The 58895-nt window shown below is 41.2% G+C and overlaps 2 protein-coding genes across 2 annotated transcripts; both read right to left on the bottom strand.

The window, feature by feature from the left end:
• Positions 1-12689: 12689 nt before the first annotated feature.
• Positions 12690-16730, bottom strand: LOC110488425 (uncharacterized). The gene is made up of 3 exons (XM_021560647.3): positions 16478-16730; positions 13650-13760; positions 12690-13421 (listed from the first exon to the last, which is right to left on the bottom strand). Exons 1-3 carry the CDS (start codon positions 16527-16529, stop codon positions 13204-13206), a joined length of 381 nt encoding a protein of 126 aa, XP_021416322.1. The 5' UTR covers positions 16530-16730; the 3' UTR covers positions 12690-13203.
• Positions 16731-34451: 17721 nt separating this feature from the next.
• On the bottom strand, positions 34452-45533 carry spaca4l (sperm acrosome associated 4 like). The gene is made up of 3 exons (XM_036971217.2): positions 45011-45533; positions 37408-37518; positions 34452-36953 (listed from the first exon to the last, which is right to left on the bottom strand). The coding sequence occupies exons 1-3, from the start codon at positions 45060-45062 to the stop codon at positions 36727-36729; spliced, it is 390 nt and encodes a 129-aa protein (XP_036827112.2). The 5' UTR covers positions 45063-45533; the 3' UTR covers positions 34452-36726.
• Positions 45534-58895: the final 13362 nt, after the last annotated feature.

Genomic DNA, 58895 nt, shown 5'->3' with positions numbered 1-58895 from the left:
GTGTAGATATGTTTGGCCTTGTTCAATGCAGCCGTTTGATGTCTTTATGCAATGTTCCTATTTGCGGATTCATTGCTAAATGTAGTAACCTGGTATATTTATGTTACCAATAGATGGCAGTATTGACTCAAGACGGAGGTTTGCTTTACGCTGTCCGTAGCCGTTTTCTATGTCTGCCATATATAAACATGCTTGAGAAAGCATCATGTAGCTTACGCCAGGTGCATTCTGGGAATGTTATTCTAAGTTACAATTAAATACTAAAACGTACTTACGTGTCTGGTGTCATCAATCTAAGAAGCATCTTAAGGTACTACACTAAATATACAAGCTGACAATAAAATTATAGTCTCTGAAAGACTACAGCTTGTGTGGGCCTGTGCTTCCTGCTCTGGTCCTGTCCCTTTTTTGAAGGGGAGGCGGACACTAGCAACACAATCCTGAAAGTACTGACTAGACCGCACTGGCTTAAAGTGATTCCTCTCATCAACACACATTTGACAGTGTACCTTTTTATTTATGTTCTAGTTAACTTTAGTGTATCTACTGAAACTCATATTGTCTATCGCTAACATATTATTGTGTTACAGTGTGAGAAATCAAATTATTTTTCTAACTTAAGTAGCTAGCTAGGTAACAGTGTCTAACCCCATTCCGTACATATTTGCGCAACAGCGGCATTCAAACGAGGCTGCAATGAAAACGAATGGGACTGTAGCGGCTGTGTTGGAATCAATAATACGGGTGTGAACTACATTTCTCTTCAGGGGTTGATTGACATGGTAATGGCCTGATTGTATTGGAGAAAAGTTGAGAAAACTGACCCCTCTGACGCTGTACGTTAAATTATGATAGGTCATGACGTAACGTATGCAACTCATTCTGTGTCGTACAGCCTCTTTCCAACAGGCGCTTCTCACGCAGATTAAAAACAAGAAAGGGACAGGGACAAGGGTAAGGGGGATATGTAGTCAGTTGTACAACTGAATGCATTCATTTTTTGAGTCAACACTGCAAGCCATCATGACTCTCAAAAGCCGCGACAGCCGCTGTTCACTTCTGAAAACTTTAGCGCCACCCTAAAAACCCGATTAAAATTCGATACAAACCTTCAAATAGGTGTAATGGGAATTTTAATGTTAGTGCTTTTCTTATAATCAATTTCTCTGTTCATGCAAGTGTTTGACTGAACAAATCCTCCTCTTCTCAGTAGCTGCAATTTGGCAGTACGCTCAGGCCGTTGAGAACAAACTAAAGATATCTCAGTTCCAAGGTGTCAGCTTAGAGAGGAGAAGCCTCGTGAGGTGTTGGTCTGTCACATGTTATGAAACAGTATTGGTCGATTGTGTGAATGAAACAAAACGGTAATCATTAATGAATTATGCTAAATCACGCAAATATAACTTGTCTGTGTATAGCCGTATATAAGACAACTGCTGGGTCTGCCCAGGGAGAGCTCCTGATTGACATGTGTACTATGGTGCATTGAGCTGGTTGGAACCTCTCCAGCGCGCTGACAATAAACATTGATTAATTTAAGATTGACTTTGAATGTCCCTGTGTAAGAATTTTACCACAACATAAGTACAATTGAAGTCGAAAGTTTACATACACTTAGGTTGGAGTCATTAAAACTCGTTTTTCAACCACTCCACAAATTTCTTGTTAAAAAACTATAGTTTTGGCATGTCGGTTAGGACATCTACTTTGTGCATGACACAAGTAATTTTTCCAACAATTGTTTATAGACATATTATTTCACTTAAAATGAACTGTATCACAATTCCAGTTGGTCAGAAGTTTACATACACTAAGTTGACTGTGCCTTCGAACAGCTTGGAAAATGTAAGAGAATGATGTCATGGCTTTAGAAGCTTCTGATAGGCTAATTGACATAATTTGAGTCAAATGGAGGTGTACCTGTGGATTTATTTCAAGGCCTACCTTCAAACTCAGTGCCTCTTTTGCTTGAAATCATGGGAAAATCAAAAGAAATCAGCCAAGACCTCAGAAAAAAAATTGGTTCATCCTTTGGAGCAATTTCCAATCAGAGATTTATTGTATCTTGATTGTAAAACCTTTTCTCTTTTTAGACTTAGATATGGCTACTAAACAGCAAGTTACAATGGGTAAACAACCAGCTAGGTTCACCAGCAAAGGTTAACACATGACAGGAGTCTAGCTAGTTAGCCTGGCACCTGCTAACTTGTTATACGCCATGCCTTGATTTTGTAGCTTGTTAGTAAACATGTACAATCAGCTCCTGTAAATAATTTTACTAGCTACCTATGTAACATAATTGATGAGGGTTGACATTTGTTATCATTATGAACGTGGATGCATTTGAATCTCATAAAATTATAGTCATGACGCCAGATAGGATTCAGAACAGATGTAAATAACAATTATTAGCTATCCAGCAAGATAGTTTACTAGCTAAAAGTGAGGAGAAACAATAATACCCCAATTTACTGTTGTAAATCTCAAACGGATTATTACAATTACTACTACTATTAAAAAAATATTTGCCTAAGCATGCTTGATAGACATGGCTGTAGCTAGATACTGTCTGCCTACCTACCTAGGTAAATTTGTACGGTCTGGTCACTGTGCAAAGGTTGAGGGTTGTGCAATATTTATTTATATTAGGGTAGATATTGTTCTAAATGTAATGTCTGCATGTTAAACTATTTTACTCTAATGTTGATGTTATGCTAGCACAGTTCAACTGTCGTTCAAACTGTACAATAGAGCATAATATATTACCATGTGGTGCCTGGGCTTCTTCCTGGAGTGAATTCTAGATGGATAGAAACATAAATATTTTGCCTGCGTGTGTCATTGTAGCACAACTGTATCCCGTGAACCACAGACGTTGGTGGCACCTTAATTAGGGAGAACAGGCTCGTGGTAATGACTGGAGCGGAATTGGTGGAATGGTATCAAATATATCAAACACATGGTTTGCAGGTGTTTGATGTCATTCCACTTACTCTGTTCCGGCCATTATTATGAACCGTACCCTCAGCAGCCTCCCTTGCCGTGAACTGTATCCTTCTCGATGGATTGGACAATATGCTGGATTTTAAGCAGAAGATGACTCAAGAGGACCTGAAGTGTAGTTTGATCATGGCAACACTCCTCCCACAGCTGTACAAGTATTCCCTGAACTTTACTACACTGATCATACTGTATTTTCTTACTGTATGTTTCTTTGTGAATGGCAATTTCATTATGACCAACTCTACCATCATCTGCTGATCATCATCTGATGTAACACCAGATAATGGGATTTAGCCACATATTTTTAGTTTCCATTACTGGGAGTTACAGGAGAGGTACTGTTTGGTATAGCACAGTGAATTTCCGTCCAACCTTAGCGATACTGTCTTCTTCCTCGATTTGTGGAAACAGGAGTTTCATAAAATGTCTGTGTCCAGTTGCAGGCGGCCAGTTTGAATTTAAAAAATGCTGTGTTATTAAAATAAATACAAGTTTTGCTCCATGAAGTAATCTAACAATGTGTATGCCGCCATCTTGTCTATTTCAAGACTTCTCTTTTACTTTTTATTAATTAAGTATTTATTTTAATAACAGAGTATTTTCAACTTTTTAAAAAGGACCCCCTGCAACTGGATACAAATCGAGGACAAAGACACTATCGCCAAGGTAAAGTTGGTCAAAAGTTCTCTGTGCTACACCATATAGAACCTATCCATTAACTCCCAGTAATGGATACCAAAAATCTTTGGTTAAATCACATTATCTGGTGCAACAATCTGTAGCTACAGTTCTCTGCACTTTACTACACCTGAGACACACTCCGACACACTGAACACTGAATATCATACTGTGTTTAATGTTAATTTTAACATATAACATTCTTGTTGAATACCCAGTTCTCTATATGAGTTAGCATTAAATAGTATACACTCCCCTGTATTTTAGATTTTGACAAATAAACATTCTTTGGCTATATCTGAAAATCGAACATGTTTGATGCCTCAGAGCAATGTACAGCTTAAATATGTTATGTTAATCCATAAAGCTAGAGTACTTTCGAAGATTGATATATTCTATGGTGGTTCTGCATGGTCTTATGCTGTTATGCCATTAGCTGTTGCAACAGCAGCAAGAACAGCTCAAGGACAGAACTACATAATTTAAAAAAAAGGCACACAGCTTACATATCAGTGCATACACACAAACTATCTAGGTCAAATAGGGGAGAGGCGTTTTGCCTCGAGGTGTTGCTTTATCTGTTTTTTTAAACCAGGTTTGCTGTTTATTTGAGCAATATGAGATGGAAGGAAGTTCCATGCAATAAGGGCTCTATTTAAAACTGTACACTTTCTTGAATTTGTTCTGGATTTGGGGACTGTGAAAAGACCCCTGGTGGCATGTCTGGTGGGATAAGTGTGTGTGTTAGAGCTGTGTGTAAGTTGATGATGCAAACAATTTGGGATTTTCAAAACATTAATGTTTCTTATAACAATAAGTGATGCAGTCAGTCAGTCCTCAACTCTTAGCCAAGAGAGACTGGCATGCATAGTATTTATATCAACCCTCTGATTACAATTAAGAGCAAAACATGCCGCTCTGTTCTGGGCCAGCTGCAGCTTAACTACTATAGGTTTTTCCTTGCAACACTGGACCACACGACTGGACAATAATCAAGATTAGACAAAACTAGAGCCTGTAGAACTTGCTTTTTGGAGTGTGCAGTCAGAAAAGCAGAACATCTCTTTATTACGGCCAGCCCTCTCCCCATCTTTACAACCATTGAATCTATATGTTTTGACCATGACAGTTTACAATCTAAGGTAATTTAGTCTCCTCAACTTGTTCAACAGCCACACCATTCATTACCAGATTCAGCTGAGGTCTAGCCATTAAGGAATGATTCGTACCAAATACAATGCTCTTAGTTTTAGAGATGTTCAGGACCATTTTATTACTGGCCACCCATTCCAAAACGGATTACAACTCTTTAAGGGTTTCAGTGACTTCATTAGCTGTGGTTGCTGATGTGTATATTGTTGAATCATCAGCAGTGGGGAGAACAAGTATTTGATACAGTGCAGATTTTGCAGGTTTTCCTACTTACAAAGCATGTAGAGGTCTGTCATTTTTTATCATAGGTACACTTCAACTGTGAGAGACGGAATCTAAAACAAAAACCCCGAAAATCACATTGTATGATTTTTAAGTAATTAATTAGCATTTTATTGCATGACATAAGTATTTGATCACCTACCAACCAGTAAGAATTCCGGCTCTCACAGACCTGTTAGTTTTTCTTTAAGAATCCCTCCTGTTCTCCACTCATTACCTATATTAACTGCACCTGTTTGAACTCGTTACCTGTACAAAAGACACCTGTCCACACACTCAAACAAACAGACTCCAACCTCTACACAATGGCCAAGACCAGAGGGCTGTGTAAGGACATCAGGGATAAAATTGTAGACCTGCACAAGGCTGGGATGGGCTACAGGACAATAGGCAAGCAGCATGGTGAGAAGGCAACAACTGTTGGCGCAATTATTATAAAATTGCTGAAGTTCAAGATGACGGTCAATCACCCTCGGTCTGGGGCTCCATGCAAGATCTCACCTTGTGGGGCATCAATGATCATGAGGAAGGTGAGGGATCAGCCCTACATGGCAAGACCTGGTCAATGACCTGAAGAGAGCTGGGACCACAGTCTCAAAGAAAACCATTAGTAACACACTACGCCGTCATGGATTAAAATCCTGCAGCGCACGCAAGGTCCCCCTGCTCAAACCACCGCATGTCCAGGCCCGTCTGAAGTTTGCCAATGACCATCTGGATGATCCAGAGGAGGAATGGGAGAAGGTCATGGTGTCTGATGAGACAAAAATAGAGCTTTTTGGTCTAAACTCCACTCGCCGTGTTTGGAGGAAGAAGAAGGATGAGTACAACCCCAAGAACACCATCCCAACCGTGAAGCATGGAGGTGGAAACATCATTCTTTGGGGATGCTTTTCTGCAAAGGGGACAAGATGACTGCACCGTATTGAGGGGATGATGGATGGGGCCATGTATCGCCAGATCTTGGCCAACAACCTCCTTCCCTCTGTAAGAGCATTGAAGATGGGTCATGGCTGGGTCTTCCAGCATGACAATGACCCGAAACACACAGCCAGGGCAACTAAGGAGTGGCTCCATAAGAAGCATCTCAAGGTCCTGAAGTGGCCTAGCCAGTCTCCAGACCTAAACCCAATAGAAAATCTTTGGAGGGAGCTGAAAGTCCGTATTGCCAAGTGACAGCCCCGAAACCTGAAGGATCTGGAGAAGGTCTGTATGGAGGAGTGGGCCAAAATCCCTGCTGCAGTGTGTGCAAACCTGGTCAAGAACTACAGGAATCGTATGATCTCTGTAATTGCAAACAAAGGTTTCTGTACCAAATATTAAGTTCTGCTTTTCTGATGTATCAAATACTTATGTCATGCAATAAAATGCAAATTAATTACTTAAAAATCATACAATGTGATTTTCTGGAATTTTGTTTTAGATTCCGTCTCTCACAGTTGAAGTGTACCTATGATAAAAAATGACAGACCTCTACATGCTTTGTAAGTAGGAAAACCTGCAAAATCGGCAGTGTATCAAATACTTGTTCTCCCCACTGTACATGGACACACATTATTAGTTTTTTTGCCAGTGGCAGGTCATTGGTAAAAATAGAAAAGAGTAGAGGGCCTAGAGAGCTGCCCTGCGGTACAACACACTTTACATGTTTGACATTAGAGAAGCTTTCGTTAAAGAAAACCCTCTGAGTTCTATTAGATAGATAGCTCTGAGTCCGCAATATGGCAGAGCTTAAAAAGCCATAACACATACGGTTTTTATGGTTATGGTCAATACTTTCAAAGGCTGCACTAATATCTAACAGTACAGCTCCCACAATCTTCTTATTAGCAATTTATTTCAACTAATGTATGCTAATAATTCAGTCATTTGTGTCAGTGCAGTACATGTGAGTGCCCTTCTCTGTAAGCATGCTGAAAGTCTGTGGTTAATAAGAGCTGGCAGCAAGCTTAAAGGTCTGCTGTTAGAACCAGTAAAGGACGCTTTACCACTTTTGGGTATCGTAATTCTTTGGCTTGCCTCCAGGCCTGAGGACAAAGACTTTCCTCTAGGCTCAGATTAAAAATATGACAGATAGGAGAGGCTACAGTCAGCTACCATCCTCAGCAGCTTTCCATCTAAGTTGTCAATGCCAGGAAGTTTGTCATCATTGATCTATGGCACATTCAATCTTTGGGGAAGATTGAAAAGAACAAACAGTAGGGCTCTAGACAGCCACAAAACCGGGACAATACGTTGTCCCAGCCACAATGGCTAACCGCATCACAGGCCGCGTTCAAGAAAACCCCGCTAGCTTGATATGCAACTGGCTAGCTGCGATGCCAAATAGCTCCTCAGACCCGTCCTTGGTCAACAGGATCACTGCAAAGAGACAAGCAGTCCCAGCAACTGATGCCAACTGCATCACGGGATCCAAACTAAGAAGCTAGCTAGCTACCAAGAACTTTGGTATAGGTGTCAACAGATTGGGACCTAAGTGTTGAGACAGACTAGTGTATTGTTTAGGGACAATGAGGGACATTGGGAGCTGCTTTTAAGAAAATCAGTCAACAAAATGAAAGGGCTGGGGGTCTATAGAAGGTGTAAAGTAAGGGCAATTCTTACACAGTATGGCACCTTTCAATTGTTCTCATACACAACTATACATTTGCTGTCTCTCTAAGCACAACCCTGCACAACTAAAATCCCCTTTGTCATGTCAAAGACATATCTGTAAACGTCCCGCAGCCCAATGACTTTGACAGATCATTCTTGTCAGTAGTTGCCCTTGGCAGAGGATTCTTTTAGACATGTCTTTGTATTGTGTTTTGAGAATCTATCAGCCCTGCTCCTGCTCCCCCTCCCTGGCACTCATTGCGCACACCTGTCACCATATTTACGTTCATCAGCACTTCTTTGGACTCACCTGGACTCCATGACTTTGTTGATTGCCCCTCCTATATCTGTTTGTTCCTCAGTTTGATCCCCGTGTCAGTATTAATGTTGTTTTGTTTCCACTGTCCAGACGCTGTCCTTGTTTTGTTTCATGACGGTTATTTATCAAATATTCACTCCATGTACTTACTTCTCGTCTCCCAGCATCTGTCCTCACAGAATGCTGACACCAATATTGGAAGTATCAGGGAGTGTTTTTGGTTGTTTTGGTTGGTTGACGTCGGGTCCGGGTGCCGCTGCCGAAGGAACTTGGGGTTTCTCAGCTGGCTTGTCAGGCTTCAACACCTTAGCTGGCTTGAGAGGTTTCCTTGCCTTGGTTGGCTCGGCAGGCTCCCACCCCACGTCATGCTTCAGCCGGCTCATCAGACTCCCACACCTCAGCCGGCTCGTCAGGCTCCCACACCTCAGCCGGCTCGTCAAGCTCCCTCGCCTCAGCCGGTTCATCAGGCCCGCACGCCTCAGCCGGTTCGTCGGGCTGCCACTTCGCTTTTGTCCCACAATCTTGTTGTGTTCCATAACCGCAAGGTGTGTCCCCTCCCTCATGCGCGTGTACCCCAAATTCTGCTGCTTTGGGGTAACTTTTCAGCAGGGCATTGTGGAATGATTCCAGACACCTGAGTTTTACTAAGAGAAAAGGGGTAGACTAAATTGATTACATAGTCTGGAAGGTATTCTGTGGACCTAAGGCTACATCTAACCACCTTGAGGCCGATACGTAAGCATATTAAATATTAGTGATACTATCAAGAGCAGTGAGCGGTTTCCTTTTTCCTTCATCTATCTAACCACCTGAAACCCCATAACACGAACACAAACCCATGCAAACAATACCCAATTCATATTTATGCCATACTTACTGTAAATTACAAGCCATCAGCTTGTAAATATTTTTGCCAACTTACCTGCAGAGCTAGGGGTTGGAAGCACATGCTGGTGGAATCAGATTCTTCACCACCTACGACAAAACACACAATAGTACAGAATATAACCACCCCAATAATTGTATTGATCTACAATGCATTTGGAAAGTATTCAGACCCCTTGACATTTTCGACACTTTGTTACATTACAGTCTTATTCTAAAATTGATTAAAATGTCCTGGGTTGTCTAGGCTGTGTGTTTAGGGTCATTGTCCTGTTGGAAGGTGAAGACCTGGAGCAGGTTTTCATCAAGGATCTCTCTGTATTTTTCTCTGTTTATCTTTCCCTCGATCCTGACTAGTCTCCCACTCCCTGCCGCTAAAAACATCAATCAGAGCACGACAATTGAATCCATTTTAGAATAAGGCTGTAATGTTTGGAGTCCATCTGTGGTAAATTCAATTAATTTGACATGATTTGGAAAGGCACACAGCTGTCTACATATAAGGTCCCACAGTTGACTGTGCAAGAGCAAAAACCAAGCCATGAGGTCGAAGGAATTGTCCGAAGACCTCCGAGACAGGATTGTGTTGAGGCACAAATCTGGGGAAGGGTATCAAAGGATGTCTGCAGAATTGAAGGTCCCCAAGAACACAGTGGCCTCCATCATTCTTAAATGGAAGATGTTTGGAACCACCAAGACTCTTCCTCGTGCTGGCCGCCCGACCAAACTGAGCAATCATGGGAGAAGTACCTTGGTCAGAGAAAGACTAAGAACCCTATGGTCACTCTGACAGAGCTCTAGAGTTCCTCTGTGGAGATGGGAGAACCTTCCAGAAGGACAACCATCTCTGCAACACTCCGCCAATCAGGCCTTTATGGTAGTGTGACGACCATCCCACTCTGTCTGCCGTATTCTTTCTCTTTTCTCTTGTTTTCGTTATTAGGATGTCGGTGGGAGGGTCATCAGCAAAATGGGACACACCTGGGCCTGAGTGTATCACTGGATAAATACACCTTTTCTCCATTCATTGAGTAGACTCTCTCCATGCAGAAACACAGTTTGATTTTGGTTGTGACAATTTTGTGGCCGGTTTGTTTGTTTGCTTGCTTTGGTATCGTTCAACACTCCTTATTATCATCTATACACACAACCAGTCACTTACACTACTGATTACACACACCATTGTTAATTGTATATAGGTTACCTCAGTTAATAAATATATTTTTGTTATTCCTTATCCCCATGTTGTCTCACTTTCTGTTACGGGCTTTCGAGCCGGTTCCTGACAAGAGTGGCCAATCGGAAGCCACCCCTCAGTCAAAGCTTGGAGTTTGCCAAAAGGCACCTGAGGACTCTCAGACCATGAGAAACCAGATTCTCTGGTCTGATGAAACCAAGATTGAACTCTTTGGCCTGAATGCCAAGCGTCACGGCTGGAGGAAACCTGGCACCATCCCTACGGTGAAGCATGGTGATGGCAGCATCATGCTGTGGGGATGTTTTTCAGCGGCAGGGAATGGGAAACTAGTCATGATCGAGTCAAAGATGAAAAGGGCAAAGTTCAGTGAGATCCTTTAGGAAAACCTGCTCCAAAGTGCTCAGGACCTCAGAATGGGGGCGATGTTTCACCTTCTAACAGAACAATGACCCTAGATGTCTAGAAATGTACACATTTTGTGCTCTTGTAGGAAGCAATCACTGCATATGCATTCAATAAGGTTTATAGAGTCACAATAGGGGTATTGCTGACTACAAATTATATTTAACTGGGCTAATAACTCACTAATTAGCAAAGGATATTAACAAAATGTGCACACCTCGGCACATGTAGCTCTCGCTATGATCTCAAAACAAGCGCATCTACTCATGACCGCTCATGCTGTAAACACAGTTCAGTTCATAGTAAATGGCACAGATCTATATATGGAAATGGTCTACCTGCATATAGGCCTACTGCAGCTCTAACTTGATTTTGCCGCACTGGTCAGTGTAGAGTACATAGAGATTAAAGAAATTGAATCCTACTCCGATGCCTTCTGCCTACAACATCTATTGCATAGTGTAACGTTCTGAGTGTAGTGGGTCAGAAGTCAGGCGCAGGAAGCAGAGAGTTCAGGGTAGTGCTACTTTAATGCACAAAACGGTGAACATAAGCCAACCACACGAAACCCACGAAATGGGAAAACACTTAACTCACAGACGTGCACACAAGTTACACAAAACAGAAGGTCACAATAATTAATCCCTCACAAAGAACCAGGCCCAACTCAAAACAGGTGTACTCAATAAACACATAAGGAGGGGGAGGAAAGAATCAGTGGCAGCTAGTAGGCCGGCGACGACGACCGCCGAGTGCCTCCCGAACGGGAAGGGGAGCCACCTTCGGTCGGAGTCGTGACACAGTTTGTTTTGTATAGTAAGTTTTGCATAGTTCGTTTTGTTTTTGGTATGTTGCATTGAAAGTGGCTAATATTGCGTTGATTCGATTACAATTGCCACAGTAAAGGGAAACATTGATAGTGTTAACAGGGAAAACTTTAGAAAGTTGAGTGAAGTTCAGTCTTGTGCTGCTGATATTTCTTCTGCTCTGCAGTCCTGGGGAGCTGGGTGGCAGTCTCAGGCTAATGCGCCCACGCAGCTTAGAAAGAACAGGATTATCTGTAATCATGGTAGCATCCACGTTATTAATTAACACAATACACGAATTACTATTAATTTCTATTGGGCACAACATAATTCAAAACACAACCACAACAAACGGCATATGCATCCAACGAGGTTTGTAGAGTCACAAGCATGATCTAGTCGTTGCGTTCTAGGAATATGGGATCAAATAGGCAACATAACGTTTGAAAACTTTAATACACATAAGTGAATTGGTCCAAATACTTATCTCCTTCAAATGGTGGGACTAGATACATAAAGTGCTTTCATTTCCAAACGGTAAAACAGATATGTATGAAAATACGCTCAAATAAAAGGTGCCGTTCTGTACTGTCGGCTCAAATGAAACATTTGATTTCAAATCCAAAATGCTGGAGTATAGAGTCAAATAAAGATGTTAATCTTCACTGTCCAAACACATATGTAGGGGACTGTACCATCATCCCACATCAACAATTTATAGCCTTAGAAAATACAATCACAGAGTACAGAATTGGCTATTAAACCTTAAATCATCAAAACTCATCAAATCACAACCTATTACTGTATCTGTCTTTGAATATTGCCTTAGCAACAAATTATCTGATAGGACTTACCCACTGTTATGAAGACCACCAGGACAGAAAGCCCTATCAAAATATTAGTCTTCATCTTGTAGGAGGGTAGTGTTTGTTGTTTACAATAGGAGTTGTAGGCCTAACCCCTAATGAATGAGTCTGGCTCAAAACGTGCTCACTTAGAGCATGGGGCCCTTTTCACTCGGGGCCCTCCTTCCAGCTTTGGGACAATCCCCCCCTGTGAAAATGGAGTTCCTTTAAAAAGAATTATAAATGTGTCATTGTTGTTTTTGGGGGGGAGGGGAGGGGGGCTACATTTTGAGAACCACTGACTTAGAGCATGGTGAGGAAAGATTACTAATAAAGGAATGTGGGAAATTCCAGTTTCCTGCTAAGTGGGTCGTACATGATAGGAGACTTGATTATAGGCTACTATAATGAAGTATAACAAGTTTTATCCTTTTCCATGAGGGTGCGAAGAGGATTTTTGTCGGTATAGAAGAGGAAGGAATGCAGACAGGATTTATGTCACATTGGAATGCTCAGTCAAAAAGTGAGTTAAATGTGTTTAGTCTTTATTTTATTATTTGTTCAACCATTTCACACACACACACAATGTAGTGTCTCATAGTTGTAGATAATTCTTTAACGTGTAATATGTTTATTTATTGTACATAGAATACATAGAAAAGTTATCTTTATAAAAGAGTACAGAGTGTAACATACTCACTGGGGAAAATGAAAAGTTGCTAGATAATTGATAGTGACATGAGTGAGAATTTATGCCATTAAAAAGTACTTGCGTCACACAAATAAGTTCCCAATATAAATACAATGACATTGATTGAACTGTACATTGCGATGCTGTAGTAGGATGTTGTTTAGCCTAGAGGTAAAATCAATTTGAGTTGGTACTTGGAACTAAAGTTTAGTGAAACTAGCCTGAATAAACATTGCAGTCTTTCCCAGAAAAAAAAAAAAACAGTTTCAGTATATTGTGTTTTTAAGAACTACAACACACTTCAATGGAAACCTATGGAGGAGGTATCCTTATTGTGAAGGGTTAGTTTAAGTGAAAGTGCTCCAGATGGCCACCATGGCGGCACCAAGGGCCACAGTGAGAGGGAGTTGGATGGCTACGGCCCCATTGCACTGGTCGGTGCTGCAGCAGGTCTGTGTGACGGTGTAGCCGGCTGTCAGGATGCTACCAGTGGATGTGGTGTTGCAGAAAGCTGTGGCCAGGCAACCCTTGCGCTTGAGATTCACCATGTTAGTGGCATTGAACACTAGAAGAAGGAGGAAGAACAATTGCAAATACAGGTAGTTTTTGTTTGGGTAGTACTTTATTTTACAGTACAAATATTACTAGATATTAACTAATAAATTACATTCTGAAATTGGAATTACACAGTAATAATCTAAGAATTATACAGTAATAACCTAGAATTACACAGTAAGTCAATGACCTATTTTTATTGTAGCTTTCTACTTGGACGAAACCGCAGGGTCAGTACCTGCTTGTGCACTGAAGCAGTTGGGCTGGTCGGTGCTACATTCTGCAGTTGAACCAATAAAACAAAGGCTGGCCAACCCCACAGTGCATGTGTTGCACTTCAGGGACTCGGCTGTGAGATGGAATGAGAGAAAGATGGAGAGACAGAGAGCAACGAGGAGAGAGAAGAAAGAGGAGAGAAACAAATAAGATTGCTGTCATCATGAGACTGTACAATGACATATGTACAAACATACACAATTTATTTATTTTTTATTTTCTTTGTTCAGTCCAGTCCAGCACAAAATACATATTAGGGTAATACCTGGCAGTTTAATTAATGAATTGAAGGACTATTTTGACTACTTTAAATTGTTGATTGTACAACCATACACCCAGAGAGAAATTATTATTGGACTGAAAAGCACTTTTAGTGGAGTGTTGTCCAATAGAGCTTCCCATTTGGTGACGTCTGATAGTAGGAAAGTACTTAAGAACAAATACATGAAAGTACTATTTAAGTAGTTTTTTGGGGTATCTGTACTTTAATTTACAATTTATATTTTTTAATTGTACTTTTAATTCACTACACTCCTGAAAAGAAAACAATGTACTTTTTACTCCATACATTTTCCCTGACATTACATTTTGAATGCTTAGCAGGACAGGAAAATAGTCCAGAGAACATCCCCGGTCTTCCCTGCTGCCTCTGATGTGGCGGACTCACGAAACACAAATGTTTTTTTTGTAAATTATGTCTGAGTGTTGGAGTGTGCCCCTGACTATCCATAAATATACCGAACAAAAATATAAATGCAACAATTATCCATTTCTACCGGATGTGGATGTCCTGGGCTGGCATGGTTACGGTCTGCGGTTCTGAGGCCGGTTGGACGTACTGCGAAATTCTCTAAAACGAGGTTGCAGGCGATTTATGGTAGATAAATGAAAATGTAATTATCTGGCAATTTAATTCAGGTTAACTGAAAAGCAATCTCTTCACTGGAACGCCAGTATTATCCAACCTGCTTGAAGTTTAACAAAAATGTATTTAAGGACCAAAAATCTGGTGGTTACCCACACCAATAGTGTTAGAGCAAAATGGTACTCAGCATCATCTGGATATGTGTGCAAAAAAAGTTATACATTCACCTTCTGCTACATTTACGCCACACTTCTCCATTGGATGTGTCATAACATAGTCTCCCTGAACACTTCTCCCTCGCTCAAATACAGCTGTGCCTATTCAGAGATCGTTGGTGTAGGAAACGGCAAATTCGCTGAGCAAATCTGAGTTATTGAGAATATTTATTTTAATCTGGATATTTTATTCTTCAAATATAGCCTGATTTCGGATCTCGTCAATATTTTGCATATTTTCAGACAGATCCGAGGTCAGTGGCCACCGGAGTATGAGTGGAGCTGAGCTGGAGCATAGCGAGGAATAGGGCATGCCCAATTTGACTGGAGCGCAGAGCAAGATTCCCAAAATCTGGAGCGGCAGCCTTCGCTGCTCCAGTAGCGCACACTTCATGAGCTGAGGGAATACCTGGTCTAGTATGTATTTGAAGTCTACTTGTGTGCTGCTATAGCCCCTTGGTTTAGCTATTGTCATGGAGTTTGCTAAATATTTTCCTTGCTAAATCAAGGTTACTTACAGGAATGAGAACCAAGAGCAAGAGAGGGAGTGCGGTGATGTAGAGTCCAGAATCATTGTGGAATCTGAAAATACACTTATCCCGAAAGCATGATGGTTTTCTTACTACGTGCACATGCTAAAAAAAGAAACCAGGTGGGTAGATAACTAAGTGTGTCATTGTAGCAAAGTATTTATTTACAAAAAAACAGATCTCTTCAACGTTTCGTTCATTTTTGTTCTATTATCCATACAATAGGCCATCATTGATTTTGTCCCAATATTCCCATGTTCAATGAGTTTCCCGTTTTGATTGAGTTATTTTGCCTAAAAACCTTTAGGCATACCTATTCTCTGCTGTTAGCCTTTTCTCCAGGCACCATCGCATGAGCCTGATGCCACAGACCGGCCAAACTCGTGTTTCTAAAATTGAATTACAAAAATGAATTCAAACGCACTAATATGTAATTTTTCATTTAATTTGTATTTAATTCTAAGGAAATTCAGAGCTAATGTCGATTGTGTCGCACTCGCAAATGATTCACACTATATTTGTTTGTAGGCTATAGCTTTGAAAAAAATATAAATAATATAGACTAAATCATTCATTGCCATTCCTTCTTAGGCTCCCTGTCTGGATCTTGACCTATTTTGAGTGTTTATATGCTGTAGAATATGACATTTAGCTTATTTCAAATGATGTGCGCTTCTTCCATTCACGTGTTCATGTTTATTCAAATACTTTTCATTCAAATCCATATGATTTGGTTTCAACACTTCAAAACCAAATCGTAGGTCCAGGTAGTCGCACAAATAGATGGGTGTTGGTTAAATTGTGATTTTAATGAATGGCGCGAATTTTTTATTTTTGTGAGCTAGGACTGGTTTTTAGCGGAGCGGTTGGAAAGGTGGTTGGAAAGGATGTACAGAGCCGTGCGGGAGCACCAACATGAGCGATAAACGGGATTTCCGACTGCTCAACTCCACTCACATGCAAGCATGATCCAACCGAGCTTGACTTTTTACGCACCCATTCTTCATATCTCCAGTCTTCACATTCTTTGTCATGATCGCAAACAAAGAATCAGTTAAAAACTGTTGTGGAATTTAACGGTCATTTTTTCCAATTTACAAAAAATTATTTTTAGAACAAGCCCCAATTTGTCCAATGAATAATAACAATAACCTGCCCAGAGAGAATAAAACCAACTTACCGACAGCAAAGAGTCCCACCAGTGCCACACATCCCCACATTAATTTGTTCATCTCTATCCAAGTAGAGGGAAAAATATCAAAGTTCTATAGTGAGTCTAATGAGTATTGGAATAATGCAACTCAGATAATCCAGAGTCCAAATTGCAATTTAATGAGGTGTAGAGCTGTTTAGAATGAGGAGCACCAACTTGGACAACCATTTATATGCTGAGGGTCAGGTGCTGATGGAGACTTTGGAAACAGGATGTTAATAGGGTGTAACAGGCAACAGGGTCATATGACACCCATAAGTGGACCAATTGAGATGTTGGTGAGTAGTATGAGAGGAATAGCTGATGTGGGTGGAGAAAAGGTTAACGAGTGCTTACAGATCAATGGCAGGGTAGAGAATCAAACAAAGGGAGTATGATGTAATGTTTGTGACACCTGTACTTACCCAGAGATAAAGACAGAGGAGGAGGAGGGAGAGACAAAGACAGAAGAGGAGGTGAAGGAGGAGGGAGAGACAATCAGACAAAGACAGTCAGACAGACCAACACGTGTGTGAGTGTAATAATAATAATAATACACTTTAATTTGTATAGCGCTTTTAGTTACAGAGTTTTCTCAAAGCTAGATTCACAGTCCTAACAGATAACAACCCCCTGACATATATAATGAGGAAACCAAAGCTAGACGCCTGTGAGCAATGGTGGGTCTCTAAACTGGCCCCGTTCGACTTTGACTTGAAGTACATCCCCGGGCCACAGAATGTCCCAGCAGACCTGCTTAGTCGATAGCCGTTCCATGGAGCTAGAAAGGCAAGTGAGTTCACAGAGTATGTGACTTCAGAGTCCATCCAGGACGCATTCAAACTGTCAGTCCATATCCAAGGTGGTGCGATCCTGGCTCAAGTCTCTTCTGAAGGGCTGAAAGCAGTTTTGGAATCCTGTCTGGAGTGGGATGCGAGTCTGCCAGTATCCTTCAGCATGAAGGGGGAGCGGCTACTCTTCCAGTCCTTTCTTCTGATGTGATAGAGAGAAAACAGAAGGCGGATCAGGTCTTGGCAACGGGTGGCATACTTTGTTGAGAGGAGGAGACCTTCGTTGAGAGAGAGGGCTCATGTGACTGCCCAAGTTTTGAGAATGCTGATGCGTTGGGATGAACTCAAAATCAAGGATGAGATCCTCTACCGAAGATCTAAGTACAGCGTTGTCAAGAAGAGGTACCAGCTGGTGGGGCTAGACTCCCTTAAAACCTCTTTGGGCTAGGGGGCAGTATTTTGATGTCCGGATGAAAAGCGTTCCCAAAGTAAACTGCCTGTTACTCTGGCCCAGAAGCTAGGATATGCATATAATTGGTAGATTTGGATGGAAAACACTCTAAAGTTTCTAAAACTGTTACAATAATGTATGTGAGTATAACAGAACTGATATGGCAGGCGAAACCCAGAGGACAACTCCCCCCCAAAAAACAAATTCAGCCTACCACTGTTTTCAATGGCTGCCACTTTTATTATAAGGTGAAAACCTCCCAGATTGCAGTTCATAGGGCTTCCACTAGATGTCAACAGTTTTTAGAAAGAGTTTCAGACTGGTTTTTGGAAAATTGAGCCAGAAGTTGTAGTTTTTCTAGGTGGCTCCCATTTTGGCTGTAGTGTTCCCATGAGCGTGGAGGAAAGCCAGTTCTTTGTTATTTATCTCCGGTAATGAACATACTATTCTCCGTCGTAAATGTAATTGTTTATTTACGTATTAGGGTACCTAATGTTTGATTATAAACATTGTTTGACTCGTTTGGATAAGTTTATTGGTAACGTTTGGGATTCATTTTGTATGCATTTTGAAGGAGGGAAACCGGTGGATTATTGATTATTGAGTTTTTATGGATATAAAGAAGGACTTTATCGAACAAAATGACCATTTGTGACGTAAGTGGGACCTTTTGGAGTGTCAACAGAAGAAGATCTTCAAAGGTAAGGCATTTATTATATCACTATTTCTGACTTTCGTGTCACACCTGCCTGGTTGAAAAATGTTTTTCATAGTTTTGTATGCGGGGCGCTGTCCTCAGACAATCGCATGGTGTGCTTTCGCCGTAAAGCCTTTTTGAAATCTGACACAGCGGCTGGATTAACAATAAACTAGCCTCTCTGGGATATGTGGGATAGTAGCGTCCCACTTGGCCAAAAGCCAGAGAAAATGCAGAGCGCCAAATTTAAATAAAATCCTATAAAAATCTAACTTTCATGAAATCACACATGTAAGATACCAAATTAAAGCTACACGGGTTGTGAATCCAGCCAACATGTCAAATTGCAAAGCAAACAATGCTAATTATCTGAGGATAGCACCTCCGTAAACAAAAGAGAGAAAACATATTTCAACCCTGCAGGCGCAAAACGCAGAAATAAAAATATAAATCATGCCTTACCTTTGACGAACTTCTTCTGTTGGCACTCCAATATGTCCCATAAACATCACGTCTTAAAGTTTGCTGAAATTAAGAAGGTGTGTGTGTAGGAGAGTGAAAAAGGTTATTCCATCAAACTTCAAATTATTAGAATAGTACACAATGCAGAACATAACAACCAGGTTGGGGGTCAGTGGCCCAAGCCCGCGAACAGGAATATTTAAAGTTCAAACAGAAGGGAGTCAGATCGCTATGATCGCCAGGAACTTTACTTTTGGTGTCTATTTTTAATTGTTGCGCTACTGGTGCTGCCTGTTGATGTTAGGTAGGCAGCTACAGTAGCTGAATGATGTTAACACCTTCGGGTTTGGTTTCATTAAATGTACTTTATTTCATCTGGGTGCTTGCTTCACCTACTAACACCCTGGTACTACCCGTAGCTCCCGTTCTCCTCAGTCCGAGAAAACACTGAGAGAGAAAGGTAAATGTTGCAGATTACTCCTTTGTAGTAGTCCATAACATGAAATAAATTAAACATCCCAAGGTTAATGCTGTAGATATTGTTATAAGGGAGTGTGGGACTATTGAAACATGTAACTTTCAGAGTTTTATTGTTGTTATTAATATAGTTTACAGAGTGCTAAAAAGTGCTGCTGTTGCGAGCTAGCATGCTTTTCTGTGATGCAGACGATTAGCTGAGCTGCCGACTGCTGCTGGCGTTGCATGATGGAAGATTATAGTTTTGGCCCTCTAAGGTCTGAATGGGATAGAGGCGATTTCACGTTGTAACTTGTTTATGTTGCAGTGTTTTTGTATATGAGTTGTTGTATTTTGCTACTGTCAACACTGAAAGCACCTAGCAATGTATTGGGGATGTGAGACAGGATATGTGTTTTACCTTTCTTCGTGCTCCTGTGTAGAACAACTTGTCAGATGGTGCATTGGAGACTGATGTGTTCCTGTCCTGTCTTTTCACAATACTGTTGCAGGTATGGTTCTATTGTCTAAGAATTAAGATTATACATTCTTTGTATTAAGGACTGGTTATTATTTTATACTATACATTATGACTTTATGTATGAATGTGATTGTGTGAGACACTGAGAGAGAAAGAACAACTTGTCAGATGTTGCATTGGAGACTGATCTGTTCCTGTCCTGTCTTTTCACAATACTATTGCAGATCGCCTTAAAAGCCAAAAAGACAGCCGTGGTTTCGCTCTTCATTTTTTGGTTCTCCTGTGGATTATATAAAAACCACTACACTTGCTTTTATGGCACAGCTGATGCCACGCAGGGCTACTGGACAGAAGCTTGAGGATTCTCTGACTGCCGCAGGCTCATTCTGCCTGCCTGTTTCATTACAAATCAAATCAAAGTTTATTTGTCACGTGCGCCGAATACAACAGTCGTAGACCTTACAGTGAAATGCTTACTTACTAACAAACAGTGCAATTTTTATGTAAAAAAAAATGGTATTTAGGTGAACAATAAGATATGTCAAGAAATAAAAAGCTACAGTAAAAAGACAGTGAAAAATAACAGTAGTGAGGTACACTGCACCTTTTTACCAATGATAGATTACAAATGAAAGAAGTAGAATGTCCAGAACAGAGGATCGAGGTGAATAAACTTGTAATAATCACAACTATATGTATCTCACTGTCCGGATGTTATAGATCTAATTTCTTTCTCTGTCACACATGAATGCACCAGGCCTGGGATCAATTACTATGTAAGGCATTTCAATTACATTCAAAAACATTTCGAAGGAAGTATTTGGATATTTTTTCTTAAAAAAAAAAATGGAAGTACAATCTTAGAAAAAAAGGTGCTATCTACAACCTAAAATGGTTCTTCGGCTGTCCCCATAGGATAACCCTTTGAAGAACCCCTTTTCTGGTTCAAGGTAGAACCCTTTTGGTTGAAAAAGAAAAAGGAGAGCCGCACAATCCAGGAGCTCAGATGCAATAATTTAATAACCTAATAACCAACGTTTCAACAGACAAGCTGTCTTCATCAGGGTATAATAACAAACACTGCGGGTCACTGGTTTATATCGTGTCAAAGGACACACACAAGTGTCTGTAATCATGGCCGGTGTGACTTGATATTATTTACAGATTTAAATAGATCATACAAAAAACATAGCATACGATCATAGATACAATTTGGCTGCATAGGACTACAAACATTTACAATGAATATCAAAATCACAATAATCACAACAATGGTATCAGATCAAAGTCTACGTTGAGACTGAAAGAAGCAATGGTCTTTAAGTAAAAGATCCAATAAATTGTGTGACGTATTCAATGCCGATATAACGTAGGGACGAAATCGAGAGGTTCGCTTCCAAAAAGTGGGCCGCAACTGGGTACATTGAGTTTTGGCACCTAATGGTGCTACGATGCACCGAGATTCGTTTGTAAGTGCCATTGCATTGAGCGCAGCCATTACACTTGTAGTTTACATCTGGTAGAGGCGCAAATAGATGTTGTGCAGGGCTATTTGGGGGTGGTAAATCAGAGTTTAGCAATTGATCTCTGAGGTTTCTGCCCAGTGAGAGTACGGCCAAGGGAGGGTCCGAAAACACATTACTGATACTGTCATTGGATCTTAGAATGTGCCAATGTTTGTGAACGATTCCCTTAATTTGTTCAGAGCACTTTGAATAGCAGGTGATGTTAGTAAGAACGCAAGAATGCTTCTTTTTGCGAGACTGTTCTTGAAAGAGATAACGTCTCGATTTGTTTTGAATTTTCTCAATGGCCGTATTAATCTGAGCATTTTTTACCTCCTCTCCTTTAATTTTCTTTGCATCTCAAACATATTTCTGTCGAAATCTGATTGTTTGGCTGTAGGGCAAAGGGAAGCGGGTGACAACTATATGCCCTCAACAAACTGTTACAATCCGTAGATTTTCTGTAAAGGTCAGTGTAAATAGATCATTGTCCTCACACAAATCAAAAGATCAAGAAAACTGATTTGTGTCAGATTGCATAGTGCATCTCAGGTGCTCAGAAAAACATGGAATGTCTGGAGCTGTTTTGCATCACCCTCCAATAGAGCAAAAATTACAGCAATGTATCTTTTCCAGATAATAATGTTGCGCAATATTTTTGTTGAAAGGATTGAGAATTTACCTTTTCTCCATGTAACCATGTAAATTAGCATAGTTAGGAGCCGTAGAAGACCCCATAGCAGTACCCTTCGTCTGAAAAAGAAATAATTTAGGAACATGAAGTAGCTGTGTGTGAGTACTATTTCGGCCAATCTTATAATCCATGCACTGGGGGGTAGTTCATTAAGGTTATGTTGCAGAAGAAAATGTTCCATGGCATCAATACCGCCCTCGTGTGGAATATTTGTGTATAACGACTCAACATCAAAAGTAACTAACAAAGTATTCTCATGGAGAGGATCAAGAGATTCAATAATAGAGATCATACTGCTGGTGTCCTTTACAAAAAGGAGGGGAGCTGTTCTGCGAGTGGTCTAATAAAAAAAGTTAACAAAATTCGATAAAGGGGCTGTTACTGCATCAATACCCGCTACAATAGGGCGCCCTGGAGGTTTTGTAACATTCTTGTGTAATTTCGGCAAAGTATAGAAAGTGGCAATTTTATGGTATTGAATAGCGAAAAAGTTGTGTTCTTTTTTTGGTGATTTGACCAGAACTTAAATACCCATCGTAAAAACCCATCTAGGACAGTAAATATAGTGCTCTGAAATTGGGAAGTGGGGTCACTTCTGAGTTTCTTGAAAAAGGTGTTGTCAAGCAGTTGTCCTTGACACTCATTTACATAAACTGTCTTATCCACGAGTACAATCGACCCACCCTTATCAGAAGGGCGGATAAGGACTGACGTATTGGATTGTAAATCAAGTAAAGCTTGTTTTTAATCTTTAGGTAAATTATAGAAATATACACTACCAGTCAAAAGTTTTAGAACACCTATTCATTCAACGTTTTTTCTTAATTTTTGTACTATTTTCTACATTGTAGAATAATAGTGAAGACATCAAAACTATGAAATAACACATATGGAATCATGTAGTAAAAGTGTTAAACAAATCAAAATATATTTTAGATTCTTCAAAGTAGCCACCATTTTCCTTGATAACAGCTTTCCACACTCTTGGCATTCTCTCAACCAGCTTTATGAGGTAGTCACCTGGAATGCATTTCAATTAACAGGTGTGCCTTCTTAAAAGTTAATTTGTGGAATTTATTTTCTCCTTAATGCATTTGAGCCAATCAGTTGTGTTGTGACAAGGTAGGGGGAGTATACAGAAGATATCCCTATTTGGTAAAAGACTAAGTCCATATTATGGCAAAAACAGCTCAAATAAGCAAGGAGAAACGACAGTCAATCATTACTTAATGACATTAAGGTCAGTCAATACAGAACATTTCAGGAACTTTGAAAGTTTCTTCAAGTGCAGTTGCAAAAACCATGAAGTGCTATGATGAAACTGGAGTTCACCGAGTTCAAGTAACAGACACAGCTCAACATCAACTGATCAGAGGATACTTTGTGAATCATACCTTCATGCTCGAAACACTGGAAAAAAACACTACTAAAGGACACCAATAATAATAAGATACTTACTTGGGCCAAGAAACATGAGCAATCGACATTAGACTGGTGGAATGGACATTAGACCGGAGTCCAAATTTGATTTTTGAAAGACCACTGTGTATTTGTGAGATGCAGTGTGGGTGAACGGATGGTCTCAGCATGTGTATTTCCCACTGTAAAGCATGGAGTAGGAGGTGTTATGGTGTGGTGGTGCTTTGCTAGTGACACTATCTGTGATTTATTTTGAATTCAAGGCACACTTAACCAGCATGGCTACCACAGCATTCTGCAGCGATACGCCATCCCATCTGGTTTGGGCTTAGTGGGACTATCATTTGTTTTTCAACAGATCAATGACCCAACACACCTCCAGGCTGTGTAAGGGCTATTTTTCACCAAGAAGGAGAGATGGAGTGCTGCATCAGATGACCTGGTCTCCACAATCCCCCGACCTCAACTTAATTCAGATGATTTGGGATGAGTCGGACCCCAGACTGAAGGAAGAGCAGTCAACAAGTGCTAAGCATATGTGGGAACTCCTTCAAGACTGTTGGAAAAGCATTCCAGGTGAAACTGGTTGAGAGAACGCCAAGATTGTGCAAAGCTGTAATCAAGGAAAAGGGTGGCTACTTATAAGAATATAAAATATATTTTGATGTGTTTTACACTTTTTTGGTTACTACATGATTCCATTTGTATTATTCCACAGTTTTGATCTCTTCACTATTATTTTACAATGCAGAAAATAGTAAAAAATAAAGAAAAACCCTTGAAGGAGTAGGTGATCTGAAACATTTTACCGGTAGTGTATGTCCTCATGTTTGTTCTAAAGGAGATTACCAACATCTTTTTCAACAAGTCTGAAATATGTCTCAATAGGGTGATTGCGTTTGGCTGAAGGTACAAAATAACTCTTACTTTTAAAAGGAGTCAGAGTATGTGCTGGTGAGAAGCCTACATGTTCAGTTGAAATATCACGATTAGGGGAGCTAAAGTATCCCTTAAACGGTTGTTTCTTTAAAAAACAACTCAAACATGTCTACCTTAACATCGAAATCATTGCAGTGGTTGTAGGTTTGGTTCCCAAAAGAGTTACACCTGGAACCAAAGGGTTCTTCTATGGGGAAAGCCGAATAACCCTTTTTTTAAAAAGTGGTGTGAAGTAACTACAATGTTGTTGATCCATCTTCAGCTTTCTCCTGTCACAGCCATTAAACTCTGGAACTGTTTTAAAGTCATCATTGGCCTAATGGTGAAATCCCTTCCTTCCTCTCCGGCAACTAAGTTACAAAGGATGCCTGTATCTTTGTAGTGACTGGGTGTATTGATACACCATTCAAAGTTTAATGTTCAAAGGGATATTAAATGCCTGCTTTTTATTTTTACACATCTACCAATAGGTGCAATTCTTTGTGAGACCCTGGTCTTTGTGGTTGAATCTGTGTTTGAAATTCACTGCTCGACTGAAGAACCTTACAGATGTATGTAGTCATTCAAAAATCATGTTAAACATTATTATTGCACACAGAGTCAGTCCATGTAACTTATACTGTGACTTGTTAAGCAAACATTTACTCCTGAATTTATTTAGGCATGCCATAACAAAGTGGTTGAATATTTGTTGACTTAAGCCCTTGCAGCCAATCCACTAAGGGGAGAAAAACACTACATGACCAAAAGTATGTGGACACCTGCTCGTCAATCATCTCATTCCAAAATTATGGGCATTAATATGGAGTTGGTCCCCCCTTTGCTGCTATAACAGCCTCCACTCTTCTGGGATGGCTTTCCACTAGATATTGGAACAATACTGCAGGGGACTTGCTTCCATCCAGCCACAAGATGTTGGTTGATTAATCCTGGCTCGCAGTCAGCGTTCCAATTCATCCCAAAGGTGTTTGATGGGGTTGAGGTCAGGGCTCTGTGCAGGCCAGTCAAGTTATTTCACATTGATCTCGTTAAACCATTTCTGTATGGACCTCGCTTTGTGCACAGGTGCACTGTCATGCTGAAACAGGAAAGGGCCATCCACAAACTGTTACCACAATGGTGGAAGCACCGTATCGCCTAGAATGTCATTGTTGTTACATCTGCTCCTGCCACGCCCTCTACTTCTCATCCTGGATCTCCCTAACCTGCCACCACTCCCCCAGTGCTCTCTCTCTACCGCTCTCTCTGTGTGTATGTGATTGTGTGAGTGGAGACAGGTGTGCTGGAAGCAGAGCAGATTCCCACCAGCTGCAACCTGTTCCATAATCAAGAATCCTACAAATACTCAGCCCTGCCACTTCCACGCTGCCAGATCGTAGCCTCTACTCAGTCCATCTGCATTTCTAGCTGTTAGTTCCTGCATTGATTTTGTTATCCTGTTGTGCCTGTTTTCCCTAGTCTCACACTGCTTTTTCTCTCCGCTACAGTCCCATCTGCTGTGACTCTGGTACCCTTCTCCTCAGTCCTGCTTCCCTGCCCTGGATCCTCACTCTAGTGCTTCATTGGATTCCTCTCCATACCTGCTTACCCGGTTCCTAATCTCCTTGCCCTCAGCCTCAGTCTGGATTCCCTACTACCTGCCCGAGATTCCCCTGGACTGCACCCCATCTCCTCTCCTGCTTTTCAATAAATACATTGGTTACCTATCCGTGTCTCCGTCTGAGTCTGCATTTGGGTTCACCTGCTCCGCCCCGCATAACAATTGTATATTGTAGCGTTAAGATTTCCCTTCACTGGAACTAAGGGACCTCGAACCATGAGGGTAGCATTCTCCTGGCATCCGCCAAAGCCAGATTCATCCTTTGGACTGGCAGATGGTTAAGTGTGATTCATCACTCCAGCGACTGCGTTTCCGCTGCTCCTCTCCACAGGGTCCTTTCACCTATAGCTGATTTCATGGATGAGCTCTCCGACAGGAATTCAGTCACCAGCTGCATGAGTTTGTGCATGACTTCAAATAGAAGACATGGACCACAGTGACATTAACAGCTTGTTCTGTTGTTCAGACATCTCAAGTCAGAGTTTGTTTGTCACGTGCGCTGAATACAACAGGTAGACCTCACAGTGAAATGCTTACTTACAGGCTCTAACCAATGGTGCGGGAAACAAAGTGTGTGTGTGTGTGTAGGTAAGTAAAGAAATAAAACAGTAAAAAGACATTTGAAAAAAGTGTAGTAAGGCTATATACAGACACCTGTTAGTCAGGCTTATTGAGGTAGTATGTACATGTAGGTATTGTTAAAGTGACTATGCACGTATGATGAATAGAGAGTAGCAGAAGTGTAAAAAGAGGGGTTGGTGGGTGGTGGGACACAATGCAGATAGCCCGGTTAGTCAACGTGCGGGAGCAGTGGTTGGTCGGGCCATTTAGGTAGTATGTACAAGAATGTATAGTTAATGTGACTATGCATATAAGATAAACAGAGTAGCAGCAGCGTAAAAGAGGGGTTGGAGGGGGGGGGGGATCCTGTTACCTGTTCAGGAGTCTTATGGCTTGGGGGTAAAAACAGTTGAAAAGCTTTTTTGTCCTAGACTTGGCACTCACAGGAGGGGACTGAGCACGCACCCCTGGGGAGCACCAGTGTTGAGGATCAGCGTGGCATATGTGTTGCTACCTACCCTCACCACCTGGGGGCGGCCTGTCAGGAAGTCCAGGATCCAGTTGCAGAGGGAAGTGTTTAGTCCCAGGATCCTTAGCTTGGTGATGAGATTTGAGGGTACTATGGTGTTGAACGCTGAGCTGTAGTCAATGAACAGCATTATCATATAGGTGTTCCTTTTGTCCAGGTGGGAAAGGGCAGTGTGGAGTGCAATAGAGATTGCATCATCTTTGGATCTGTTAGGGCGGTATGCAAATTGGAGTGGGTCTAGGGTTTCTGGGATAATGGTGTTGATGTGAGCCATTACCAGCCTTTCAAAGCACTTCATGGCTACGGACGTGAGTGCTACTGGTCTGTAGTCATTTAGGCAGGTTGCCTTTGTGTTCTTGGGCACAGGGACTATGGTGGTCTGCTTGAAGCATGTTGGTATTTCAGACTCAATCAGGGACATGTTGAAAATGTCAGTGAAGACACCTGCCAGTTGGTCAGCACATGCCCGGAGCACATGTCCTGGTAATCCGTCTGGCCCCGCAGCCTTGTGTATGTTGACCTGTTTAAAGGTCTTACTCACGTCGGCTACGGAGAGAGTGATCACACAGTCGTCCGGAACAGCTGATGCTCTCATGCATGCTTCAGTGTTGCTTGCCTCGAAGCGAGCATAGAAGTGATCTAGCTCGTGTCACTGGGCAGCTTGCGGCTGTGCTTCCCTTTGTAGTCTGTAATAGTTTGCAAGCCCTGCTACATCCGACGACTGTCGGAGCCGGTGTAGTATGATTCAATCTTAGCCCTGTATTGACGCTTTGCCTGTTTGATGGTTCGTCGCTTGGCATAGCGGGATTTCTTGTAAGCTTCCGGGTTAGAGTCCCGCACCTTGAATGCGGCAGCTCTACCCTTTAGCTCAGTGCAAATGTTGCCTGTAATCCATGGCTTCTGGTTGGGGTATGTACGTACAGTCACTGTGGGGACGACGTCCTCAATGCACTTATTGATAAAGCCAGTGACTGATGTGGTGTATTCCTCAATGTCATCGGAAGAATCCCGGAACATGTTCCAGTCTGTGATAGCAAAGCAGTCCTGTAGTTTAGCATCTGCTTTATCTGACCATTTTTTTATAGACCGAGTCACTGGTGCTTCCTGCTTTAACTTTTGCTTGTAAGCAGGAATCAGGAGGATAGAGTTGTGGTCGGATTTACCAAATGGAGGGCGAGGGAGAGCTTTGTACGCGTCTCTGTGTGTAGAGTACAGGTGGTCTAGATTTTTTTCCCTCTGGTTGCACATATAACATGTTGATAGAGATTTGGTAGAACTGATGTAAGTTTCCCTGCATTAAAGTCTCAGGTCACTAGGAGTGCCGCCTCTGGGTGAGTGGTTTCCTGTTTGCTTATTTCCTTATACAGCTGACTGAGTGCGGTCTTCGTGCCAGCATCTGTCTGTGGTGGTAAATAAACAGCCACGAAAAGTGTTGCTGAACTCTCTAGGCAAGTAGTGTGGCCTGCAGTTTGTCACAATATACTTTACTTCAGGTGAGCAAAATCTACAGACTTCCTTAGATTTCGTGCACCAGCTGTTGTTTACAAATATGCACAGACCCCCAGGCCCTCTGCATCGCTTCCTTTTGCGAATAATTGGGATGTCTGCCCTGTGGGGTGTTTGGAGAATATCGTGTGAGCCCTGCTTGCTGCTGTTGTTGTTGTTGAAGAACTCTTTGTCTAATCCGAGGTGAGTGATCGCTGTCCTAATATCCAGAAGCTCTTTTCTTCCGTAAGATATGGTTGCAGAAACATTATGTACAAAATAATTTACAAATATCGCGAAAACCCCCACATAATAGCAAAATTGGTTAGGAGACCGTAAAACGGCGGCCATCTCCTCTGGCGCCATTTTCATAGTCGGACACGTTTTATTTTATTCCATAGTGTAAACGTCTGTTCATAGCAGACACTGTTGTACTATTTTTCAGAAATATCTATATTAAGAAATATTTGTAACTACACTGACACTTTACAGTGCAGTATAACTGCAGCTCAACTGCAGTACACTGCAGTAGTTATTCTGCAATTACTGCATCCAAAATAGTCCGAGACTGAGTCAAGATCGAGATCAGAAAAAGTCATATTCAAGAGCATGATTGTAATTTTGTCAACTCACCGCCATAATAAGAGTTCAAAATATCCAGTATTGCTGGCTTCATATTTCAGAACATCATATGGATTCTTTAAACATTCAAAATAGTGAAAAAATGTGTGCTGAAGGAAAATAGAGCCAATCCGCTAATTATTACTAACCCAAACACAGTGGGGAACAATGGGTCTTCTACGCCTTCAGTGAAGGGTTAAGGATTCATAAAAAACTGATAATAATAATAATACTAAAATTACTATTTTGGATGATTTTCTGATTTAATCTCTTCAGTTTATTTTGGAATGGAAAGGGTTAACACTGAAAAGAGAAATCAATCAAGATTCTTTGCTGGTCTCTGGGGAGATAAATCTAGCCAGCTAAGTCAGCCATTCGCTCGGCCATCAGAAGCTAGATGAAGGCATCTGCCGTTCAACTGTATTAGGGTAAAAATGTGACAGCTGAATCAACCAATCACATTTTGACTTAATGGGTGGGACCGTTTTTAAGAGACTTATGGACAATGCACAATAGCGAGCAGTAGTTTTCCTACGGTTGAGCTAGCTAGATTTAGTTGTCGGCTACTTTTCAGCGTCTGCAGCAGGTGTTATCAAAAGGATGTTGTTGCTAATTTGTTAGCTTCTCCCTTTCAAGAATACATTTTTTGTGTTTTTATTGCAGCGTGCTTGCTGTTGTTAGCCATCTCTTTCAAAATAACTTATGTTTGTAAAACATTGTTGCATTTAGCAACATTACATCTTATTAAAATCTGGTCATATTCACCCCCAGGAAGAAAATTACATCAATAGATGCGCTAGCCTATTAGCCATGTTATGACTGACTGTGGTCATTGCCCTTGCTAGTTTGATTGTATTGACATTCCCAGCCTTAGTTACATTTGTTCGTTTTTGTCCAGAATATTGAGTAATTGAAACTGAAACAGTGCATCCCGAATGGAGGCAGCAAACAATGTACCAGGCCAGCTGTGATTTACAACCTGATAGCAATATTTTTTGGACTGCCAAGAAATGAATTGGTGAATTATATTAATCATGCATTGAACTGCATCCATCTATTCTGCCAAAAATGCCTTTGTGTCAGTCATGGAACGTTGAGTCAAATATAACCTATTTTTAAACCTCTTACAAACTTGGTTTTGTAGCATATACTGGGAATTTGTTCATTTTGACTGATATTATGATTGTCTGTTTGTTTCATATCTGCAAAGTAGTTAAAACACTGTCAGCTTCACTTTAAACTTTAGGTCACCGGTTACTTTGTGTGCTAAACATTAAATGTTTTTTCCAATGGGAAGTAATAATTGTACATTTCGATTGGGAATGCTTAATGGTTGTGTTTTTGTATTGTTATGATTGGGACCTACTGGCTTATTATGTCCTAGTTAATAGACTGCTTATCCATTAACATCATGCTGTGTGTGACTCCTGTCTTTCCATTGGTATGAAGTGGTGTAATGGTGCCTGGAGAAGTGGGTATATTAACATTTTGCCAACAAGTTCCCAAACAAAGTTCCATCGAAGGAAAGTCACTTTGAAAAATCCTGTGTCTTCCTATAAATCACTTAAATCGCTTAAATCACACTTTTGTATATACAAAAATACAAAAATGGGATGGTCTAATTCCACAACAATGCTTAGCCACAGAAATCTGATTCGGTGGGCCTGTTAGCTCCTGGCTCCCCAGTGGGTGGGCCTCTGTTCACCCAGGCCCATCCATGTCTATGCCCCTGATGCAAACAACACATGACAATTGCGCATCACAAATAGCCTACTAATCCAAAACACTTCAAACTAAACTTTTTCAATAGATGGTTTGCATACCTATTGCTGCCTTAGTTAGCATTTACTGGTAGATGTCATACGTTGAAATGTCTTTCCTACCCTACCTGCAATCTTCTGTGAACTGCACAATCTTGCTGCCTGCAGATGATATTCTGCTGAAACTGTGTGCGGCCCGGCCCACGTGAATATATTTCACGTGCTTTGCGGTTGTGTAGGCTACTTTGTGCATGATTTCTCTATTGTACTATACCTCCACTACACTACTTTGATACGCATCAGTAGGGATTAAGAAGTGAGTATAGGCAGTGGCGATTTTAGCATGTAAATCTTGGTGGGGCAAACTCAACAAACAAATGTAGATGCATGCTAGCAAAGCAACTACACAACATACCACAACACTAAACAATAGAGTAATTGCACTATAACAGTGACAGCGGTGCCCACAAACTGTTAGAGCCTAAATAAATGTCATGACTTCCATCAACGTCGGTTCCTCTCCTCGTTCGGGTGGCGTTCGGGGTCACCAATCTTCTAGCCATCGTAGATCCACTTTTCATTTTCCATTTGTTTTGTCTTGTTTTCCTACACACCAGGTTCTCATTTCCCTCATTAAGTGTTGTGTATTTAACCCTCTGTTCCCCCCATTACTTGTGTGGAATTGTTTATTGTAACTGGTGTTGACTGGTGCGCGACAGGTTTTGTACCCATGTCTTGTTGTTCTTTATGACGTTATTTTCTGCAATTAAACTGCTCCGGCTATTACCTAGTTCTGCTCTCCTGCGTCTGACTTCCCTGCCACCGGTTACGCACCCCTTACAGTAAATCTGTCCCAATAGCCGAGTCTTGACACCTTACCACTGCTACACCTGGCTTTCAACAGAGCCTTGTCTGGTAGCGAAACAGTTAATTCAGCCTCATTTACTGCATTAAAAAAACAGCTGATATGGCTGACTTGCTAAAACAGATGTGGTTTCTACTGACAATTGAAATGTACAAACTATGGCATAAGGGGACAACGAGCAGATAAGAGTCAATCCGTCATTTCGATTATGACATTAATGAGCGAGCTAGGACGGACGTAGTCAATATAACTATTTGTTCAGCACTTTTGAAATGTACAGAGACAGAATTCAAAACATGGGTCGTTCTTACAGTATTCTCCCTGTACATTAAGTCAGAACCGTAGGATAAATAAAGGGGGCATATAAGCAGACAATGAAAGCTCTTACAATATTTGATGATGACATTTCTCTAAAACAAGCTACAGGTGCACCACCAAGTCAGAACAGTAGGCTAAGTTATGAGGGGAAAAGGGACCAAATTATTAGGGTGAGGCACATGGGCTACTACACAACATACACCTAAGTATACTTTAGCTAAGAAAGTAATTCTGTCTCCCTGGCATATTACATCATTTATGCAGCAGCATACAATACAATACATGTGCTGTGCTCACTTGAACAGGAAAGTGGCGCGGCAGTCTTTTGTGGGCAAATTTTGTCATCAAAATTTGTCATCAATGTCTGTCATTCTCTGGATTTATGGTGCTTTCAAGATAACTGGGAAATCTAAAAAACAAGGTCGAATCATAATGATGTCATACATCTTCAGGTTGGAGCTCCAGAAAGAGGCCTGAGTTCCCGACTTGAAATTCCGAGTTGGATGATCGTTCAAAACGTATTTTCCCAGTCGGAGCTCATTTTTTTTCTGAGTTTCCAGTTGTCTTGAACTCACTGAAGTCTGAGATTTTCCTGTTCCTGAGTTTCCAGTTGTTTTGAAGGTGGCATAAGTCATGTTGGATTCACAGCCTGGTCAATGTTGAATGTTTATCCTTTTACGCTTGGAAAAGAGACCCTTAAACCCAGACTTGGACCACACACCCACTCCTCTGAATAGCAGGCTAGTGATTGCTTTGCCATGTTTGCAGTTAGCCACTGATTCCTTCCAAACCACTCATTGCTGAAATTGCAATTTCCAACTTGTTGTGTAATGTTTATGTCCAATAGCCAATGAGCACTGATACGTTTTATCTATATTTTCTCTTCATTATTTCTCTTTATATGACAAGGATTGAAAAATATGTGCCAGTAGATTGTCGACTTGATTCATGATGATGAACACTAGCTTGCTAGCTAAGATTTTGAAAGTATGATGTTGACATGATCAGCCCAATCAAAGTTACTGTAGATATAGCGTGATTTGACTTCATTTTATCTGTGGCCAATGACCTTGAGCCTTTATGGATGGACACTTCTAATGTAACTCTATGGCAGCACCCAAGTGCTTGAATTTTTGAGCTCAACTGTAGATTTTGCGGTGACCTAGTTTTCCCATGAGTGACAGAACACTGAGCAAATAACAGCGCAACTAGAGAACATTACCAAACCTTACGCTCTGCCCCACCTGCCTTGAATGACCTGTTGCCACTGAGTATATGCTATGCCCACAAAAAAAGTGGGCATACTGCTTATACCTCATTATAGCCTTCACTACACCACAGGCCCTTTTGTGTTTCACAAAAAGTGAGCTCTCTCACTTGAGTGTGCTGTTATTATGGTTGCTGTCTTTTCAGAATGAGGAACCGGTCACACACTGAAGGTTCGCCACTGCTCAAACATGTCTATATGAAGGCTGTTAAGATAATGTTTTCATGTTTCAAGAATATTTGGCGAAGCGGTTTTATGCACTGGCCAAATGGAAGTTCTACTCTGCTGGTCTCAGAAGATGTTAAGTCCTCACTGTCCGAGACCGAGTAAAGACCAAGTACAAATGCATCTGACACCGAGACACTATGTAAGTACACATGTATCTGACACCAAGACAAGGCCGAGACACTATGTGGTCTCGAGTACCACAACACTGACTGCAGTTACTGCACTTTTACTGCAATTTCAAAACTGCAATCGTATTTTGCAAAGGATACAATCAAGTTATGAAAAACTACTGATTTCCGCTCCAAAAGAATAGCCCGCAATTACACAGAACAATGTTTATTTTATGTGACTTTAGAGCACCAGTCTGCCTACACTAGTCGCTGCTCAACATTCATCGTAAATTGTGGAGTTGCGTTTAATCTAAATTACGCTTTCAAAAAATAAGTCTGCATCCCGTCAAAAGATAATTCTGCCATCTCCTATTGCAGCCTAAAGCACATTTTCTATCCACCTATTTGCGAGTTAGGGTAGGGTGCAGGCCCCAGACGGTTGCGGATGGGTTATTATCAATACTAATACTGGGTTATTAGCAAATACTGCTTGTACTTGACTACTGAACACATAGGCATGTTATAGAAAGTATGAGGCATGTGACAATAGAAATGTTTTGACAATGTTTTCACCAGCTTTTGAATTGGTATGAGTGGGCACTGGAGGGGAAGAAGGAAACCTCTATGTCCTGCCAAGCCACACATTGAGGAATGGTTTGTTTGGAAGTGGGAAAAACATCATGACACCAATAGACAATAGCAAAGCATTCAGAAGGCAGGGGATTTTGTAGAAGTTTTAAACATGTATTGAATTCTTTCAAACTATTTTGCAGCCACACAGAGTATACACATTTCCAGTTTAAAAAATGTTTTACAAGCAAAAAAGTGATCAGATATACCTAAATCAGTCAACCCATTTACCGTTAGTACACGGCTAACATTAAATTAGTACACAGTTCTTCCCAAACAAGGAAATACCACAGACAAATCTCAAATGAACCTAGAAAATAATCCCAATAATAACACAAACAAATAGCACTTAAAATATTTAACTCTATATTGATACTGAACAAAAATATAAACGCAACATGCTTCAATTATTTTTTTTTACTGATTTACAGTTCATATAAGGAAATCAGTCAATAGAAATAAATAAATTAGTCCCTAATCTATGGGTTTCACATGACTGGGCATAGGCCTACCCAATTGGAAGCCAGGCCCAGCCAATCAGAATGAGTTTTTCCCCACAAAAGGGTTTTATTACGGACAGAAATATTAGTGTTATCAGCTGTCCAGGTTGTTGCTCTCAGACAATCCCGCTGATAAAGAAGCCAAATTCTCTAAAACGATATTGGAGGTGGCTTATGCTAAAGAAATTAACATTACATTCTCTGGCAACAGTTCTGATGGACATTTCTGCAGTCAGCATGCCAATTGCAAAACTTGGGACATCTGTGGCATTGTGTTGCGTGACAAAACTGTACATTTTAGTGGCCTTTAGTCCCCAGCTCAAGGTGCACCTGTGTAATCAGCTTCTTGATATGACACACCTTTCAGGTGGATGGATTATTTTGGCAAAGGGAAAATGCTCACTAACAGGGATGTACACATTTGTGCACAACATTTGAGAGAAATAAGCTTTTTGTGCGTATGGAACATTTCTAGGATCTTTAATCTACTTGATTCATGATGATGAGCTCAGCTCATGAAACATGGGACCAACACTTTACATGTTGCCTTTACATTTTTGTTCAGTATACATTCTAATCTTGCCAAATACAATAATTACTTCAGGCAAAAGGGAATTCAATTCAATTCCTCGTCAACACAAGTTGAACCACATTGTTGTTTGCCCATTCTAGAGATAGATGCCTTGTTCAAAACAACTGAAAAATAGCAGGTCAAATCATGACATCAGTGATCTTCGGGTCAGAAAGTCTGAGCTCTAGAAAGAGGCCCGAGTCAGAATTCCAATTTGGATGATCGTTCAGGCAGATTTTTCCTCAGTCGGAGCTAGTCCCCCCCAGAGTTCCCTGTTGTTTTGAACTGACTGAAGTCGGAGATCTCAGAGTTCCCAGTTGTTTTGAACGTGGCAAGACAGAACAGTCGAGCAATTGTCCCTCCTTCCTTTGGTCTAGGTCAGGGGTGGGCAATTCCAGTCCTCGAGGGCCTGATTGGTGGCACAGTTTTGCCCCAGCCCCAGCTAACACACGTGACTCCAATAATCACCTAATCAATTTTATTAATCAGCTGTGTTTGCTAGGGATGGGGGGGAAAAAAGTGTGTCACCAATCAAGCCCTCGAGGACTGGAGTTGCCCACCCCTGGTCTAGGTCATCACGTAGCTCAAGAATAGGGGCAACATGAGGTCACATGGCAATTGCATTATTCATTGTAAACTGAGTGATCAGTAGAGCTCCCCAACAGCAACTGGGGCTGGATAATGGGAGAATTAACAGTGAACGTCAATTTGAAAAAGTGGTTAGAAATAAGCATTCGTAACGCACACCAGAGATAGAAAATAGTCTGTTAGCTGAGCTACCTATTGAAGATCAATGAATTGTCAGTATGAACAGTCATTGGTTATATAATGCTGACTGACAGATTTCCATCCCACTAAAGTGTCTGAAGACATCTGCTCAATTATGTTAATAGAAACTTGCCAATTGTACGTGAGCATTCCATACAAAATAGTTTAAATTCAATGCTTTCCATAAGTGCAACTGAATAAGGGTCTGTGTGTAAACTAATCTGTGTTTGTGAACAACTGCATTTCCAAGTGAGCCATAAAACAAATCGAGAAATTTCCAGAGGCATCAAGGACAAATCAAATTCTTTAATAGAAATCATTTTAAAACGTTTAGCTGGTAGTATATGGTACACTTTAACAGATGTTTCCTCCTTGGCTTAAATTATACAAACGTAATGCAGTTCTTATACACACAGACAGATTGGTGCTAATGTTTGATGAGTGCGTGTGGGTGTGTGAACCATCAACCTACATGTATATCAACCTCTGCATATGTATGTGTGTAGGCCACACAGAGGGATTCGCCCCTTTACACCAGGACTTTGGTCATGAAGGCAGTGGACAGGGTGGCGAGGGCCAGGGGCAGGATGCTCATTCGGGGCAGGCCCGGGGCAGTGTTACACAGGTCCGTGTCACAGCAGGCCTTCGTTATGTTGTACACTGTGTGGTTGGAGCTGGTAGGGAAATCGGTTGTGGTCGTCTTGTTGCATTCATTCACTTTCAGGCAGCCTTTCATCTTGATGTCCACAAACTTAACTGTGGATGAAAAGGAACACAGAAAAAAACTTAATTACTTAGGCTTTGTCGTGCCAAACGGCACACACAGTAAGGCCTCTTAAATTGACAAACTATGAAACGCAAGTTGTTTTTCATTAACTTTTGCCGCAAGACAGAATGCTGGAAAGTGACATTTAAGCATCTGCAAAAGGAATATTTGTAGCTCGTCTTCCTTTCTTGTTTGCTTCTGAAGAGGACAGAGGCACTATGGGGAAAGAAACTTGTCTTTTCTTACCAACACTGATTTTGCTGATAGCTGCTTTGAGGAAAGTTCTTACTTGCAATGACTGCAATATGTGTTTGTTTATCTACAGTACCTTAGTTGAATGCACTGACTAATTCGCTCTGGATAAAGCGTCTGCTAAATTATTACAATGTAATTATAAGACACATATGAGCCACCTATGACTGGTGTCGGCCTTGGGACCTTTACCTGCGTTTCCGACGCCGCTGAAACAATTCTCCCCGGCATTGCAGTCGACTTTGGTGGTGTAGCACAAGTCCCAGAAGCCCAAGTCACATTTGTAGCACTTCAGAGCCTGGCCTGGGATAACAGAGATGGAAATAAATAAGCAATATATTACCATATGCCATTCTACAAATTCTCTTCATGTTCAAGTAAACATTCTTGTAGATAACTCCCTTGACCGCTTTGTTGATGCAATCCTACGTCATTGGGACAGTTTGTCTCTAAACATGGGATGGGCCAAACAATGGTTTAGCCAGTTGACACTCCCCGGTTTTTCTGACTGTGCACTTTAGTGGATGAGAAGCCCAACCTGCGCAAATTCTTATGATGTTAGTTCATAGAAGGGAATAGTTGTTTGACAATTTGTCCACTTCTCAAAATACAGGGTGAATGCTTTGAGTGTTGCCTTCCTTAGCTCTTGATAGGGACACACAAAATGGCTGCTTCCCAGTGAGTGCCACTCCAGACAGAGAACCAATTGGGTCATGGAACTACCCTTTGGCCCCATACTTCTTATGCCCTTTATAAATGAGTAGTTTGGTGCTTTTAGGGGGTGGAGGAGGAACGGTACGCCATAAACGACATAATTAACCGAATGACAGTGAGACCCATAAATTCAACCAATTAGTTGCAAGACGGAAAGTCCATGGGCAAGTTCTGACTTCTTATGCAAATAACACTACAGACACGCAAGTAACTAAAGGAGTTAAATACCTGCCCATGAAGTTGTATTTGTGACAAACTCATCCCATGACTGGATCCATCATGGAAAGGCATACGTTTATAGGTGACGTGCACACATTGACACATACAATAAATACACCATTCTGTTTGTTCCTTGTTTGAGTAAAGTTACTCAGTCCATTTGCATTCATGCCATTCAAGTGGTAAAGACGTCGTCATGGGACGATTCTACAGAACAGCATAGCTGCCATTTTAAATGAGCGACGCATATTGGTCACATTTAGGTATCAACTTCATTTTTAAAAGAGGGAAAACATGGCGTGGCCTTCAGTTAGTAATGTCTGGTTGACACAACAACAAATAATCTAAGCAATTTGTGATTGAGCCAAGGAACATTGAGCTGCTTAGCAAGGTTGTAAAAATGCCATGCCAACGCCTGACCCTTCCCCTCCCAAACACTGGTTTCGGTCACACCCCATGGAAAAGGAGTTCACAAGCGACTCGGGTTACAAAGAATGCCACTCCTGTTCCAAACAAACAAGTCATACACTGAACAAAAATATAAACGCAACATGTAGTGTTGGTCCCATGCTTCATGAGATTAAATAAAAGCACAAAAAGCTTATTTTTCTCATTTGTTCACAAATTCGTTTACATCCCTGTTAGTGAGCATTTCTCCTTTTCCAATATAATCCTTCCACCTGACAGGTGAGCCATATCAAGAAGCTGATTAAACAGCATGATCATTACACAGGTGCAACTTGTGCTTGGGGACAATAAAATGCCCCTCTAAAATGTGCAGTTGTGTCACACAACACAATGTCACAAACATCTCAAGTTCTGAAGGAGCCTGCAATTGGCATGCTGACTGCAGGAATATCCACCAGAGCTGTTGCCTGAGAATTGAATGTTCATTTCTCTACCATAAGCCGGCTCCAACATTGTTTCACAGAATTTGACATTACGTCCAATCGGCCTCACAACCGCAGACCACGTGTATGGCATCGTGTGGGCGAGCAGTTTACTGATGTCAATGTTATGAACAGAGTACCCCATGGTGACAGTGGGGAATATGGTATGGGGAGGCATAAGTTATTTACAACGAACATAATTGTATTTTATCGATGGCAATTTGAATGCACAAAAATATTGTGACGAGATCCATCGTGAGTCGCATTTTTCCAGTGGATGCATATCTGTATTCCCAGTCATGTGAAATCCATAGATTAGGGCCTAATACATTTATTTCAATTAACTGATTTCCTCATATGAACTGCAACTCAGTATAATCAATTAAATTGTTGCATGTTGCGTATTTTTGTTCAGTGTACATTGAGTGCATCCCCACAATCCAACCAAATGACTCATTGATCACATGTAAAGAGGGACGCAACAGAATCTCTTTGTCGGCTTGGGTGTCCACTTATATCAAAGACTATCATTATGTGATCTTGCAGACATCGATTCAGCTTTGATGTAACTTTATTTAACAAGCATTGTTTACCTGAGTAGCCTGCTCTCTACGTATAAAGTAGAAAATATATACACATGCGCAGAAGCTTTGGGAACTTTAGTCTGGTGGACTAAAGATCCCAAAAAAGTAATTGCCAAGTGATCGGATCCTTCAATCAATGTTTGAATTCCATTCTTTAGGTACAAATATCAAATAAGGTGTCCTTCCGGGAAGGACAAATACATCCTTGAGAGAACGCAGATGAGTAAGACATGCCAGCGCACAAGTAAACTTCCACTTGTCAAACACCCTCCCACTCAAGAATGCTTTCACCAAAATGTATTGAGGCTGCGTTTACACAGGCAGCCAAATTCTGATATTTTTCCACTTATTGGTCTTTAGACTAATCAGATCAGCTCTTTTGACAATAATCGGTCAAAAGATCAGAATTGGGCTGCCTGTGTAAATGCGGTCTAAGTGGCGGTTCCCGATACACAGATTAAGTTTTAAAAAGCTATTTTAAATGGAGAGTCTATTGACCACACTTTTTAGTTCAGGAATAGGTTTAAATCTGCCTGGGAAACCGGCCCTTAGAGTGAAAACAAGCAGCAGTCCTCCATCAGAATGCCTCTTCCCCTACCATTACATACAGGCCAACATCACGTAAATGAGTCATGACATGATACACACTTCTCTGTCAGCCTCTGCCTGGGGGTTTGGGGCCACGCCTTGACTTTATCCCCTTCAGAAATCCTGTCAAATCGGTTCCCTTCGCTCATGTCACACCACTAATCTGTCACCGCCTCAGACACACACTCATACAGGTGAAACAGGTGACAGTCAAGTTTCACAAACAAAGCTGCCTCTTGGCTTACACACTTGGCTGTACTCTAGCCACAACAGGTAATTTACAGAGGCAATGAGGGGTTAAGTTAAGGAGGAACGCCCAAGCCTTGATTGGGTAATACGGAGCACGGGTAAATGAGTCATACGGATTAGGGGGATGATGTTCACAATTGGTCTCCACCATCTCTCATTATTGTTACCTTTAAGAGGACTGAGGACACGGTGCCCATTGAGTATGAATAAACAGTTGCTCATACAACTCAAGCAAAAAAAGCTACAAGATAATTATCCTGTGGCCTAGGACTATCAACGTGTTTTGCTTTTGTGCAGACCACACATTGTCATTGGAAATGTTCTTGATGATGATTATTAACCCTATGGTTTGTGTAATATGTACCACATAAGGGTAATCATTATTACATGGACAAAGTGTGATGCCGACATAATTACACACAAGAGACAACTATTTGAGGACATTGGAGTCATGGGGAATTTTGCTGGCCTCTAGCAACATTCAAGCATCCTTTAAATTCCCCCACCCAAAAGAAAACTCCTGGTGGGCTTATGCAGTATGCATGTCATGCATGGACTAGCGGGGGGGGGGGGGGGGGGGGGCTGACCTGGCCATCAGTTGTATTGTCCCCTGTACAGTCCCCAGGCATATATACACTGAGAGTACAAAACATTAGGAACACCATCCTAGTATTGAGTTGCACACCCTTTTGCCCTCAGAACAGCCTCAATTCATTGGGGCATGGACTCTACAAGGTGTCAAAAGCGTTTCGCAGGGATGCTTCCCAGAGTTGTGTTAAGTTGGCAGGATGTCCTTTGGGTGGTGGACCATTGTTGATACACAGAGGAAACTTGAGTGTGAAAAACCCTGCAGCATTGCAGTTTTTGACACTCAAACCAGTGCGCCTGGCACCTACTACCATACCCTGTTCAAAGGCACTTTCATCTTTTATCTTAAAAATCCTTCAACCTGTCCCCTCCCCTTCATCATTGAAGTAGATTTAACAAGTGACATCAATAAGGGATCATAGATTTCACCTGGTCAGTCAATGTCATGGAAAGAGCAGGTGTTTCTAATGTTTTGTACACTCAGTGTATGTTTTTGTATATTGTCTGGTGTTGTTTTTATGTCCTGTAATGAGTTTTTACACTGGGGACATACTGGTGGTGGAATTGGAAGGAACAGTAACATTATTAACAAAGAGGTTGGGTATTGTGTATTTAATGAAAGAACCAATGCTGTATTGTGTAATTGGCCAAATAGGAGAGCAGATCAAGTTACTCTGTTCAACTGGTTTCAGATCAGGACCCATAACCACAAAGCCAAGTACCACAGTTCAAATCAGACTACTGTTGCACTCTACAGTTCACTCACTGCAACTACGTCAAAGGAATTTATTTATAAGTTCATTATGAGACCCCATGATGATGGGAACCATGGATACCATAACTGGCATTCCAAAACACCAAACATTGGTCAAAATGTATTTCGATGAATCCTCTTCAACGTAAGGCATTTGTGTTGGGATATTGATATGCGAAACAAGTCTTGATACAGATTTCTAAAAATAATACCAAAGTTGTCCACATGCTGGCAATGTTGCCTGATAGACTGCAATGGTGTGTCCTGTCTTTAACCAAGAGCCTGGATCAGAAGTATTCAATGGGGATGCTAATAAATCAAATCAAAAAGGTATATTTGACAATTACAAAATGCAGTTGTCAAATCAGATCTAGAGCCAGTCTTCACAACCCTAATTGAGCAAACACGTTTTACCTTAAGGGTAGTCAGTATATACTAGTTTTACTCCATAGTGTCCCTGAAAGGTTTAAACTAATGACTTCCTGTAATCGCCAACACCTTCCACCCACAAGGCTTAGGACCAAACACCTAACCTTAACTAACTGCTTTCTTAATGTTGCTGTCACAACATTAACACTAAATTGCAAAGTTGAGCTCAATCTAACTGAGCTACAGACAACTCCCTTTGGCCTGCTCTCCACACAGTATACTAAGAGGCTCATCAGCCAAGTGATTAGAGTCACGGCATCAATGTAACTGGCCGTGAATCAAACCTGTGACACCAGGGGTGTATTCATTAGACAAAGACCGTAGCAAACGGTTATAAAATGTTTGGCAATGGAAACCGTTTATTCCAATCTGAGGTAGGCCCCTCCCCATTTAATTCCCTAGGAGCCAAAACTGGGGTACGAGCAATGCTGTCAAGGGTATGCCCATTAAAAATGTGATTCACATATAAAATCTATAAATTTTAATATATATATATAAAAAAAAAAAAATTAAAACATTAAAATAAATTCTATGCATTTACAGCTGGATGAGTCAACAGACGTGGCGGGCCTGGCACAACTCCTGGTATATGTCCGTTAAATTTCTGGGGGGTCAATTAAGTAAAATATCCTCTTCTGCATACCAGGACAACAGGAGAGGATATTTTTAAAGTACTGGACAGCTTTGTGTCATCAAATGGACTTTGGTGGTCAAGATGTGTTGGTATCTGTACTGATGGTGCAAAAGCCATGACAGGGAGACACAGTGGAGGGGTAACGCAAGCAGATGCTCCCGACGCCACTTGGGTACACAGCAGCATCCACCGAGAGGCTCTTGCTGCCAAGGAAATGCCTGACAGGTTAAAAGACATTTGAGCCACGACAGTGAAAATGGTTCACTTTGTTAAAGCAAGGTTCCTGAACTCTCGTGTATTTCCTGCACTATGCAATGATAGGGGCAGCGCTAGATATCATGATCTGAATCTAGGATTACAGGGACTCTCCGCAACTATATTCAATGTGCGGGACAAAATCGAGGCTATGATTAAGAAGTTGGAGCTCTACTCTATCTGCATTAACTAGTACAACACACCGGTATTGCCATCATTGTTTGATTTTTTTGTGTGCAAATTAACTCAATCTTACGGACAATGTCAAATGTGATATAGCGAAGCACCTGAGAGGGTTGGGTGCGCAATTACGCAGGTACTTTCCCGAAACGGATGACACAAACAACTGGATTCATTATCCCTTATCCCTGCCTCCAGTCCACTTACCAATATCTGAACAAGAGAACCTCATCGAAATTGCAACGAGCGGTTGTGTGAAAATTTAATTTAATCAGAAGCCACAGCCAGATTTCTGGATTAGGCTGCGCTCAAAATATTCTGCCTTGGCAAATCACACTGTTAATAAAACACTGATGCCCTTTGCAACCACGTACCTATGTGAGAGTGGATTCTCGGCCCTCACTAGCATGAAAACTAAATACAGGCACAGACTGTGTGGAAAATTATTTAAGACGGAGACTCAATACAACACAACATTGCAGAGTTATGTGCATCCTTTCAAGCACACCCTTCTCATTAACCTGTGGTGAATTATTCACAATTTTCGATTAACAAATAAGGTTTCATATGTAAGATGGTTAAATAAAGAGCAAAATTATTGATTATTATTATATTATTATTTGTGCACTGGTCCTATGAGAGCTCTGTCCCTTCCCACAAGCCGGGTTGTGACAAACTCACTCCTTCTTATGTTTAAGAAATGTATCATATAGTGTGTATGTGTGTGGCAGGCTTACAATGATGGCAAAACATTTGAGATTATGCTGACCCTGGTGCTAGAGGGGGTACGCAGCTGGTTGAATGTTGAAGGGGTACGGGACTATAAATAGTTTGGGAACCACTGCCCTAGAGCACTGCACTCAGAATGACTGATACTCTCCAAGTTAAGGGCCAAAAGGGGAAGCCAGCAGAACTACATTTTCTCATGTCTTAGTTTCACTAAAATGTTTTGTTAGGGAACCTATGCAAACGTTGTATGAGATCGTGTTCCCGAAAATATTTGGTAAAGGTCATGAGGAATACATATTCACAATTCAGGAAGAACTCAATCAAGGTCGACAACTGCAGAAAATAATATAGTACGGGTGTGGTTTGAAACCTAAGATGGGGACAAAGACTTGTTTAACGGAACTAAGTGATCTCAACTATGGGTCATACATTATGGCAAGAATAATAGTTTATTTAGTCTTTACAGTTGAATATTCTGAACCATTCGCTCAGAAAGGCTCAGAAAGTTCCCCCAAATTACATAATGGTTTCCTTACCCTGTAAACGGTCTGTGGACATGATTTTTATTGTAACCTGCGCATGGGAGAATCTCAACCTTCAACTACAAACACTAGGCTGCGTTTACACAGGCAGCCCATTTGAGATATTTTTACAGTAATAATTGGTATTTTGACCAATCAGACCAGTTCTTTTGCTAATAATTGGAGAAAAGATAAGAAACACCGGTTTAAGACGTCCACATTTTCTAATTGGTTGTATTCAGGTGTAAAGCTTGCCTATTTATATGATAAACTATAATGCCTCTTTACAATACATTCAAAGTATACATAGCATTCGAATTATGAAAAAACGAACATCATTTTGACTACCCAACTCATTACAATCCTATCAAACATTTTGTTTTGGCTATCAAAATGATAGGTTAACTAAACAACGATTGAAATAAGCAAACAAATACAGTTGACAAACAATTGTATCTTACCAACTGAAAAACACAGGCCAACGGCGAAAATGCTGAGAATAATTCTGTTCATTTTGGAAAATGAAAAAAAGAAAGATCAGTGTCGACAACTTTACCAGAGTTTTTTCCGTGCCACTATATGGACAGTTAGCTAATGTGATCAAACATCAAAATTCGTCACCAACTCGCTATTTATGATCTCCCACCCATTTTCACAGACACGTCACCGTTATCCTATTCAACATAGAAGTGTCTGGGCCACGTTCAGTTGCTAAACGTTCTTGAACGTTGCCGATATAAATTCCATCAAGAGAGCGGACCCACTGAGCACAGACGTAAAGCCAATTCAACCTGTGTCAACATGCTAGAATAGATCACTGTCTGAAGTTGTCTGAACAGAAACGATCTTCCTCCGGCACTAAGAGAAACACAATTATTTCCGTTATTGACTTGGCTTCTGCAATGCAAGATTGCTATTCTGTTTTGTTTTCCTGGTAACACATTGGGCACAAACTGGTGCAATAACGTTGTTTCAACGTAATTTGTCAACTAAGTGTGACGTGAATCTAAGTGGAAAATACAAAGGCTTTGAAAAGTCATCAATTTAAAAAAAATTTTTTTTTAAATGGGCAGGGTGAAAATTCAACCACAGGATTATGTCATCATGACAACCAAATCTCAACACAGACAAACCTTGAATAAAATATGTATACATGTTGTATTTAGAACAACATAAAATGTTCAATGTTATATCCACTATTATAAAGGAAAAAAACGATAGGCTGGGCAGCACCTCCTATTGGAGAATTGATCTATCTACAGCTACCTCTTGGCCTCCCATCCAAGGTTTTAACCAAGCTCAGCCCAGCTATCACATTTGTCACTGACTATTACCAACATACTATCCTGAGAATGATTGTTGAGACATCTCCACTTAAATAAATGAAATATGTTCACTGCTGCTACTGAAGACATTCCAAAGGGTAGGCTTAACAGAGGAAATGAAATGTGACCATACTTTATCAATCATCAATGATGTTATTTAGGCCTACAGTATATAGCATTTGCAAAGTCATCAACAGATACTGTCTCAATTCAACCCAGAATTAACAAAAAAATAGACACTACAATAGGCCTAGTGTTTCAAGCTCTGGTTGATGTCAAATGTAATGATATTTAGTGCTATTCAATTATGTTTGGTTGTCAACACAACCAAATATCAACATTTGAAGTAGATGTATTGTATCTTCTGCTTGGATAGTTCCATCTGTGCCACTGACTTAGTCTGGCTTTAATCCCAGTGTGTGTAAAAAAAAAATAATAAATGTATATGTTGGATTCACATCCTCCATCTCAACCAAAAATGTAAATTAAAGAATAGGACTAAAACAAACTTCATATGAAGTATGATTTTATTTAGTCCTATTCTATAATGTTTGGTTGCGATGGAGATGTGACTACAACATATCAATTAGTAATCGAACTTATCAATTAACACAATTCAACATAATTGTTTTAATACAATAGATAGCCCATTAACTTATCAACAATTTAACAAATTATATGTTGGAGTAGGTACATCTCCTATAAATTTTGGTATTTAGTTGCATTATCAATTTGTTTGTCATTTAGCAGATGCTCTTTTCCAGAAGCAATTCGGGTTAAGTGCCTTGCTCAAGGGCACATCAACAGATTTTTCACCTAGTCAGCTCAGGAATTCAACCCAGTAACCTTTCAGTTACTGGCCGTCAATCAAACACAATTCAATATTACTTTTTTAATACAGTAAATAGCCTAAAGTTAAGGCTCACAAAGTAATCTCACATTTAACCTTAAAATGAGTAACACATCCATGGCCACATTGAGGTTGATCTGCGCAGAATTTCGAACGGCATTGATTACTTGTACTTTTAATGTAGTCTCAACTGCAATCCAGGTCATTTGGTTCTGCTATTAGATGAAACACAGTGACATCACATGAATCTGTTGTATAAGTAAACAAAATATCTGACATTGTATTCCCATTTGAACTTTGATGTGCTTTTAAATGGTTAAATGTGCAGTGATAGACATTTGAGTGACCACTTAACCAAAATTCAGACATTGTTTTTCCATTGAAATTTGGATGTTCTTTTAGTTGATTGAAAGCATAGTGATAACACATTGGAAATTCAACAAGCTTTTTAGTGGGTGACTTATACAGTAGGTTGTAATCTTTGATCAAGGACTCAATCAAATATTACCCAATTATCCACAATGAAATGAAGTAGTGTGCCCAGTCGGAAGTCTGGTCTTGCAGTCTGTGCAAGCATCTCTAAATTGTGCTCATGATATGTCAGCTTTCAGGTTTGAGTCAGCAAAAGACCAAACAGTTAGCGAATTAGTTAACATTGACTCCCACCAGTGTAACTGGAAAAGCAAATATTGGTTACTTTTGAAAAACTGCTTGAGTTTATCTTGAATCATTGTTTCCCTACCCTGTTGCAAGATTTTCGGTGATTGAGTAAATATTGTTTGTGATACTGTATGCATTTGCATGGTCGGTGACCTTGAGCAGGAAAGACTGTTTGTGGCTTTAAGGAGCGTTTGTGTCTCCTCTTCAGAGGGAAACAGTTATGAAATGCCTTCATCAGAGTCATTACCTCAAACCCTGAATGCAGTCTTTGTTTTGCCCACAGATCCCAGAGTCTCTGACATGTTTCTCAACTGTTGTCATTGAAGCAAAGGGCATTTGGGAGTGAACAACAATGCTAATCTCTCTTCTGATCAGTCACTGCAGCAGAAGAGATCCCAGGAGTTGTACAAGAGAGGAGAAATAGGAGTATGGAAAGGATTGGAGAGGTAGAGCTTTTGATTACAATGTAATTGTGGACAATAATTCTTCCTCCAAAAGTGTTTTTTTCTGGAGTTGCAGCTGGCTTAAAATGATTTTTGAAAAACAATTGTAAGAAAGAGCCTACTGTAGATCTTAGGACTAGGAGTAAGATATATTTTTTAAACATTTGCGGAGGAAAGGGTGTGGTGAAGCCAGCAGGCTTGGTGAGGGAACATGTCACATGACTCTGTGAGCAACAGGCATACTGTCACGGATAATGTGCTGTTACACTAATTGTTTTTCATTGTTCCAACTTCAGACTATACATGTATTTCCATACAACATAACATACGCAAGCACACACTCAAACACAGATCGACTGAACAAGCTTTTGAGGATTCTTTTGGATCCTCTCATACAAATTCAATCACTCTTATATATATTTTTAAATGACTGTATGTCGCCCAATGCAATCCCTTGAGTGCTCTACCCAGAAAGCAAACACTTGATCACAAAAACACAATTGTTAAATAATGTTCATATCAGTAAGAAACAAAGGAGAAACTTGTTGGCCTCCTGCCCAGTGTGCCCAGGGTGGTGTGAGAAGAGACCAAGGGAGGGACATGGCCTTACTCCTGATGCTGTGGTTAAAACTCCTGAGTCATGTAGGCTCTCCTCCTCTCCCTGGAAAATGTGACAGAGACAGGGCAGGCACATGGTTGCATACTGCTCATTTTACTAAAGAGGAGCAGCACTGTCTTTTGGGGAAAAAAAGTAGAAGACAATAGTCTTCATTTTACCTTTATTTAACTAGGCAAGTCAGTTAAGAACAAATTCTTATTTTCAATGACAGCCTAGGAACAGTGGGTTAACTGCCTGTTCAGGGGTAGAATGACAGATTTGTACCTTGTCAGCTGGGAGATATGAACTTGCTAACTTTCGGTTACTAGTCCAACGCTCTAACCACTAGGCTACCCTGCCGCCCCGCCTCCCCACCTCCCCACCTCCCCATAACATATAGTCCACTGGCAAGGCTTCACAGTTTTGGATTTTGCCATGGCATTGGTCTTTCTTGTTTACACAGAAAAACACATTAAGGAAAAGATTTCAGAGATTAAGCAGATTTTTTTACATTTTAAATATCTTATAGAGTGCAACAAGTATTGGCCCCTTTCTGATTTTCTTTATTTATGCATATTGTCTTATACTGAATTCTATTAGATCTTCAACCAAAACCTAATATTATATAAAGGGAACCTGAGTTTACAAATAACAAAACAAATGTATAATTATTTTATTTATGTAATTAACAAAGTTATGCAACACCCAATTCCCCTGTGTGAAAAAGTAAATTGCCCCCTTACACTCAATAACATATTGTGCCACCTTTAGCTGCAATGACTGCAACCAAATGCTTCCTGTCATTGTAAATCAGTCTCTCACATCGCTGTGGGGGGATTTGGGCCCACTCTTGCATGCTGAACAGCTTTAACTCAGTGACATTCGTGGGTTTTCAAGCAGGAACTGCTCGTTTCAAGTCTTGCCACAACATCTCAATTGGAAATAGGTCTGGACTTTGACTAGGCCATTCCAAAACTTACCATTTGTTGCTTTATAACAATCTTCATGTAGACTTGATTGTGTGTTTTGGATCATTGTCTTGCTTCATGACACAGCTGCACTTCAGCTTCAGCTCACAGACAGACGGCCTGACATTCTCCTGTAGAATTCTCTGATACAGAGTGGAATTCATGGTTCTTTCTGTTAAGGCAAGTCGTACATGTCCTGAGGCAGCAAAGCATCCACAAACCATCACACTACCACCACAATGCTTGACCATTGGATGAGGTTCTTACTGTGGAATGCAGTATTTGGCTTTCACAGTAATGCATCTTCTTTCAAGATATTTTTTACCTTAATACAACAATTAAGGTCAAATATATATATATTGTTTTATATTGTAAAGTAAGATAATCGTGAAGAAAATGTACTACTTCAAAATGGAGATAGCCTCAAATGGCGCTGCCAATGCTGTCACAGACGCAATAATGGCACAGATACAATGAGATGAGTCCTCAATCTATCCCTATGGAAATGTAATAGCTTCCTGTAAATAAATAAGCCCTGTATGAATTGTCACAAACATGTGACAGGAATTAAGACAAAAAGTAAGCCCTTAGAATAGAAGAGGTTGGATATATTAGTCACACATTCACACACACATTTTACCTCAGAGCATGTGCTTGCTCGCCCGTATGCATAGCAGAGGGAAGACGTTTAGAGTTGGGTTGAGAAAAAAAAAATCCCCTTCATAATAAAGCATTACATGCATCTATAATTGCATTTGTGTAGTGGCATACAGTTGAGCAGATGCGTTTTTAGGATTTCCACACATGGGGGACATCATTTAGCAGGTTAAAAAAAAGAAAGAGCCTTCTATAAAGACATTTCTATGTCATTTACATGAGAGAAGGCGTTAGCGGAATCATTTTGAATGCCACACAAATGACCGAAATGAGTGGCTACTCTGACAAAAACAACCTTGTCTTGAATGCAAACAATAGCCCAGGCCAAGGAAGAGACACACATATAACCCCTATAAACATTGGCTTGTGTGATGTGAGCTCTCTACTGCTCTTATCATACAGTGGACGCACAAGCCTATAGGCCTATGCATGCGATGCCCTAATGCATTTAGTGCTCAAATCTCTGACAACTGAGGTGGACAAGTATTGTTTAAGGAAAGTAAAAAGTGGTGAGGACTGGAGAACGTCCTCTCCGAGGATGCAACAGAGATCGAAAGACAGAGGCACAGTTTGATTAGGGTTTCTACTTCTCTGAAGAGTCCTCTTGTTTGTGGGTGAAGTTGGGCCAAAGTTGAAGCAACCTCGGGGACAGTGCTGTATGGGGTATGTTTTGTGATTCCTCCCAACATGTGGAGTTGGAGCTGCAGGCGACCTGTGTCTAGCTGCGTGGGGAGGTGAAGGGATTCAAAGGACTGTGAATCCGTAGCCTTATTGACACCAGCAGAGAGCATCCTCCTTATCCCCGGTGAGTGCACATATTCACTCATCATTAGATCAGTGCAAATTGAAACTTTGTTTTTGGACAATCATTTCCTCCTCCAGGTTAGATGGCCATCTGTATAATTTCCGTCTCCCCTTTTCGTAGGCCTTGATTAGACGCCTGCAGACAAGGTTGTTTGTAGTGATCTGTTTGTCAGTGTCAGCAGTAGCCCTGTAATTTGTTTTATTAAAAAATATTCTGCTAATTTCTACAGTCATATAATGTGTAGTAGAATTGCGTGAAATGCGTTTATAAAAAGAAAAGAGAAGAAATGATCTTAAATAGCCTACAGCCTAGGCCAACTCTAAGCCAGTGGTGGTCGGTGCCATTTAAGATGAGGGAGGACGATTATTTTTTTTCATGGGCATGGCCTTATTTCTATTACAGCATATTGGATTACTGTCATTCATATTCCATTCACCCAGTTCAATGTAACATCGACAAGTTTACTACATCACACTCAAATTGTCCCTATACCATTCACGAGGTTGCTACAACCTAGCCTACGAATGAAAGTTTACAACGTAGGTGCACACAGGTCGAGAGAAAGATTTGAGGTGGCAGACAGTGACACATGGACAGACAGAGACACATTCAATACCGCTTTGCATACTCTTTCCTGCATCTAGCTGATCTAGGGTGTCACTGTGGCGAAGTATAGGGATAGGGATTTTGCGGTTCTGTTCAGGGACTTTCCAAAAACGACTATGAGCCAGGTGACGTCACGGTCGGCTCTAAAAAAAGGTCCTGGGGAAGAGGTGGCGCGAGGTAGTGCACAGGCAAATGTGTTGCAAAAGGAGCAGAGAGTTAAAGAACGATAACGAGTAGAGAAGAGCCGAATTTAGAAAGTAACTTATGTTGGAGTAATGTTGGAGAAAAAGTATGTTCAGCTTCTGGAAGAGGATTGTTCCATATCACCGAAGGACTGTAATTTTTGCCTTTGGGGTTAACGTGAGTTCTGTCGATGGAGCTAGCTACCAGCCGGCGTGATGCTAGCTAGCTACCCACCAGAGTGATGGACATCAAAGAATTGTTACCGACATCGGAAGCGAGACGTGATTTAGTTATAAAAGATTACATACAGTTGAAGTCGGAAGTTTACATAAACAGTTTTAATGACTCCAACCTAAGTGTTTCAACCACTCCCCAAATTTCTTGTTAGCAAACTATATTTTTGGCATGTCGGTTAGGACATCTACTTTGTGCATGACACAAGTCATTTTTCCAACAATTGTTTACAGACAGATTATTTCACTTATAATTCACTGTATCACAATTCCAGTGGGTCAGAAGTTTACATACACTAAGTTGACCGTGCCTTTAAACAGCTTGGAAAATTCCAGAAAATTATGTCATGGCTTTAGAAGCTTCTGATAGGCTAATTGCCATCATTGGATTTATGGATTTATTTCAAGGCCTACCTTCAAACTCAGTGCCTCTTTGCTTGACATCATGGGAAAATCAAAAGAAATCAGCCAAGACCTCAGAAAAAAAATTGTAGACCTCCACAAGTCTGGTTCTTCCTTGGGAGCAATTTCCAAACGCCTGAAGGTACCACGTTCATCTGTACAAACAATAGTACGCAAGTATAAACACCATGGGACCAGTCAGCCGTGATACTACTCAGGAACAAGATGCGTTCTGTCTCCTAGAGATGAACATACTTTGGTGCCAAGTGCAAATCAATCCCAGAACAACAGCAAAAGGACTTTGTGAAGATGCTGGAGGAAACAGGTACAAAAGCATATCTATATCAACAGTAAAACGAGTCCTATATCGACATACCCTGACAGACAGCTCAGCAAGGAACAAACCACTGCTCCAAAACCGCCATAAAAAAAGCCAGACTACAGTTTGCAACTGCACATGGGCACAAAGAGCGTACATTTTGTAGAAATGTCCTCTGGTCTGATGAAACAAAAATAGAACTGTTTGGCCATAATGACCATCGTTATGTTTGGAGGAAAAAAGGGGGAGGCTTGCAAGCCAAAGAACACCATCCCAACCGTGAAGCATGGGGGTGGCAGCATCATGTTGTGGGGGTGCTTTGCTGCAGGAGGGACTGGTGCACTTCACAAAATAGATGGCATCATGAGACAGGAAAATTGTGTGGATATATTGAAGCAACATCTCAAGACATCAGTCAGGATGTTAAAGCTTGGTCGCAAATGGGTCTTCCAAATGGACAATGACCCCAAGCATACTTCCAAAGTTGTGGCAAAATGGCTTAAGGAAAGGAACAAAGTCAAGGTATTGGAGTGGCCATCACAAAGCCATAGACTCCTATAGTAAATTTGTGGGCAGAACTGAAAAAGAATATGTGAGCAAGGAGGCCTACAAACCTAACTCAGTTACACCAGCTCTGTCAGGAGTAATGGGCCAAAATTCACCCAACTCATTGTGGGAAGCTTGTGGAAGGCTACCCGAAACGTTTGACCCAAGTTAAAATGTTTTAAAGGAAATGCTACCAAACACTAATTGAGTATGTAATCTTCTGACCCACTGGGAATGTGGTAAAGGAAATAAAATCTGAAATCAATTAAAGTACTGATCCTAACTGACCTAAGACAGGGAATTTTTACTATGAAAACTGAGTTTTCATAGTAAAAATACTATGAAAACTGAAACTTACTACTATGAAAACTGAGTTTAAATGTATTTGGCTAAGGAGTAGTATGTAAACTTCCAAATTCAACTGTACAAGGGCCAGAATCAAATCAAATGTACTGACAAAGCCCTTTTTTACATCAGCCGATGTCACAAAGTGCTGTACAGAAACCCAGCCTAAAACCCCAAACAGGAAGCAATGCAGATGTAGAAACACAGTGGCTAGGAAAATCCCTAGAAAGGCAGGAACCTAGGAAGAAACCTAGTGAGGAACCAGGCTCTGGGTGGTGGCCAGTCCTCTTCTGGCTGTGCCGGGTGGAGACTAACAGAACATGGCCAAGATGTTCAAATGTTCATAGATGACCAGCAGGGTCAAATAATAATGATCACAGTGGTTGTAGAGGGTGAAACAGGTCAGCACCTCAGGAGTAAATGTCAGTTGGCTTTTCATAGACGATCATTCAGAGTTTGACAGCAGGTGCGGTACAGAGAGAGTCGAAAACAGCAGGTCCGGTACAAGGTAGCACGTCAGGTGAACAGGTCAGGGTTCCATAGCTGCAGGCAGAACAATTTAAACTGGGGCAGCAGCACGACCAGGTGGACTGGGGACAGCAAGGAGTCATCAGGCCAGGTTGTGTAGAGACATGGTCCTAGGGCTCAGGTCCTCTGAGAGAAGAGAGAAAGAGAACGAGAGAGACAGAGAGAATTAGAGGGAGCATACTTAAATTCACACAGGACACTGGATAAGACAGGATAAATATTCCAGATATAGCAGACTGACCCTAGCCCCCCAACACAAACTATTGCAGCATAAATAATGGAGGTTGAGACAGGAGGGGTCGGTTGACATTGTGGCCCCGTCCGACGATACCCCCGGACAGGGCCAACCAGGCAGGATATAACCCCACCCACTTTGCCAAAGCACAGCCCCCACACCACTAGAGGGATATCTTCAACCACCAACTTACTACCCTGAGACAAGGCTGAGTATAGCCCACGAAGATCTCCCCCACGGCACGAACCTGTGGGGGGCGCCACCCGGACAGAAAAATCACGTCAGTGACTCAACCCACTCAAGTGATGCACCCCTCCTAGGGACAGCATGGAAGAGCACCAGTAAGCCAGTGACTCAACCCCTGTAATAGGGTTAGAGGCAGAGAACCCCAGTGGAGAGAGGGGAACCGGCCAGGCAGAGACAGCAAGGTCGGTTCGTTGCTCCAGTGCCTTTCCGTTCACCTTCACACCCCTGGGCCAGACTACACTCAATCATAGGACCTACTGAAGAGATGAGTCTTCAAAAAAGACTTAAAGGTTGAGACAGAGTCTGCGTCTCACATGGACAGGCAGACCATTCAATAAAAATGTAGCTCTATAGGAGAAAGCCTTGCCTCCAGCTGTTTGCTTAGAAATTCTAGGGAAAATAAGGAGGCCTGCGTCTTGTGACTGTAGTGTACATGTAGGTATGTACGACAGGACCAAATCGGAAAGATAGGTAGGAGCAAGCCTACAAAGCATTACATGGGTTAGCAGTAAAACCTTTAAATCAGCCCTAGTCTTAACAGGAAGCCAGTGTAGAGAGACTAGCACTGGAGTAATATGATCAAATTTTGGGGTTCTAGTCAAGATTCTAACAGCCATGTTTAGCACTAATTAAAGTTTATTTTGTGTTTTATCTGGGTAGCCGGAAAGTAGAGCATTGCAGTAGTTTAATCTAGTTAATCTAGAAGTGACAAAATCATGGATACATTTTCCTGCATCATTTTTGAGCAGAAAGTTTCAGATTTTTGCAATGTTACGTAGATGGAAAAAAGCTGTCCTTGAAACAGTCTCGATATGTTCGTCAAAAGAGAGATCATGGTCCAGAGTAACGCCAAGGTCCTTCAGTTTTATTTGAGACGACCGTATAACCATCAAGATTAATTGTCACATCCAACAGAAGATATTTGTTTCTTGGGACCTAGAACAAGCATCTCTATTTTGTCTGAGTTTAAAAGTGAAACATTTGCCGCCATCCACTTCCTTATATCTGAAACACAGGCTTCCAGGGAGGGCAATTTTGGGGCGTCACCATGTTTCATCAAAATCTATAGCTGTGTGTCATTCGCATAGCAGTGAAAGTTAATGTTAAGTTTCCGAATGACATCACCAAGAGGTAAAATATATAGCTAATTGTTATTTCGCTTGTTACTTGTTATTTATAGCGAAAATAATAGTGGTCCTAAAACAGAACCTTGAGGAACACCGAAATGTACAGCTGATTTGTCAGAGGACAAACCATCCACAGAGACAAACTGATATCTTTCCGACAGATAAGATCTAAACCAGGCCAGAACTTGTCCGTGTAGACCAATTTGGGTTTCCAATCTCTCCAAAAGTATGTGGTGATCGATGGTATCAAAAGCAGCACTAAGGTCTAGGAGCACAAGGACAGATGAAGAGCCTTGTTCTGACGCCATTAAAAGGTAATTTACCAGCCTCACAAGTGCAGTCTCAGTGCTATGATGGGGTCTAAAACCAGACTGAAACGTTTCATATACATCGTTTGTCTTCGGGAAGAGAGTGAGTTGCTGGGCAACAGCTTTTTCTGACATTTGAGAGGATTGGGAGATTTGGTATAGGCCGATTTGTTTTTAATATTTTCTGGGTCAAGGTTTGGCTTTTTCAAGAAAGGCTTTATTATTGCCACTTTTAGTGAGTTTGGTACACATCCCGGTGGATAGGGAGCCATTTATTATGTTCAACATAGGAGGGCCAAGCACAGGAAGCAACTCTTTCAGTAGTTCAGTTGGAATAGGGTCCAGTATGCCATTTGAAGGTTTAGAGGCCATGACTATTTTCATCAATGTGTCAAGAGATATAGTATTAAAAAACTTGAGCGTCTCTCTTGATCCTAGTTCCTGGCAGTGTTGTGCAGACTCAGGACAACTGAACTTGAGAAATATGCAGATTTAAAGAGGAGTCCGTAATTTCCTTTCTAATGATCATGATCTTTTCGTCAAAGCAGTTCATGAATTTATCACTGCTGAAGTGAAAGCCATCCTCTCTTGGGGAATGCTGCCTTTTAGTTAGCTTTGCGACAGTATCCAAAATAAATGTTGGATTGTTCTTATTCTGCTCAATTAAGTTGGAAAAAAATCGGATGATCAAGCAGCAGTGAGGGCTCTTCGATACTGCACGGTACTGTCTTTCCAAGCTAGTCGGAAGACTTCCAGTTTGGTGTAGCGCCATTTCCGTTCCAATTTTCTGGAAGCTAGCTTCAGGGCTCGGGTATTTTCTGTATACCAGGGAGCTAGTTTCTTATGACTCCTTTTTTTGTTTTTAGGGGTGCGACTGCATCTAGGGTATTGCGCAAGGTTAAATTTAGTTCCTCAATTTGGTGGTTAACCGGTTTTTAAACTCTGACATCCTTGGGTATGTGGAAGGAGTCTAGAAGAGCATCAAGGAATCTTTGGGTTGTCCAAGAATTTGGTTGGGGTCTGAGCAGATTATTTGTTGCGATTGCAAAAGCAATAAAATAGTGGTCCGATAATCCTGGACTATGAGGAAAAACATTAAGATCCACAATATTTATTCCACGGGACAAAACTAGGTCCAGAGTATGACTGTGGCAGTGAGTAGGTCCGGAGACATGTTGGACAAAACCCACTGGGTCGATGATGGTTCCGAAAGCCTTCTGGAGTGGGTCTGTGGACTTTTCCATGTGAATATTAAAGTCACCAAAAATGTGAATATTATCTGCCATGACTACAAGGTCCGATAGGAATTCAGGGAACTCAGGGAACTCCGTGAGGGAAGCTGTATACGGCCCAGGAAGCCTGTAAACAGTAGCTCTGGTTAGTGATTGTGTAGGCTGCAGAGGTTTCATGACTTGAAGCTCAAAAGACGAAAACGCAGTCATCTTTTTTTGTTAAATTGAAATTTACTATCATAACTGTTAGCAACACCTCCGCCTTTGCGGGATGCACGGGGAATATGGTCACTAGTGTATTCAGGAGGAGAGGCCTCCATTTAACACAGTAAATTCATCAGGCTTAAGCCATGTTTCATTTAGGCCAATCACATTAAGATTATGATCAGTTCATTGACCATAACTGCCTTGGAAGTGAGGTATCTAACATTATGTAACCCTATTTTGAGATGTGAAATATCACAATCTCTTTCAATAATGACAGGAATGGACGAGGTGGTCTTTATTCCAGGGAGATTGCTAAGGTGACCACCGCTATGTTTAGTTTTGCCCAACCTAGATTGAGGCACAGTCTCAATGGGGATAGCTGAGCTGACTACACTAACTGTGCTAGTGGCAGACTCCACTAAGCTGGCTGCCTGGCCTGCACCCTGCAGCCTGGCCTGCACCCTGCTGTCTGGCCTGCACCCTGCTGCCTGGCCTGCACCCTGCTGCCTGGCCTGCACCCTGCTGCCTGGCCTGCACCCTGCTGCCTGGCCTGCACCCTGCTGCCTGGCCTGCACCCTGCCTCATTGTGGAGATAGACAGGGCTCTAACTCCTATGTTCATAGATAAGAGCACCCCTCCAGCTAGGATGGAGTCCGTCACTCCTCAGCAGGCCAGGCTTGGTTTCGTTTGTGGGGGAGCCCCAGAAAGAGGGCCAATTATCTACAGATTATATCTTTTGGGAGGGGCCGAAAACAGTTTAACCAGCGATTGAGTTGTGAGATTCTGCTGTAGAGCTCATCACTCCCCCTAACTGGGAGAGGGTCAGAGACAATTACTGCCGACACATCTTTCTAGCTGATTTACACGCTGAAGCCATGTTGCGCTTGGTGACCTCTGACTGTTTCATCCTAACATCGTTGGTACCGACGTGGATGACAATATCTCTATACTCGCCAGTTTTAGCTTTAGCCAGCACCATCTTCAGATTAGCCTTAACGTCGGTGGCTCTGTCCCCTGGTAAACAGTGTCTGATCGCTGGATGATTCTTTAAGTCTAATACTGCGGGTAATGGAGTCGCCAACGACTAGAGTTTTCAATTTGTCAGAGCTAATGGTGGGAGGCTTCAGCGTCTCAGACCCCGTAACGGGTGGAGGAGAGACCAGAGAAGGCTTGGCCTCTTGACTCCGACTCGTTAATGGGGAGAACCGGTTGAAAGTTTGTCGGCTTGCGGCTGAAGCAGGGCTGGGCTATCCTCACCATAAGGCGATCATACTCCTGTATATTATGAGTACAACGACTGCAATCAGAAGACATATTGTGAAGATATTGTGAACAGTAATGTTTGTTATTGTTAGTAATACTGTTATTGTTCTTTAATGTGTTCAGACATTAATTTGGTAACATGGTAAAGTGTTCGTGTGTAGTTTTGGGCCTATGTCGTTTCTTTACTAATAAAATCATACCGATCAGTTTTGACCGGGAACACAGATGTTATTTTGTGCCACTATTATGGTTTCAAAACA

The sequence above is a fragment of the Oncorhynchus mykiss genome, chromosome 30 (assembly GCF_057628025.1).
Source record: "Oncorhynchus mykiss isolate SJ-2025 chromosome 30, ASM5762802v1, whole genome shotgun sequence".
NCBI lineage: Eukaryota > Metazoa > Chordata > Actinopteri > Salmoniformes > Salmonidae > Oncorhynchus > Oncorhynchus mykiss.
The sequence above is the reverse complement of the archived record's forward strand: the minus strand, read 5'-3'. Positions and strand labels throughout refer to the sequence as shown.

Coding starts and splice junctions, on each gene's coding strand:
- LOC110488425 (XM_021560647.3), bottom strand. CDS start 16,529: ATGAACAAATTAATGTGGGGATGTGTGGCACTGGTGGGACTCTTTGCT. Junction 13,761..16,477: donor GGTGGGACTCTTTGCTGTCG/GTAAGTTGGTTT, acceptor TCCATCTCACAG/CCGAGTCCCTGAAGTGCAAC. Junction 13,422..13,649: donor CTGCTTCAGTGCACAAGCAG/GTACTGACCCTG, acceptor TCCTTCTTCTAG/TGTTCAATGCCACTAACATG.
- spaca4l (XM_036971217.2), bottom strand. CDS start 45,062: ATGAACAGAATTATTCTCAGCATTTTCGCCGTTGGCCTGTGTTTTTCA. Junction 37,519..45,010: donor TGGCCTGTGTTTTTCAGTTG/GTAAGATACAAT, acceptor CTGTTATCCCAG/GCCAGGCTCTGAAGTGCTAC. Junction 36,954..37,407: donor CAGCGGCGTCGGAAACGCAG/GTAAAGGTCCCA, acceptor TTTCATCCACAG/TTAAGTTTGTGGACATCAAG.